Source organism: Trachypithecus francoisi, unplaced genomic scaffold (genome assembly GCF_009764315.1).
Source record: "Trachypithecus francoisi isolate TF-2019V2 unplaced genomic scaffold, Tfra_2.0 Lachesis_group1, whole genome shotgun sequence".
Taxonomy (NCBI): domain Eukaryota; kingdom Metazoa; phylum Chordata; class Mammalia; order Primates; family Cercopithecidae; genus Trachypithecus; species Trachypithecus francoisi.
In genome coordinates, this window is record NW_022681454.1 from 12,849,605 (window position 1) to 12,921,693 (window position 72,089).

Sequence of the window (72,089 nt, forward strand, 5' to 3'; positions counted from 1 at the left end):
CACTGGTTCTAGGGCCAAACGAAGATGAATCCATGAGCAAGATTCTTGCAATCCTTCTGCCTCAGCCTCCCGGGTAGCTGGGACTACAGATGTGTGACATCACACCCAGCTATTATTTTTTTTTTTCAGAGATGGGGTCTTGCTGTGTTGCCCAGGCTGGAATGTAGTTATCTAAATTTACATTTATTACAATTATATAAAATTAAAAATTCAGCTCTTCAGTCTTACCCCAGTCACACTTCAAATACTCATTAGCCACATATGGTAAATACTCATTAGCCACACATGGCTAGTGACTGCTACATTGGACAGTGCAGATCAGAATACTCGCATTGTCTCAAGAAGTGCTTTTGGACAGCATTGACCTGGAAGGTCACGTAAATGTTAGAGCTGTGATTAAATGTTAGGCCTTCAGTGTTCTTTGTACATTATCATGCTCCAGAGAAAGCAGTGTGTGATCTATAGCAGATGCTCTTGAACTCCTTAAATAGTTGATGAATGGAATGAGCGGGAACATCAGGGTGGATATGTGAGTGTTGTGAGATAGTGGGGGGTGAGCACTTGAAATAGACCTTCTGGATGGCCCCAAATGTTAACCAAGTTCACATGGTTAATGAGTATCAGGGTACCTGGGTAAAATTCCATAGCTCTTCTCTTTAGAATGCTACTCTGCTTCTTTCTGTGTGTTTAAAGCACAGTGAAATCCCAGAAGATTTCAAAATCATTTCAGCCAAATCATGACAGATAATGTGCCCATCTACCGATCATGGAGCATCTCTGGAGCATGATAAAGTACAAAGAACATTGAAAGCCTAACATTTAATCCCAGCTTTAACATTTAAGTGACCTTCCAGGTCAATGCTGTCCAAAAGAACTTCCTGAGAGAAGGTGAATATTCTGATCTGCACTGTCCAATGTAGTAGTCACTAGCTATGTGTGACTAATGAGTATTAACCATGTGTGGCTAATGAGTATTAACCATGTGTGGCTAATGAGTATTTGAAGTGTGACTGGGGTAAGACTGAAGAACTGAATTTTTAATTTTATACAACTGTAATAAATGTAAATTTAGATGACTGCTTTCCAGCCTACTGATTTTTTAAAAGTTATTTTCTCAATTTTGTTGAACTGGTCAGTGATTATGCAGACCCCCAGCAGGGATGACTCCTGGGGGCAGTTCTCAGAACCCGTCTCTACCAGGGTCTCCTCTGAAGCAGTAGCATATGATTGTGCTGGAACCTTCCTAGTAACAGTTCTGAAGCCTAGAGCAGTCTCCAAACTACATAAGAAAAGCAGACGGAATATTTAGTGCAGTTGCTGGAGCCATAAAAGAAAAAAATTAACCAAGCTTATTAGGCTCCCTGTTTCTTTTCATCCATAAAGCGAGCAATTGGCAATAAATGCCATTCTGCTTTTTAGCAGATGAACAGCCCAGTTGTGATAAATTCACCAGCGTTTTCTGGAGGAAATATATTTTACTCCAGACAGTTTTAGTAGTGAAACTATATTTTTCAAAGGAGTTGTGAGGACACTTTAGTGAGGGTTAAACTTTTTTTTTTTTTTTTTTTTGAGACGGAGTCTCGCTCTGTCGCCCAGGCTGGAGTGCAGTGGCCGGATCTCAGCTCACTGCAAGCTCCGCCTCCCGGGTTTACGCCATTCTCTCGCCTCAGCCTCCCGAGTAGCTGGGACTACAGGCGCCTGCCATCTCGCCCGGCTAATTTTTTGTATTTTTTTAGTAGAGACGGGGTTTCACCGTGTTAGCCAGGATGGTCTCGATCTCCTGACCTCGTGATCCGCCCGTCTCGGCCTCCCAAAGTGCTGGGATTACAGGCTTGAGCCACCGCGCCCGGCCGAGGGTTAAACTTTTTAAACCAGTGTGAGGGCTGGGCTGTAGGAGATCCAGCACACTTGGGATTTGATTTCAAAATCAGCGGAGAGGCTCGTTTTTTTGCAGCTCTTTCCCTCTCGTCAGCATGCTGGCAGAATCTCCATCTTTCACTGCCTCTATGTTTTTATTTGATCTTACATTTCATCCTGGGATTAGGGAGTATACCTATATTGCTTCTGGGTTTTTAGATAAGAAAAGTAAGGCTCAGAGGTAGTAACTAGTTTGCTTGAGGTCATATACCTGGTGGGTCAGGAATCTAGGATTTGAATCCTAATACTTTACCTTTCTAGTCAGTTCATTCAATTTAGCTCTTGACTGGCAGAGTGTGAAGAAAGTACAATGGCCTAGGAGGTAGAAAACCTAGATTTCAGCTATGGTTTTGAAAACAAGTTCAATCACCCTGGGCAAATCTTCTTCCTTTCACGTTATTTCTTATTCCCTGCACAGTGGCTTCTGACTTGCCTCGGACTGCTGGGTTTTCTATGACATGGGACTTTTAGTTCTAAAACCAGGAAAATCCCAAGCAAACTTGGAAGAGTTGGTCATACCAGTTTTGGTCTTGAACAGCTTTTATTCTCTACAGTCAAGTTCTTAGACTCCTATCCTGTGTTTTCTTCCCAGCATCTCCCCTTTACTGAGGTCCATTTGCTGATGGACACACACAGTTATTTATTTACACCTCTGCATGTCCCAGGCGGCTCTCATCCTCTCGCCCTGCCATTCATTCCCATCCCTGCTTCTCCACCTGCATTCCCTGTTAGAGTCAGTGGCTCTATCATGCATCCCATTACCCAGCTAGCCATTAGAAGTGGTCTTAGAATGCCTCTGCTCTCTCATCCATGTCTTATCAGTCTGCAGATACTGCCAATCTGCCCTTCACAGTTTCTTCAGTCTGTCCATGTCTCTCCACCTCAATAGCATCTGCCTTCGTTCAGACCCTCATCATCTCTTGCTTGGACCATCACACCTGTCCTCAGGCTTTCAGTATTGTTCCCTTTACCATTGGTTCCACCCGCCATTCTGTTTGATCAAGTAACTTCAGACTTTTTCAAGTGTCTACTTTTTTGGTTGCTCCTGGTAGGTTGATGCTTTATGTTTGTTCATTTAAACATCTCTTTGGCCAGTCAACCCTGGCTCTCCAACCCTCCCTAAAATTCGATTCACTGTTAATATCCTTTAATACATTACATTTCTGTGTAAAGTGGCCAGTGTCTGTTTTGGTTCCTGGCATCCGAGAACTCTAGTGAATACAATATGCAGTGATGAGTGGTGAGGTTTGTTCAAAGAAGGTCCAAAGCAGGATAAGGCTCAAGGTGGGAGACTAAGGTAAGAGTTTGTCTTCTGAACAGACATCTCAAGACCAGGGAGAGACACGTGCTTGGCACAGCAGAGCTGAGAGTACTTAGTTGACTTGAGGAGGAAAGTGTCCTTTAGGCATTTCCACATACACACAGCTGGAGTGGTGGTGAGTATTCACACCTGAGTTACGAGTCAGGCAAGGTACTGACCTGAGCTTTGCTCCTGGTAGGTTGATGCTTTATGTTTGTTCATGTAAACAGCTCTTTGGCCAGTCAACTAACCTCGCTAGCCTTCACTTCCCAAATGGCACTGAGAAACTGATAGGTGTGAAGGACCTACCCTTTGTGGTGTGAAGGGGGAATTCCTATGTAGAATCAGGCTGCAGTCATTTCTGCATCCTGAGGGTCAAAGAGGGCAGTGGCAGAAATCATGCTTTTTATTATTCAATGGGCCTTTGATCATAAAAAGTAAGCCCTCTGGGCCTACATTGGAATGAATGAAGAGATTGATCAATTTTAGGGGATGTAAAATTGTCCTTTGTAATAAAGAATACAGTTTTCTAGGTTCTTCCTGGGGATCTTAGAAACTTGGAGAGTAGATGCCAGTGAGCTGGGTGAGGATAATGGTTGGAACCTGGTTATTGGGGTTGGGGGCCAGTGATGTGAGAGAGGATCTGTTGACAGAATGCAGGTCCGAGCAACATAATAGCAGGTGTGTGTCCAGGAGAGAGATGGCTTGGGAGGGCTTGACTCATGAACCTCAGAAGCAGCAATGTCTGAGACTGAATTTCTTTTCTATCTTATGCTGTAATTTTTTTTTTCCGATTCCTAAGCGTTCAGGAAAATCTGTCTCACATAAAAGCATTGTGTTTGAGTGCTTTGAGAAATGAAGGGGAGAGGGCTCTGTCCATGCTTGGGGAAAGACGTACAGCGACAGGGCAGGAATTAGGCAGAAGGGGCATAAATGAGATTTCCAAATAGAAACCAGAGAGGAGGCATTTGGATTAGGAGGTGAGAGGCACCACCAAGAGTCTACACACACGGGAAATTCCGTATCACCCAATACAGTCCAGACATATTCAGGAGGGGCCTTTCTTCCCTGCAGAAACATGCAGGATGGGGACTTGAGTAATCTAAAAATTAGAGGAAACTGAGTTTACAAGGAGGAAATGTAAGCTACATTCATGCCAGGCAGTTTACTGATCTATTTACAAAAGGTGTATTGAGTTCCCACTATGTGTCAGATACTTTTCATATATTACTTCATGGCATCCTAGCCTAGCAGGTAAGGATGAGTGTTATGATGAACACCTGACATATGAGGAAGCTGAGCCTTTGTGAGATGGGGCGTTAATCCTGGTCTTGCCTCCTCACTGGTGAATGGATGGATCATTTTGATAATACGTGAAAAGTTGCTTGGTTGCCTCTAGGCCCTGGGAAAATGCAAGGATTTATTGCCATTTTTAGATTTTCCAAATAAGGAACCAGAGCAGAGGGAAGAATGGCAAGGGAATTGTGGCCTCTACCTGGCCCAGTCAGCTGGAGTGTTAGGACCACAGGACTCAAAGCTCATCCTACTGCTTCATCACTGCAGCTGGCTCCAATTTTATCAAGTGCTTTACAGGCACTTTTATTGGGTGGGCCTTGGCTAGTGTGGTTTTCATTTGCAGCTGAAATGCTTGAGGCTTAAAAGTGGTCCATCCAGACCCTTCTACTTTGTATAGGCTGAATTGCATCCTCAAAAAAGATACACTGAAGTCCTAACCCTTATTATCTGTGAATGTGACCTTACTTGGAAATAGGGTCTTTGCAGACATAATTGGGTTAAGAAAGATCATTAGGGTGGGCCCTAATCTAATATGGCTAGTGTCCTTTTAAAAAGAAGAGACAGAGACACACAGGGAGGATGCTGTGTTATAACAGAGGCAGAGACTGGGATGATGCAACTGCAAGCCAGGGAGCATCAAGGCTTGCTGGCCCCAGCCAGAAGCTGGAAGAGGCAAGGCAGGATTCTATCCAGAGTTTCCAAAGGAGCATGACCTTGCCGACATCTTGATTTTGGACTTCTGCTCTCCAGAACTAGGAGAGAATAACTTCTGTTGTTTTAAGCCATCCAGCTTGTGTATTTTGTCACAGTAGCCCCAGGAAACTAATATACTCTACGAAATCACCTTAGGATGAAGTGCTCAGCTCTTGAATCTCTCATGCGTGCTCTGGAAAGGTCATTCTCATTCATTCATTCATTCATTCATGTGCGTGGCTGTTCTGGGCGTTTTGTAAGAAATACAAACCTAATTCATGTTATCAAGTTAACTTCAATCTGGGGAAACAAGAAATTTGCAGCAAGAGGTAGATTAAATACTGTGGCAAATAGAATGAGTCTCTGAGCCAGTCCTTAGCACTTGGTGGGTGTTCGGTATCACAAGGTATCATTGTCAGTAACAACAGTGAAGTGGTGGACCTGTTACAGACAGTAGAATCATACTGGTTGTGTGAGGGTGTCATCCTCTCCAGTCTACTCACTGCCTCTCTCAGAGAGTCTTCCGCTTCTCTCACTCCGGTGTTCTAACACATTCTCCTATTTATTTTCTTCATGGCTTGTAACAGTCCCTGAAATGATCCTGTGTATTTATTTCCTTATTTACAGTAGGCCTTCTCCACCTTGGCACTGTTGACATTTTGGACCAGACAATTCTTTGTGCTTGGGGCTGTCCTGTGAGTTGTAGAACGTTTCACAGCATCTTTGGCCTCTACCCACTAGATGCCAGCAGCACTCCTCCCAGGCATAACAATAAAATATGTTTCCAGACTTCGACAAATGTTCCCTGAGGGGAAGAATTACACTGGTTGAGAGGCACTGATTTTAGGTGTGAGTCTTGAAGCAGGAATTGTCTGTCTTATTCTTTTTTGTCTCCCCCGCGCCTGGAATAGTGTGCTTACACAGTGTCACTAAGTAAATGTGCGTTGGCAGGTAGACTGAAGAGCTAGTGCAGAGCTAAGTTTGCTGTTTTGTGGGAACTCAAAGGAGAAGTACCCTCTGGTTGGAAAACACCCCAGGAGAGGCAGCTTCAAGGAGCTGGCATGTGGATGAAAATGTTTAGCATGAGCAAGCTTTATCCTGGTCAGGGTCAGGCAGTGGGCATTCCAGGCAGTGGGAGTGGCCCTGGAAAAAGGGAGAAGGTAAGATGGGCTATGGGATGTTGGTGTAATGTTGCGGTGGTGAGGCTGGGGGTAAGAGGACCAGCTCAGAGAGGCTGCAGGAACATTGGGATGGAGTCCTAAGGGCCTGGAAGAAGGCGGTGGCAAAGAGATAGAGTTCTACTTGAAGATGTCTGATGAGTACGAGAAAGTTTCTCTGGAGTCATTAATATGCCTGATTATTCCCTTGATTTATGCTCTTCACTGACAGATTAGTGTTTCATGAAATGCTGTTACCCCTATAGCTCATATTTCTCTGGGTATACTTTCACTCAGTAACTATCACTTCTGATTATTCTTACATTAATTGTACATAACACTATGTTGCTTTAAATATATTATTTTAAAACATTTTGTTTTGCAATTCACTTTACGGTTAGAAATTCTGTAGACAGTGGTCATAAATCTCCCTTGAAAGAAAATGGAAGTTGTCTGTTTTAATTTTCTATCAATTCCTTACTGCTTGGGAAAAAATAATAGGGGACAGAAAAAAACCCCCACAAAAACCCTTTTTTAAGCACTTGCAATTGTCCGTGTCTTACTTCTACTAGTGGGTTGCTGTTTTTAAGCTGAATACATTACTTTCAAAATGCATGTGCTTGAGATTAGGGTTTGAAGATGTTTTGAATAGAAATAACATTTAATTTTGAGATGTGACCAAAAAGGTGGCAGCAATGAGACTGAAGAAATAGCACAGACTCTGGATCAGACAGATTTAGCTAGAATTCTGGCTCCTGTGCTTACTGGTTCTGTGATCCTGAGCAAGTTTCTTTCAGTCTTATTTATTTATTTTGTTTTACCAATACAATGGCAGGGGAGTGTAACTGGCCAGCCCTCAAACTTAGTGCCGTAAAAGATCAACAACAAACAGTTACTTTGTACACAATTATTTTCTTTTGGGCAGGGCTCAATGGACGTCGCTTGTTTCTGCTTCTCATGGCAACAGATACAGTCATGAGACTGGAGCTGGAGGACGCGTTTCCAAGGTGACTCGATCATCCTAGCTGGTGAGTTGATGCTGACTGTTGGCAAGGAGTTCAGTGGAGTCCATGTGGTCACCCCAGCTTGGTGGTCTCAGAGTAGTTGTTACTGGTGGAGGGTGTCCAGGTTCTTGGCATTTTGAACAAAGAATTGGACAAAATGCAGAAACAAAGCAATGAAAAAAAGCGTAGATTTACTGAAATGAAAGAACACTGCAGAGAGTGGGAGCAGGCTTGAGCAAGTGGCTCAAGAGCCCTGGTTACAGACTTTTTTTGGTATTTAGATATCCTCTAGAAGGTTCCCATTGGTACTTGGTCTACACCCTATGTAAATGAAGTAGTGGCCTGTCATCAGTCTGATTGATTATGGAAAGTGATCAATCCAAGACTGAAGTGAAATTACAAAGTTATTCCCGATGCTGATTGGGTGCCAAAAGTGACCAATCAGAGGCTGAAGTAAAGTTACAAAGTTATACTCCTGTGGAAATGAAGACTTGACCTGCAATCAGTCTGATTGGTTGTAGGAGGGGACCAATCAGAGGTACTTTCAAAATTTCATCTGCCAGGCAAAAAAGGTGGGGTGGTGGTGAGATACAAAAGGAGTAGCCTCTGGTTCTTTAGTTACTTGTGCATGAAAAGTTGGGGTTTTCCTTCTGATTTAGTTCTAGGAAGTCAGCATGAATCTGCCTTAGGTTTCCTGCCTCCAGACCCTACTCTCCTGCCTTAATTGGACCACTTGTATAGTCTGGCTTTCCCCAGAATAAGTGTCCCAGGAAAACTTATCAGAAGCTATATGGCTTTCTATGACCTAACCTCAGAAGTCAAACAGCAACAGTTCTAACATATTCTTTAAAAAACAAAACAAAACAAAAAAACCTAAGCAAAATAAAAAACATCTAGTTTCAATTTTTTTTTTTGGAGGTGGGGTCACACTCTGGTCCATGCTAGAGTGCAGTGAAGTGATCCTAGCTCACTACAGTCTCAAACTGGGCTAAATGATCCTCCCTTTACAACCTCCTGAGTAGCTGGGAACACAGACATGCACCACCACGCCCAGCTAATTTTTTTTTTTGGAAGGTAGATACTAGTGACATCAACAGAAAAGTGACTAAATAAACCATAGTACATATCCATACTAAAAAAAACACACACATATCTAATAAAAAGACACATAAGCTTTTAACAGGGATTACTTCTGGGGAGTACAGCTGAGAAATCACCTTAGAACTTTAATTTTAATTTTTAACCATGACCATATATTACTTTCATAATAATGATAAAAAAGTAAGAGATAAACTTATATGGGAAGGAGTCCAAGAGATAGATAGAAAGGAGTCCAAGAGATAGAGGGAAGATAGAAAAGTAAAACATACCATTGAAAAGTAGAGATGAAGGTCTCATTATGTTTCCCAGGCTGGTCTTTAACTTCTGGCCTCAAGTGATCCTCCCACCTTGGCCTCCCAAAATACTGGGATTAGTTCTGTCTTTGAAGTTCAAACAATTTTTTTTTGTACTAAAAGGTTCCTCATTCATCCTGTTATATCCAGATAGTTAGAAGTCATCCCTGATACCTCTCTCTGCCTCACACTGCCATCTTTGAACTGCAATATTTGTTTCTTTGCCCCTCCTTGTCCTTTCTCCCATCACTTCTCCACATTATAGCATCTACTTAAAAGCAAATCTGGTCCTTTAATCACGACATCATAAAACACACCAGGGGCTTCTGGCTCTCATTAGGATTAAGACCAAGATCTTGAGAGGACCTACATGGAGGGATCTGGCTCCCCTCTGTCTCTCAGCCTCATCTTGTATGATAGTTCCTCTGCAGCCCCTCCCTCTGGGCTTCTGCCAGGCTGGAACTCTTTCACTTCCTGAAACTCCTAGACAGAACTCCATTTGCTTTAGCCACAGAGCCTTTCCACATACTATTGCCTCAGCCTAGATGCTGTTTGTCTTGAGTTCTACAACTAGACCAGTTACTCCTATTCATTGCTTTTTTGGCTTTAATACTTAACATAGGATGGTGTGGGCTGAACTATCAAAAACCTGACTTAAACTGGCTTACATAAGAATATGCACTATCTGACATAACAGTAAGCCCAAGGGTAGAAAGACTACCTAGTTGGTTGTTTCAATGGCTCAGCAATGTCACTGAATTGTTTCTGTAACCAAATTCTTTGGGTTTTTCCATGATTTGCTCCTTACATTGCCTTCAGCCTAAAGCAGGTAATCCTCCTGCTCACAATATGGCTGCCAGCAGCAATGGAGCCAATATGCACCCTTGTTTCCATCTCCTTCAACCATGGAATATAAATGTGTTACTTCAGTATAATTGGACCAACATGGTTCATGTACCCAACCTATCCTCAGACCCATAAATTGCCAGGGAAGTGTCATGGTATGATTGACTTAGACTAATCAGAATTCACCAGTAGAGGTGTAAAGGTATTAGTGTCTCCTGAATCATATGATAATGTGGAGAGGAAATGGACTTCTAAATAAAATCTGGGTAATATTAGGAAGGAGAGAGTGGGAAATGAATGCTTAGAAGGAAGAAATAATGCCTACTAAAATAGCTATCTGCATCTTCTTGGTGGCAGGTGCCTTAAGTTGTGATTTTTAGAACATCTTAATTGTGGTAAAATTAAATATTATATGGTAAAACACATATAGCATAAAATTTACCATGTTAGCTATTTTTAAGTGTACAATGCAGTGACATTAAGTACATTCACATGATTGTGCCACCATCACCACCACCATTCATACCTATAGAAGGCTGGGCATCTTGTAAAACCGAAACTCTGTATTTACTAAATAATGTTCTCATTCCTCTCCAGCCCCTGGTCATGACCATTCTACTTTCTGTCTTGATGAGCTTGACTACTCTAAACACTTGATATAAGTGGAATCATACAGTGTTTGTCCTTTTGTGACTGACTTATTTCACTTGGCATAATGTACCCAAAGTTCATCCATGTTGTAGCATATGTCAGAGTGTCCTTCTCTTTTAAGGCAAAATAATATTCCATTGTTATGCACATTCCATGTATGTTATACCACGTTTTGTTTATCCTTTCATCTTGGATGAACACTCGGGTTGCTTCTGCATTTTGGCTATCGGGAATAATGCTGCTATGGACCTAGGTTGTAATTTACAGGTATTCATTGGTGTTTACAGTATATATTCTGTTTCCCTAGGTCTCCCCATGCTATGAGCTCCACCAGGCAGTAGATTTATCTTTTGTTTGTCCTCAGCAGTGCCTCTGTAAACCCAAGACAATGCCCAGCAGAGTATAGACACTCAAATATTTGTTGATGGAGGAACAAACATTTAATTTGGGATGAATTTCAAATAACCTTCTCCATGATCATATTTTCTTCTCCATGATCATATTTTCTTTTTTTAAAAAACCTCATAATTATGTGGAAATATATGTGAATGTATAACTGGGAGCATACTCAGAAAAAAAAGAAGCTTTGCTAAACCAAAATACTCTAACCAGGGGCTATTTACCTGTTTTGATCATTTGCAGCAATCATACTTTGATTTTTATGGTTGAGTAGGATCATATAGTTTAGGAATTTATAATGAATTTAAACTCAGAATTTTGTGAAGATGATACAGGGACTGGAATGGAAATTCTACATTTTGTTTTACTTTAACTTTCAGCACAAGGGCCCTCTAGTTCTGATGTCAACTCTGAGCCCTCTTCATGAGGACACTGGGAAGAAGCTGTAGCCAGTTCCATGAAGAAAACCATTGACTCAGAGTGGTTTCTTCTTCACTTTGAGCCAAGTTCAGTGGTACTTTTGTCTAATGTGATTCATTCTGAGGTTGGTTAGTGTTTGAAAAATTATTATGGAAAATTTCAAGCATATAAAAAAGTAGAGATAATAGTATAGTAAATTCCCTTATACCTATAATCTAATTCCAACAATTACCAATTTAGGGTCAGTATTATATTATCTGCATCTTCATTCACTTCCTCCTTCCCCTTGGATTATTTAGGAGCAACTTCTAGACATTATATCATTTAATCTGTAAGAATTTCACCATGTATTTTATAGGCAAGTACTCTTTATGGAAATATAATGACAATACTCTTTTTATATCTAAATAATTAAAAATAATTACTTATAATAGTGAAATATTGAGTCAATGTTCAAATTTTCCTAATTATTTTATATTTTTAGTAGTTTGTATCAGTGGCCAAATAAGTTTTATGTATTGCAATTGTCGGATATGCCTCCAGTCTTTTAAAATCTCTTCTCCTTTTCCCTCTGTTTTTTTTTTGTTGTTGTTGTTTGTTTGTTTTTTTTAATATTTCCCCTTAGAACTTATTTGTTGGAAAAAAAAAAAAACTACTCATTTGGGCTGCAATCTTTCCCACACTCTGGATTTTGCTGATTGCATCCTTTTGGCACTGTTTAACATATTCCTCTGCAACTCTGTTTCCTGCAAGTTGGTAGTTAAATCTTGAAGCTTGATAGATCCAGATTGAAGTTTATGGCAAGAACACCTCAATCTTTAGATGGTGGTTTATTTTTCCATTGTGTCTAATGGACTCTCTTTTTGTGATGATAGTAGCCATTCATGGCTATTCTTTGATCCATTATTTTACTAAGGTTCACAAAATGTGAATTTCTAATTTTATCTTTTTTTTTTAGACGGAGTTTCTCTCTTATTGCCCAGGCTGGAGTGCAATGGCACGATCTTGGCTCACCACAACCTCCGCCTCCTGGATTCAAGCTATTCTCCTGCCTCAGCCTTCCGAGTAGCTGGAACTATAGACATGCACCATCATGCCTGGCTAATTTTGTATTTTTAGTACAGATGGGGTTTCTCCATGTTGGTCAGGCTGGTCTTGAACTCCTGACTTCAGTTGATCCGCCCACCTTGGCCTCCCAAAGTGCTGGGATTACAGCCTGAGCCATGGTGCCTGCCAATTTTTTAAAGTTGGAATACTTCTGTGAAGACAACCCCCCTCAATAATCCATTGACTACCCTCAGGTATACTTGATATAGAAAAGACAGAATTAATGCTTATCTTTTACTTTTATTTACTAATTTTTAAACCTTTAAAAGTTACAATGAGATTTTTTTCCCTACTCTTTTTGCTTTATCCCTTTATTTTTTCTTTCTTCTTTTTTCTTCTTTCTTTCCTTCCATCTCTGACCTCCTCTCTCCTCTCTTTCTTTCTCATTAGCTCATTCAAACATATTATTAACTATATTTATAACAAAAATATCTTAACGTATTTAACTACATTTAACTAATAATTACATTTAACTACACTTAACTAATAATTTAAATGTATTTGATGGGCTTCAGTAGGATTTGTTACTTTTAAATTTTAGAACACTTTTTTCTATTTGAAGAAAATCTTTATATACCACTCCTTGAGTAACACTTTCTTTAAATGTCAATTCTTTGTCAATTGGTTTTTATCCAGACTGTGCCTGCAATATGCTAATGAAGATACACAGAAACAAATCTTCTGAATGAGGCTTCCAAGTAAGCAAAAGCTTTTCTGATTAAAAAAAAAAAAAGAGAGAGAGAGAGAGACAGATTCAGTTGATTGATGCTTTCTGCCCTTTATCTTTCTTCTTCCTCCCTGGCATGTGAGTGCAATGGCTAGAGGGGTAACAGAGATGATACCACAAAGGGGATGAATGCTTAGATGCTCCCTCAGATGTTGGAATAGAAATTGAATGGAACCTAGTTCCTTTATGATCCCCTTCAAGAATTGTTCCATCTCAAGATTACCCAAATTCTAGTTATGTAAGAAAATCCCCTAGTTTTTTTGAGCCATGATGTATTGCATTTTTGATACTTGCAGCCACATGTCTTCACTAATATGTTTGTCCAAAGTCACGTTCACAATAAGTGAGAGAGGTTGGTTTCAAATGTAGGCTTCTTAATATCTAAAACTTGTGATTTTACTAAATAATATAAAGAACCATGGGCAAGGAATACAACTGGATACTTCTGTATAGAGAACCCTCCGATTAACTCTTTAATGACCCTCAGATATGCTTTGTACAGAGAAGGCAGCATAAATGGTTGATTGGTAAGCCAACTTCCCCATGTCCAAGGCCACATGGTTCCCTAAGAGCCCAGGATTAACCTACGTTATCAGCTTCTCCTCAGGCAGGGAATGAGATGCTTCTGGCCTTGTACAATGAGCTGATGAAATATACAAGCTGTCTCTTGCTTCTTGTCAAATGATTTCCAACCTTTCTATACCAAGGAGTCCTTTTTTCTTAACTCTTTGCAAAGTAAAACATATTTTGAAAGATTTTTGTCTAAAACAACTACACTTAACAATAAATATTGAATCACTTCCCTCTCTAAATTTAATCAAATGCGCATATAATCTCTAATCATAGTTTCCGATCTCCATGTCCAGGGTTAGTTCCTTGAGTTGGTTCTAATTTCAGAAAAGAATAAGAATACTTTGGTTCACATGAGTATCCTCAATGTCTGTCAGTATTTTAAGGATAATAGTAATGTCCCATAGATTCCTGGGTTGTCTTTGAAACCTCCTGTGGATCTGGGGACTCTGCCGGGGACCCAGGCTGGGCATCCCTGCTCTAGAGTTTGATGGTCCATATTCCAGGAAGCTGGGTGGTTGTCCCACAAGAAAAGGTCGTAGAAGAGCCTTCTAGGCAGAAGATAGGGTTGATTCTGCTGTGGGATCCTCTTAGTGCCCCATGTTACTTTTTAGCAAGGCTGACCCCATGATAGCCCTGGTTGTGCCAGGCCTATTTGGCTTCTCATGCTCACGCCTCCCACTTGGACTCAAGCCAGACCTGGACCCTGAAAACCCAACCATGGAGTATTTTCGGAGCCCCATCCACAAAGGTAAGCAGGATCTAGAATTGGTCGTGCTTGGGTATCCAGCCTGCCCACTTTGTGCCCTGTGGTTTGCTCTGTAGCTTTCCCCTCCTGCCCTTTTTATGCTTATCATGTTCATGATGGTTGAGTTCTGTTGGAAAAACATTTACTGAGCTCCTGCCATGATCCAGCATAGCACTAGATGCCAGTCTATAAAGATGAGTAAGGTCCCATGTTTATCATCAAGCTTCTGCCTTGGTTTCTGGTTGGTATTCAGGTTTCCCTCATTTAAAACTTAATGTACAAGGATTTATGAGACATGGCATAGTTCATGCCAGCCTCCCCCTACCTTCCACCTGAGTTAGACCCCTCTTGTTCTACCCCCAGCTGCTGATGGGATCCTGATACAGCCCGGGTAGATTATCTACCATCTCAACTTGTAGATCTTGCCTTTCTGCAGAGTGGGGCCCTGTTGCCACATCCTTCCCACCAGATTGAGTTCCTACATTTCCCTCTCCTATGTGACTATCTCTCCCATTAAAGTATACACTTCTAGAGGGCAGGGACTGTGTTCACCTTGGTATCCCAGCACTGTGCCCAGAGCACAGTGAATAGTAGGTACTGGTAACTATTTGTTGAATGATGAATGGCGAGTGCTGCATGTAGAGGGCAGATGAGAAGCTAGGCCCCTGAGAAGTCTGGAAATGGTGTAGGTTGGCCACTAAAGATGACCGTGATGTCACCTGGGGTGGTGATATGGGATGAAGGGAAGACTGTGGACCAGATACCACCGTCATCATCAGGCTATCATGAGGGTGAGTACTAGTCAGGTGGTGGTTAGGGAAAGCAGCAGCGGGGTGGAGGTCAGTGTAGTTGGAGGACCTGAGACTCAAGAGGGAGAGGAACTTTGACATAGGCAGCTGGGACTGGCCCTGGGTGCCAGCATGCTGAGAGCAACTCTGAGGAACATGGAAGGACAGATTGAGAACAGGCTGACTCCACGTGAGAGGACTGCAAAGGAATCAGATTACCAGGGAAGAACTGGTTCTCAGTTAAGGCCAGGACATGGTGGGGAGACTCAGGAGGAGGTTGGGGGTATATGGTATTGGTGAACCACATGGCAAAGGTTATATGGATGAGCACCTTAGTGAGATGAGACCCCAGGATGGCTGCTCACCCCCTCTCATGCATTCTCCTCCTCCACTGAGTCTCAGCTCACTTCATGTGAGGGTTGATGGCTTTGGCTTTGCTCCAACTTCCTGCATCTTCTCTGACTGTGTCCTGACTTTGACCATGAGCCTTGTCCTTGACAACTGCCTTGTCTCAGGTCCTGGACTCCTACCAGCCCTCCCTCCTCTGAGGAAACCAGACCTGAGCAGGCAGCTCCTGCAGCTTTTCACCTCGACTTATCTCCCCAGCCAGAGCTTTTGCTTAATTTGCTTACTGACATTTCACATTGATATGCGGGGACTCATCAATCGAGTTCCAAGCATATGCATGACTCACATGCATTTGAAGAGTATGTGGAGGAGGGAGGGAAAAAATGAGAGACAGAGGATTTTAGTCATGTAAGTCATGAAAGAGCCTACCAGGCTTGCTTTGGTTTTGTTTGTTTTAGAAAATGACTGGAGGCCATAATGTTTGAACTTTTTTATTGTGAAGTCTGCTGAGAATTCAAGCAGGGCCAAACCCCCGAGAATTCTCTTTCTTCAGTTCCTGAGACAGAAAGGATGAGTCTGAATCTTATTAAGCAGATCCACAGGACTTGGATTGAAAGAAATATGAAAACACAATTTTGTGTTCAAGCCTGGGAAGGAAAAATAACTTCAGAGTGAGCCAGACATATTTTGGAATTCCTTCAGCATCTACACAGCAGGACCTACACAACATAAGACTGAAAGTTTGTGAGTGTGTGTGTGGTGTGTGTGTGTGTATGAGAGAGAGAGAGAGAGAGAGAGAGAGAGAGAGAGAGAGAGACAGAGAGAGAGAGAGAGAGAGACAGAGAGAGAGAGAGAGTATGTGGTCATCTTCTGGCTGGCAAATTGCTTCCAAAATTTACACAAGGAGACAATTTCCTTTTTATCAAACTGGTAAAAATGTATCACATAGCCTTTAAAGATGGAACTTACTTTTTATGAAATTGACACATTTGCTTACCCCTTGTTCCTACCAGGAAAGTGCTTTCTTCCACTAGCGTATGAATCCTATACGTTCTTAGTATGTGGCCAGGATCTGCCCTGTTTCCTCCAGCTCACAGAGCATTCTCTGTCTCTTCAGAGCCCCCACAGCCCTTGTCACTTAGTCAAACACAGGTTGCTATAACAAAGTACTGTAAATTGGGTGGCTTATAAACAACAGAAACTTATTTCTCACAATTCTGGAGACTGGAAGTCTCAAATCAGGGTGACAGCATCGTCAGGTTATGGTGAGGGTCTTCTTCCAGGTTGCAGATGGCTCACTTCTGCAGATGTGTCTTCGCATAGTAGAAAGAGGGTGAGAGGATTCTATCATCACCCAGAGGGTCAATATTTCAACATATAATTTATAATAAACACTCAGTCTATTTTCAGGTTGCTTCTGGCTTCCTCAAGCCTGACTTTCCTCATAGCTGTGATTTTCTTCACATTGCTTTCCCTTAAACACAAGTCAGGTCTGTCCTTTAATTCTCTATAATGCAGTTGATAAAACACTATTGAAGACTTGTGGAATGAGAAAGGAATGACAATGCAGACAAGTATTACCAGATACAGTTGATCCTAGCATCCTCAGCTCTTGCCTGTCTCCCAGTTGTGATGCCCAGCATAGTGCCTGTATCGTTTGGCTGTGTCCCCACCCAAAATCTCATCTTGAATTATAATCCCCATAATTCCCACTTGTAAAGGGCAAGACCAGGTGGAGGTAATTGAGTCATGGGAGCAGTTTCTCCCATGGTGTTTTTATGAGAGAGTCTCATGAGATCTGATGGTTTTATAAGCATCTGGCATTTTCTCCTGCTTGCACTCACTTCATCCTGCCATCCTGTGAAGAAGGTGCCTGCTTCTTCTTTGCCTTCTGCCATGATTGTAAGTTTCCTGAGGCCTCCCCAGCCATGTGCAACTGTGAGTCAATTAAACCTCTTTCCTTTATAAATTACCCAGTCTCAGGTATTTCTTCATAGCAGTGTGAGAACAGACTAATACAGCACCCGTAGAGGGAGGAGGCTAAATACGTGCATTTCTCCTACCCTACATTCAGGCCCTTGGCTTTCTAGAGACCTTAAGAGAGAATAACCAAGGTTCCCTCTAAAACCCGGGCCTGATCTGGCCACCCATTAACAGATCTTACAGACACAACTGAATTTTTATTGGTTTAGGTATCTCTGTTTCAAAAGGGGTTCTTAATTTACATTTGTCTAATTAAAATGCCCTGTAAGTGTTTTTTTCTTAAACAAAGCCTCTCTCTTCCCTCATAGAGGAATCTGAGCCTCCTCCTTGGAAGAAACAGAAGAATCGTTGGCAGCTTTCAAATGTCAGGGGCACGCTTCTAACTGTCAAGATTTCAAAACATGTGTACATGTAGTTGCAGCTAGATAATGCCAGAGAACATTAACTATCTTCTCCTTCTCTCATCCTTATGTAGCTATTAACATTTTGTGTTAGTTTGGTACATTATTCTTAAAACTTCTGAGCCAGTATGGTATAATTATTAACTGAAATCTGTACTTTCCATAAAGGTTCAGTTTTTGTGGAGTGCAGTTCTACGGGCTTTGACCAATGCGTATTTTCAACTATCCACCATTACAGTATATAGAACAATTTCATTGCCCTAAAAATCCCCTGTGCTCCACTTCTTCCTTGCTCTTAAATTCTGAAACCCCTAGCAACCATTTATTTATTTGCTATCTATATAGTTTTGTCTTTTCCAGAATGTAATGGAGTTGCAATCATACAGCCTTTTCTGACTCACTTCTTTTACCTAACAAATACTTCTGAGGTTCCTCCATGTCTTTTCATGGCTTGATAGCTCATTTCCCTTTATCACTGAATAATATTCCATTTTATGGATGTACCATGGTTTATTTATTCATTTGCCTGTTGCAGACAACTTGCATGCTTCTAGTTTTTGGTAATGATAAATAAAGCTGCTATAAACATTCATGTACAAGTTTTTGTGTGGACGTAAGCTTTCAGCTCATTTGGGTAAATACCCAGGAAACATGAGTCCTGGATTATATGGTAAGAATATCTCTTGTTTTGTAAGAAACTGCCAAATTGTCTTCCAAAGTGGCTATATCATTTTGCATTTCCACCAGCAATAAATAGCAATAAATGAGAGTTCATATTGCACCTTATTTGCATTTGGTATTTTAAATTTTAGCTATTCTTATAAACATAAAATAGGAACTTATGTGGTTGCTCCTAGTGTTTTAATTTGTGATTCCCTAATATGCTTACTAAACCTATGCTTATTTGTCATTTGTACATATTCTTTTGTAAGGTGTCTGTTCAGATCTCTTATCCCCCCCCTTTTTTTAATTGGGTAGTTTGTTTTCTCATTCTTTTTTTTTTTTTTTTTTTGAGACGGAGTCTAGCTCTGTCGCCCAGGCTGGAGTGCAGTGGTGAGATCTCGGCTCACTGCAAGCTCCGCCTCCCAGGTTTACGCCATTCTCCTGCCTCAGCCTCCCGAGTAGCTGGGACTACAGGCGCCCGCCATCTCGCCCGGCTAGTTTTTTGTATTTTTTAGTAGAGACGGGGTTTCACCATGTAGACCAGGATGGTCTCGATCTCCTGACCTCATGATCCACCCGTCTCGGCCTCCCAAAGTGCTGGGATTACAGGCTTGAGCCACCGCGCCCTGCCTGTTTTCTCATTCTTAAGATTTAAGATTTCTTTGTATATTTTTGGCTACAAGGCATTTATCAGATATGTGTTTTGTAAATATTTTCTCTCAGTCTGTGGCTCTTATTTCCATTCTCTTAACAGTATATTTTGCAAAGCAGAAGTTTTAAATTTTAATGAAGTCCAGTTTGTTCATTTTTCTCTTTCATGGATTGTGCTGCTCATGTTGTATCTAAAAATTCATCAGCAAACTCAAGGTCACGTCAATACTTTTCTTTATTTTATTTATTATTATTATACTTTAAGTTCTAGGGTACATGTGCACAATGTGCAGGTTTGTTACGTATGTATACATGTGCCACGTTGGTGTGCTGCACCCATTAACTCGTCATTTACATTAGGTATATCTGCTAATGCTATCCCTTCCCCCTCCCCCCTCCCCACAACAGGACCTGATGTGTGATGTTCCCCTTCCTGTGTCCAAGTGATCTCATTGTTCAATTCCCACCTACGAGTAAGAATATGCGGTATTTGGTTTTCTCTTCTTGCGATAGTTTGCTGAGAATGATGGTTTCCAGCTCTATCCATGTCCCTGCAAAGGACACGAACTCATCCTTTTTTATGGCTGCATAGTATTCCATGGTGTATATGTGCCACACTTTCTTAATCCAGTCTGTCACTGATGGACATTTAGGTTGATTCCAAGTCTTTGCCTTGTGAATAGTGATGCAATAAACATACGTGTGCATGTGTCTTTATAGCAGCATGACTTACAATCCTTTGGGTATATCCCCAGTAATGGGATGGCTGGATCAAATGGTATTTCTAGTTCTAGATCATTGAGGAATTGATATTTCTAGTTCTAGATCCTTGAGGAATTGCCACACTGTTTTCCACAATGGTTGAACTAGTTTACCATCCCACCAACAGTGTAAAAGTGTTCCTATTTCTCCACATCCTCTCCAGCACCTGTTGTTTCCTGATGTTTTGATGATTGCCATTCTAACTGGTGTGAGACGGTATCTCATTGTGGTTTTGATTTGCATTTCTCTGATGGCCAGTGATGATGAGCATTTTTTCATATGTCTGTTGGCTGTATGAATGTCTTCTTTGGAGAAGTGTCTGTTCATATCCTTTGCTCACTTTTTGATGGGGTTGTTTTTTTCTTGTAAATTTGTTTGAGTTCTTTGTAGATTCTGGATATTAGCCCTTTGTCAGATGAGTAGACTGCAAACATTTTCTCCCATTCTGTAGGTTACCTGTTCACTCTGATGGTAGTTTCTTTTGCTGTGCAGAAACTCTTTAGTTTAATTAGATCCCATTTGTCCATTTTGGCTTTTGTTGCCGTTGCTTTTGGTGTTTTAGACATGAAGTCCTTGCCCATGCCTATGTCCTGAATGGTATTACCTAGTTTTTTTCCTAAAGTTTTTATGGTTTTAGGTCTAATATTTAAGTCTCTAATCCATCTTGAATTAATTTTCATATAAGGAGTAAGGAAAGGATCCAGTTTCAGCTTTCTACTTATGGCTAGCCAATTTTCCCAGCCCCATTTATTAAATAGGGAATCCTTTCCCCATTTCTTGTTTTTTTCAGGTTTGTCAATACTTTTCTTTGTTATCTTCTTAGTTTTGCACTTTCTTTAGATCTATGTTTCATTTAGAGTTAATTTATTTAAAAGGTGTAAGATCTGTGATTTACATATTTATTTTTGCATGTAGATGTCCAGTTGTTTCAGCACCATTTGTTGGAAAGACTACCTTTTTTTGTTGAATTGCCTTTGCTGTTTTGTCAAACATGGGTTGACTATATTTGTTTGTGCCTGTTTCTGGGCTATCTATTCTGTTTCATTTACCTGTTTGTCAGTTCTTTCACCGAAACAATAATGTCTTGATTGCTGTGGCTTTACAATAAGTCTTAAAGTTGGGTAGTGCCAGTCCTTGACTTTGTTCTTTTTCAGTGTTTTGTAGGCTATTTTGAGTCTTTAGCCTTTCCATATAGTTTAGAATCATTTTTTCAATATCCACAAAATAATTTGCTACAATTTTTATTAGGACTGTGTTGAATTTGTTGAGAAGAATTGATGTCTTATCCATGTCATCGTTGAGGAGAATTGACATCTTATCATCTCCTGTCCATGAACATGGATTATCTCTCTAGTTATTTAGATCTTTGATTTCTTCTGTCAGACTTTTATAGTTTTCTTCATATATGTCTTGTGCATCTTTTATTAGATTTATACTTAAGAATTTTAGTTTTTGGGGTGCTAATGTAAATGCTGTTGCATCTATAATTTCAAATTCCAATTGATCATTGCTGGTATACGGATTTATTTATTCCTGTCAGAAAAAAAGAACCCTCCACACAAGCTTAAATTGCCTTAGTGTAAATAACACCTCACCGGAGACTGAAGGTTAATTCTTATCCAAAGTCTGATTCCTTCAGTCCCATCAGGAGTTTATTTATCCTATGCTTAAATATTGTCTATGATGAACCCTTCACTCTTTCTCAAAATAATGCATTGTCTCTAGGACAACTTTGTTGTTAGATGGTTTTTTCTTATACCTGATTTCTTGAGGATAAGAGATAGCTTCATTATAACACAACAAAGACAGATGTGTTCCAAGTAAAACACTTAATCTGCATCCTTTATCTCCTTTGGATAAGTCAAGGCTTTCCTAGCAGTGGTGAAGCAGGGGAGGCTGGTGTTCTGTGGGGTCCCGTGTGCTGAGTTAGCATACCCTAGGCTACTAACTGCGAGCCAAACACCTGACTTTAGGTCTGAATTTGTAGTCATTAGCTGAGTAACTTTGGGCAAGCTCCAACATTTTCCAATTTCTTGATGTTTAGAAATGGGAAAATTAATACTATCACAGGGCTGTTGTAAGAAAGAAGCAACATAGTGACCATGAAAACAGTTTTAAACCAAACTGTCCAATGGAAGCATAATTTTAACTCATTTTCCTCTACTTCACAGTCACCTGTTGTAAAAAAGAAGCAACATAGTGACCATGAAAACAGTTTTAAACCAAACTGTCCAATGGAAGCATAATTTTAACTCATTTTCCTCTACTTCACAGTCACCTGTTGTAAAAAAGAAGCAACATAGTGACCATGAAAGCAGTTTTAAACCAAACTGTCCAATGGAAGCATACTTTTAACTCATTTTCCTCTACTTCACAGTCACCTCTCAGAACCGTAAATTATCAGATGTACAGAGTAAGAAGGGTAGAGAGGGAAGGGCAGAAAATGAAGTAGAGTTGGCATGCTCACAGTGAACCCAGAAGACAATATTCCTCAACTTTGGGTGTCTTAGCTGAAGAAAACTTAAACGTTACCTAATTTAACCACTTTGTTTCATAGATGAGAAAACTGAGCCCTGACGAGTGAAACAAATTGCCAAATTGCCCAAATTCAAGAGCCAGGCTATTTAATTGCTGTACTAAGAAAGGATCCAATCTGACTCTAAGACCAGTGCTTTTTCTCCTTGCTCACATGACAAAAGAAATGCCTGAATGTTCCATTCCAGGCTGCGCCTCTTACCGTACCTTCATGTCTCATCCTTGATCATGGAACATATGGCTTTCCCACCAAAGCTCTTATCGTAAGAAATTGGGAAATTGATTACATGATAAATATCCCTTCCCCACAAAAACCAACCAGCTGCTCATCTTTGAGAGAGAGGCATTCTTTTAGGCTCAAGCAAGCCAAGAGGAGCAAAGGCCCTCACTTTGTACATTAATTTCTACTGATCAAAAGAAGAAAATTTTACTTAGGTGGATAAAGCAGGATTTCTTAGTTCTGATTGTGGGATAAGAGATACAAATGCTTTATGTCAATTAGAATTCAACTGTTCTCCTGAAAATAAAAGAATAAAAGAATTTTCTGGAAGGGAAGGGCCAGGTTCCATGTGTAGTAAACTTTATCTTTCTCACAGCCTGGTGTTGTAGACTCCTGCATTTCACAAGCATCTACCTCCAAGAGCTGTGCAACCCTGAGCTTGATGCCTGTGATTTTACCATCTCTATGATAGTGGTGATAATGATATGTACCTGTAGATTAAATGAGAAGACACCTACAAAGCCCATAGCACAGTGCCTTGTAGAATATGAGGCATGGTGCCGTAGTGGATCCTGAAATGAGGATTTGTGAGCTCATAGGCCTCAGGCTCTGGAGTCAGACACATATGGAATTATGAGCAAGTGTAGCAGACACTGTTGGTTACCTTCCTAGAGACATCAGTTCTCCCCACTTCCTTCTTCCTCAACCATGTTCTGGTACCTGCTCTCTCCTCACCATGTGCTGCTTTAGGAGGCATTGCGCACTTTTTCCAGGCCCTAGGGTTGGTCCGAATTGGTCTAAACTGATCTTGGTGGTTCCCATTCTCCTGGGCAGTGATTAGCTTAGGTTTGGGCATGTGATGCAATTCTGGCCAGCAAGATCTAAGAAGTTGGCTTGGGGACTTTCAGGAAAGGGTTTCTAGCTCTTAAAATAAGACATTGCTATGGGTGGAATTTTGTCCTTCTCCAAAATATGTTCAATCCTAACCCCTGGTACCTGCGAATATGATCTTATTTGAAAATAGGGCCTTTACAGATGTAGTTGAGTTAAGGTAAGGTTATTCCAGAGTAAGGTGTGGCCTAAATCCGTTATGATTGGTATCCTTATAATCAAAGAAGAGACAGAAGGACATATACGCAGAGATAAAGCAACTGGAAAGAGATTGGAGTGTTGTGTTTACAATGCAAGAAACATCAAGGATTGCTAGTCATCTCCAGAGGGTAAGAAGAGGCAAGGAATCTCCTTCTCTAGAGGCATCAGAGGGAGCCTGGCCGTGCTGACACCTTGATTTTAGTCTCCCAGCTTCCAGAACCATGAGAAAATAAATTTTTGTTGTTTTAGGTCATCCAGTTTGTCCAGTTTATGGTACTTTGTTATGGCAGCCCTAGGAAACTAATACAGGCATAAAGAAAATATGTGCCCTTGGTCTCTCTCTTTGGATTTTTTATGTCTGGATGAAGCTCTTGAAACTTCCATAGCCCGACTGTAGCTCTGCAGACCAAACTTGAAGATTATGGTGACTCTCTGGGGCTGGCAGGATGAAAGGTTGAAAATAACCCAGGTGTGAAGTCACTGAATTCACAAATCCTGAAGCTGCCTCCCTCTGTTCTTCCTGTTGTGTCCAATAATGCATCTCTCTCATTGTTCAAGCCATGCTGAGTTGATTTTTCTGTTACTTGCAGACAAAATAATTCTGATTCAGAAAGTTATTCTCTCTCTGTCCCTCATTTCCTCATCTGTAACATAACAATGCTATAGTACCTAGTCCGTAGGATTTTTGTGACAAATAAATTAGAGAATCATCCAGGTATTTTTCTCTTTATCTAATTTTTGCTACAGTGCATGAAAAATTCAATACCTGCCAGCTACTATTACTATTCTGTTCCTTCAGATTTAAAACGTAGTGAACATTCAGTAAATACTTACTTTGAAGGAATGAATGAATGAGGTCACTGTAATGCAAAAGAGAATATACAGATGCTAATAGGGACAAAACAAATTGCAATGAGAGATGGAAAGATTTGTCCTGGACCCTGGCTCCAAATCAAGCCCTGGGGGCTACATATGGCCTGGGTCAGGTTCATGAGGACTCACTCCTGGCAAGTCTGGAATTTTTATGTAGAGAGCTTTGAATTTAAAAATACCTATTGGGGTTTGCAAATAATCTAGGTTGTGGGATAGGCGGGAAGAAATGAGGCTCAGAAACTGCCTTCCAAAGTCCCCCAGGGTGAGGCCTCAGCCTGGGTGCATAAGGATTAAGGAAAAAGAAGTCAGGAGCTTTGTTACATCTCTGAGTTAAGCAAAAGGGCTTTCATTTTGCCTGAGGGAGAGCAACTGACTGTTTCTCCCAAAGACCTTGTTTGAAATTAAGGTCTTGGAACACTGGATTCAATTAACTACCAGTTTAAGAACCTTGGGGAATCTAACTTGCCATGTGCTTCATTTTCCCTTACAAATCACCTCCTATTTCCTTGCCTTCATATTTCTCCCACCTACAGAGAACTCTGTACTCAGGACTGGGTCAAGACCAGCTTCCTTTTCCTGAGTTAAAAGTGAGGAATACTGGGCAGGCTTTGCCTTCAGCGTCAGTTTTACTGTCAGCTTGGCCTACAGTCAAGTTCTTGATACACACACACACACCACACACACACACACACACACAACACATCCCTCCAATCTGGGACTATGCAGAGTCAGAGATGGATTAGACAAAATCTTTGTCCTAAGGAACTCACAGTCTAGTGGGAGGAGAGAGACAGATAAATTGATAAATACCTCATTATTGGTAGATGCTGTAAAATAATCATAGTACTTATTAAATCAAGTTTAGCCTGAAGCTTCCTTCTCACATATTTTAATTTTGGCCCAAGGTTTTCTCTGTACATGGTGAACTATAGCAAGAGGAGGTGTAAACAGATGGTACCCTACACTTGTGCCAATCACCGAGTTTTGGTCAATCAAATGTAGCCAACGATTGCAACCGTGTTCAAATAAGGCAAATGGTGAGCTGCAACCAATCCAGCTGTTTCTGTACCTTACTTCCATTTTCTGCAGTCACTTTCCTTTTTCTGTCCGTAAATCTTCCACCACATGGCTTCCCTGGAGTCTCTGAGCCTACTCCTGCTCGGAAGTCTGCCTGATTCGTGAATCGTTCATTGCTCAATTAAAATCCTTTACATTTAATTCAGCTGACATTTTTCTTTTGACATATTGAAGTCCACATGAAACCTGGAGAACACTGAAGAGAGGCTTAGTTAGGAACTGGATGGTGTCAGGACAGGCTTCACAGAGAGGTGGTGCCTCATTCTGCTAAATCTTGCAGGGAGAGCAGGAGTTTGCCAGGTACAGGTCTGGATAAAAATACATGTCAGCTGGGAGTTAACTGAGGTTCTACACTGCGAGGGGCACAAAATATCCCTACAGCAAACTGGAATGAGGTTCTGGTTGGCCTAGGATTCTACCTGTGGTTCCTATTGCATTTGGAGGAATGCACCTTGCTTTCCCTCTTATTTGATGAATATAACAAAACCCTTATTCTGAATTTAGTATATTAGAAACAATTAGAAGTTCTGTTTTCTAGTCAAAACACAGTCTTCATCCTTAATAGGCTGCATGGCTTTTGACCCTTGAAACAGTATTAAGAAGTGGGAGGTAAGCACATTTGGGGTAGAAGAACAGACAGAGTTCATTAATCTGCATTGAAGAGGCAGAGACAGATCCAAGAGGGCTGCTGTAGTGGGAACGGGAGCTGGGGAGGAGTTGGGAAAAGGCCCAGCATTGCTGTGGCTCAGAAAAGATGCCTTCAAGGAGAGACTTGTGGAATGGAGCTATTTTCTATGACATGCAATGTTCCATGTGACATAAATGCCCTCCTCCATCGTCTCTGTGACGTTGAGTAGATTCTCCTTGGTCGCCAATACACTTATAGGAGTGGTTTGTTTCTAAGGAGCTTAAAGAAGAAAGTGACATAGTAATTGGTACATTATTTACTAACCTAAGAAAGAATATATGTACTTAACATTTAAGTGAGTAGAAAAGTATTTTCTCTTCACTGATGCCAAATAGATATTGAAATATATTTAAGAATAGCAGCTTACAGGAAGGCCAGCCATTTATTTTTTTGCCAAGTGGAGGGAATAAGATGCATGAAGGCTTAGTGGTGTGTCCCTCCCTTTGGAGACTAGCAGATGGTTTGGCGGAACTGGAAGAGCGAATGTGAGTTTGAGTGGGTCGAAGGTGATGGAGGAGAGATGGGCAGGAACTGGATCATGAAAGTGCATGAATGCCTTGTAGAAAGGTTTCTGTTTATTCCAGTGGACTCTCATAGATTGTAAAGAGCTGCTGAGGAGTCTCTATTTATCCAATAGAGTCTTAGAGATCATGGAGAACTATACCAGAAGCAGTATAATGGGATCATCTGTACTACTCAAATTTTTTCAGAGGGGAATTTGAGGCCTGAGAGTGGACATATTTCTGCCCAAAGTCATTCAGTGAAGTGTGACAGAGTTAACTTATATTGAGCTATATTTGTTCCGCTGTAGTTCCTCCCTGTCTGTTCTCTAAGGTAAATAACAGAAAAGAGCGTAAGGCATACTATAGTGAAGGTGTGGCCTGGGGAGCTTAAAAGATAGGCTGATGTGGGTCTGAGTCCCAACCCATCACTTGTTGTTAGCTGTGAAACCTCAAATGAGTTTCTCAGTCTTTCTGAGAACCCTGAATAATAGAGATTTTTAGATGAAAAATGAGAATGGTAATGCACATAATACTGTGGAGATTTCATGAGATTTAGAGAACATCACAAATGTAATTATTTATCGCAATACCTAGTACATAATTCATATGGATTTCAGTCTACCTATTTGTTTGAATTCTTTTCTTTGGAGTCACAGTGTCTTTCTTTGCATATGAACATATCTGCAACACCTGAACACAACTTTTGCCATCTCCATTCCCACTTCTAACTCTTCTCTTACACAACCTGAGCATCAATTATTGGACCGTATAACTGAGTGTGCACCCTTTTCCCATTGAAAGTCCCTTCTCTGCCTTGAAGTGGGAGCACAGATTGAATAACATAGCACCTATTGGGGACTGACCTATGCTGAGTTAACTCAAAGGCTAGTTCTCTCATGTGTGGTGATACATAAAACACAAATCCACTGAGCCGTGTCTTCCCTCCCCCACACAGAGGCTCCAGGAGGGTCAAATAGGTCTCAGAGTGTTGTCTCATGGGCTCAAAGGAAGAATACAGTGTACTGTATTCACCTATTGTGAATACAGCACTATTATTCTTCTCTGCTCTGGAAATGAACCCAATGAGCGCTTCTTTGTCAGACCCTATAGGCAAATCTTCCCTGAAAGAAGAGCCCTTTCTCAAGTTTCTTGTCCAGACTTACAGAGCTGTTGTTATCTTAACAGTTTCTCAAGATAAATAGAAGGATGTAGACTACAGAAAGACTGTATTGCTTGAATCTGTTAGCCCATATTTAAGATGGTGAATTTTAAATGGGCTTTTTAGAGTAATGCTTTGTCACTCGTTGTGATGAAGCAAATACCCTCAACAAGTGTCAGCACCTGCTTGGAGGATATATTTTTAGCAGAGTAAATGTTACCTGTCAGAAAAAATTAGTATCACATATACACTTGTCTCAACTTCCTGGTCTGGCATTTTCCCCACTATCACTCTTTATATACGTTAATACTCCAATCAAACTAAACTAGTTGCTCTCTTTTACAACTTCTGCTTTCTCTCAGTTACTGGTACAGTTTTCTTAGCTTAGAAAACTCCCTTCTTGCCCAACAATGTTTGTTCAGTTCTATCTGTCTATCATGAATCATCTCAAATCCTACCATTTCCAAGGAGTTTCTCTCTTTCTCAGCAAAGAAGAAATAATTTCTTCTTTCTCCGAATGTCCCTGATACTTTTTCCTGAACCTCTCTTAAGGCACTTACATGCCTCAGCCCTCCTAAAGTGTAAGCTCCTTGAGGCCTGGACTTACATCTTAACATCTGGGTGTTTTGCATCTTTGAGAGACAATATAGCAGGAGGTCAAAGACATGGGGTCTGGGGTCAGGCTCCTGGATACACTCTGGGCTGTACTACTAACCAGCTGTGTGATCTTAGACAATTCCTGGCGTAGCATCATCACTCAACAGTGTAAGCATTAACTGTTTATATTCTTCATAACACACAGGAAAGTGCATGGTATATCCATTCTGTGCTCAGTAAATGTTTATTGATTGAATAAATAAGAAGGCAAATGAAAAGCAGTTCATCCTTGAGTGTTTGTTGAATGAATGGATGAATGAATAATTTAATGGATTTGGAATAACATTTCTCAAGCACACTTCTTTTCACAGAACCAAAAGAAACTGTTCTCTCTTAAACTCACTGTCCCATTAAATACTCCTCCCTTAGAACCGTCTACCAACAAGATGATATGGCTTGTACAGTATTCTATTTTTGTTTGTTTTAAGAGTGATTATGCTAAAGGGCTGCTTCGAACTTTTGCAGGTTGAAGAAAGAGGATTACTTTGCTTGCCTGTGATTACTTTCTGTAGAAGACAAGGGTTAGTTTCTGTAGAAGAGCAGAATGGAAGCACTTTCACCACTCTATACCAATGGCATTTCTGAGTGGACAAGCTGAAATTCAGTAATGTCTCCAAGCATCATGACTCTTCTGTCAGAATGAACTTTGAGGCTGCTAACCCTGCATGACGTAGCCTACAGGACACTCCACTCCCTCCCTGTGCTCATCAAACAAGAGAAGTTGCACAAGCTGGAGGGGCAGCTGGATCACAGTTTATGCTGCCCCCAGGATACGTCTTTCATCCTAATGGTGCTTATTCAGCTGTGGGGATGCATTGGTATCTAGCTGATTTTTGAAAAAGTGCAAAAGTCCATTTAAAAACACAACCAAATTCTCCTTTTGAGATAGGGGCCTTGTGTGGGGGTGAGGAGGAAAAGGATGAGAAAAATTTCCATCTTATTTTCTGATATTCTTTGCTTTGTGGGTGAATACTTACAGAGATGCCTGCAGGCGGTTTTCCAGAGCCCGTTTCTGATCAAAGTCAATAAAGCTCTTTCTCTGTGTAGGAAGGAAGCTCTCTTTTAGACTACCTTCTTACTTTGTGCTTTCTTATGTAGATAAGCCATCTAAAATCACACAGCCACAGGCCCTTATCTGTCAGGGCCTGGTAGCTAGCACTAGTGGCATTTTTTTTTAATCCAGTAAACATGAATTAAGTTATTTCGATGGTGCCAGGCACTGAGACAACTATAAATTAGGGATAGAGGGATTCAGAGGAAAAACAAACAGCTGCCTTTTCTGTTTGTGTATGTGTTCCTACTATGTGCCAGGTATAGTAACTTTTGTGTAATAGTAATGAGAAAAAGCAATTTAAAAATTATTTCCATTTTATAGAAATGTAGAAGTGGAAACTCTGGGAAGTGAAATAATTTGCCTAAGATCATTCAGGAAGGTATTCAATGTTTGAGCTGAGCTTTCTGATATTGGCCACTAGAGAGGAGTGGAATAAAGAAGAAAGGGCACCTTGGAAAGAATTATTGGTATAACAAAAGCAGGGAGTGGTGATGGGGAGATGGGAGGGCCAGATCAGGTTCTGCAAAGAGTTTTGTGCATTGTCATTTGAACCATAATGAGAGAGAAGGTTGGATTGGGAGGAAAGCTTGATAACGTGAAGCAAGGTTTGGAATACCAAGCTCTGCCAGTTGAAATTCATTCTTAAACACCTGGATTTATTCCTGTCAACAACTGTAATATAGATTAATTATAGGTAAGACTAAGTTAATAAAGAAAATCTGTCAAATAGGCTAGGCACAGTGGCTCAAGCCTGTAATCCAGCACTTTGGGAGGCCGAGACGGGCGGATCACAAAGTCAGGAGATCGAGACCATCCTGGCTAACACAGTGAAACTCCGTCTCTTCTTAAAAAAAAAATACAAAAAACTAGCCAGGCGAAGTGGTGGGCGCCTGTAGTCCCAGCTACTTGGGAGACTGAGGCAGGAGAATGGCGTGAACCCGGGAGGCGGAGCTTGCAGTGAGCTGAGATCCAGCCACTACACTACAGCCTGGGCGACAGAGCGAGACTCCGTCTCAACAAAGAAGAAAATCTGTCAAATAATCCATCAGTGATTTTTATTGTGTTTCTCCATTATAAAACCAATGCATACCCATTATAAACAGTTTTGGAGTGTCAAAAAAAAAATAGAAAGAAAAAAATTTCTCAGTGCAGCTACTATGCACCATTTGGTCCATTTCTTTTTAGTCTTTTTTTTCTTCCCTTCTAAATGCTTAGGTTGTTTGGTTTACATAATTATCATTATATTGTAAATAAAACTTAATACCACTTTTCACTTACTATTGTAACATATAATTTTATTTTACATGCTATAAGGTCTCTAAAACTTACATTTCTTGATTGTAATCCACTCATTGAATATACCACACTTAATATAAACAAGACTTTAGAGTTGGATATTTAGTTGTTTTGTACTTTTCACACCTGATCAATAACACTTTGATGAAAATGTGCTTCAAGATTTTCTAAAAATTCAAATAATTTCTATAAGATGATTTTCCGGGAGTGCTGCTACCAAAGGAAACGTCACATGTACTTTTCAGCTCTTCTGTCATGAAACCAACTTAAGGGTTTTGTTTTTGTTTTTGTTTTAGAGTACCAACAATTTGTCTGGTTATGTGCTAGGCTGACTCAAGAATCTCCATTGTAGTGAGATCGCTAAAAACAATATGAAATATCATACAATGTTGGTGATGAGGAATATTATGAACCTGCATCCCATGTCATGATGAATCAGACTTTCTGCATCACGTATCATGATGAGTCATGACTTTCAGAGCTGGAAGGACCCTCAGAAAAGAATCCGGTCTTGGCCCAAAGCTGCAGTGGGCAAAGTATTTTAGAGCAGGCAGCAAAGGCCAGTACAAAGCATGTATTGAGTAAATGGCAGAGCAGTTTTCAGATCTCTAAAATCATCACCTCTGGGTCATTTCTAGCATAAAAGTTCTATGGTACCAAGACCAGCCCTCTGGGTCTATCTGCTTAAAGCTGGAATTCTTAGCATTTGATACAGCCCTATTTACAGAAAGATGGCATACTCCCTCAAATAAGTCAATCAATTAAGAGACAGTGTTCCATCAGAATTTCCAATGGGAAGAGTTTGGTTTGCACCATGTTTGATAGGTTTGCTTTCCCACATATCCCACTCCTAATGTACCCAAAAATTTATCTACCTACTCAACAAATATTTCTCCCTCTTCATACTTTCCAAGCCTTTCCTGGGGAGATCACAGCCTCCCTCTATTCAGTTCTTAGTAATCCAATCATAGTATCCCAATTATGACCAATAAGATATGAGGGGAAACCTGCTGGGAAGCTTTTGGGAAAACTTTTGTTCATAAAAAGTTGTCACATGGAAAAGATATCTTCTTTTGCTGAACATTTTTGTGTTTGCACATGGTGCCTGTAGCTACAGCAGCAACCTTGTGATCTAGAAGACAGGAAAATCTTTTGGGGATTTCGTAGTAGAATCATGGGGAAAAAAACTGAGTTTCAAATGATGTCTTTGAGTTGATAAATTACATCTGAAGCCTCCCTGCACTTCTTGTTACGTGACAGAATTATTCCTCATTGTTTACATGAGTTGATATTAAGCTTTCTATTATTTAAAGCTCAAAGCATCTTTACTGCTATAATATATATGAATGAAATCCTCAATCATAGGGCCAGCTCATCTAGATTGCTGGGGTACTGCATTAACAGTTTCTACTTTGGACAGGTGTGTGTTAAAAAAATGCTCAGCTTTGCTCTCATCGCCTCAAGGAAATCTTTCTCATCCTCTGCCTAACCTTCAACTCCATTTGATTTGGATGTTTCTCCTCTGAGCTTTCATAATAACATCTTTGGTTTTATTGTGTTAATGTTGCTTCTGTCTTCTCACTAACCTTTGAGTTCTTTGAAGACAGCAACTGTTTAGTCATCTCAGTAGCTCCACTCTTAGAATTCAAAATGGAAAGCAAAATAAGTAAGTTATTCACCAGATTGCTGTGACTCTTATTTTTCATTAAGGTATTAAGTGGCGTGTTTGTGTGTGTGTGTCTGTGTGTGTGGGCATGCACATATGTGTTCATATCATTTTTGTTAGAATTTGGTACCTTTACCCACTCATATGCCTGCTGTATTTTCTTTTCCTATCTCATTCACATGAGATAACATCTCTCATAAATGTAAACCAAAGCTAGTTGACATGAAACTCCTATGCCCCCAAGGAAGACTTAAAACTGCTTAAAGTGTCTTGTCTTGCAGCAAGGACAATTTTAAGAGTGTGTGGGTCATTGAAAGCAGGATAGGGATGCCTGTGCATTCTGCTGAAAGACTTCTCATTATGCTACTGGCCACAAGGTGTCCATCTCTCAGTAAGAAGAATGCATAGCGTCTGGAGAGTGTGTCTGCCGCCACCCCCAGCTCAAGGGACTTTGAAAAGTTGTTTAAGGATTGTGTAGGTGGCTTGAGACTCTATCCAAAGGAATAGGAATGTGTGATCTATAATAGTTATTCAATGACTAAGCTACCAGCATCACAAGGCCTGCAGATGACTAATAATTATTCTCATTCTACAGGGTATAGTTTGCAAAACAAAGTAAGCCAGACCTCTGCTCTTTTGTCCTGTGAGTCATTCCTGTAAAATGAGTACCCTGGGCTCCAGTGGTAAGGCTCAGAGAGCACCAGGAATACTAGCTGGTATTTTTCACTTTTCTCCCTGCCTTCTCTATCCACCTATCTCCCCTACAGTCCTAGTCCTTTTGGGGCCACACTTCCCCTTGAAAGCCTTGAGGGGAGGCTGTGCTGTGCTGGGGTTAAGAATCCGACTTTGAATTCTAACATAGAGGCTTGCATCTGGACTCCCTCATTCCCAGATGTGTGGCCTTGGGCAAAGGACTTAGCTTCTCTGAGCTCCAGTGGTTCTCATTCTTAGGTGGAGATAATGAAGTAAGTTATAGAATTGTTAGGGAAACTAATGGACATAAAGTGCTTAGTATACTGCCTTGGTGCAGACTAAGAGCTCAAGAAATGGTAATTATTATTAAGATTAGCTACAAGTTTTCCTCAGGCTGTCTGCAAAGAGTGAAATAGCTGTATGATTTAGGGACTTAAAAAAAAACTTCCCTAATATTTTGTTTACTCATCTTAAAAACCAATTATAATAATCTCTACCTTGCAGTTTTGTAAGCAAAGTAGAGCAGGACATGGCAAAGTGTCTGGCATAATGTAGTTCCTTTACACATATATATTTTTTCTTTTTTCTCTTCATGGTGGATGGAAGATTCCCTTGGTGTGTTCAAATTCCTAAAGTAGCTCTTTCAGGCCTTTATGGTAGAAGATGTTAGTTCTTCAGCACTAACCCCAGAAGACTTGTTTCTAAACACTAGCATATACACTGATGCTGGGTATTTATCTGCCTTGGAAGATAAAAGGGATTTGGAGTTTCTGAAAATAGCAGAGGCCTGGGCACTGTTGACATGTACTACCCTGGATAGGGTGTGGTCAGTTGCAAACCCACAGAGGCTAGAGCCTGGGCAGTACAGTTTAGAAGTAACATAGACAAGGTGATGTCTACAGGACCCGTTCCCAAATGTTCTGGGCCAGAAACTATGATGGTATGCTTATTTAAGAGTAGAGAAGAGGAGCTCCTCACTAATGGCATTCACTGGTCTTCCTGCCATTCTTCCCACTGTGGGCTCACAGATGGACTTTACTCCATTTCGACTAGTAAATGATGTGGCATTTTTTGGGTGCTAATGTGGAATAAGTTCAAATTGAGTGTGTCTATAAGCAACAAGGAAGGTAGGGCCTAATCAGAAAGGCTTAATAAATGATAGTTGATATTATTCTTATTCTCTCTCGAAGAGAGATAGGGTTTCAGGCAAAAAACTTAAGAATGAGGATTTTGGAGTCAGAAGCAAGAATATCATTGTTGGCTCCATCAGTTACTGTCTTCATTCTCTTAGGCAAGTCGTTAAACCCTCCCTTTCTTCATCTATATGGTTCAGATATTAAGATTCTCTTTCACAGAGTGTGGTTGGTCATGAGAGTTAAATGATGGAATCATGTCTAGCTTGTATAATTGATTGATAGTTGTATTGTTAACATTACCATGATTGTGTAGTAGCTGTTGAGGGAAGCTTTGTGCTTTTCACATTACAGTTCCTGACGATCAGTGTAGAAAGATAAGAGTTCAAGACCATCAATTCCAACCCTATTGTGCTTATTAACATTCACTCTAGAGGATTCTGGGATGCTTTACAGTGAATATATAGGCTTAGAAAAACATCTTTTGAGAATAACCATGCATTTTCATGTTGATGGTCCTGACATGAAAAGCTCTACATGGTTGGAAATGACCAAGGACAAAGATAAGATATTTTGAAAAACTTTCAAGGCAAGAGTTTTTTCTTTGGAAGTAGTGATAGAGTGAAAAAAAGAGTAAAAATTTTGGGAACATGGAAATATTGCAATTTCATCTATAATGCCCTTTGGAGATGTAAATTAACTTTATTCTTTTTTTTTTTTTTTTTTTTTTTTGAGACGGAGTCGGCTCTGCCGCCCAGGCTGGAGTGCAGTGGCCGGATCTCAGCTCACTGCAAGCTCCGCCTCCCGGGTTTACGCCGTTCTCCTGCCTCAGCCTCCCGAGTAGCTGGGACTACAGGCGCCCGCCACCACGCCCGGCTAATTTTTTTTGTATTTTTTTAGTAGAGACGGGGTTTCACTGTGTTAGCCAGGATGGTCTCGATCTCCTGACCTCGTGATCCGCCCGTCTCGGCCTCCCAAAGTGCTGGGATTACAGGCTTGAGCCACCGCGCCCGGCCAACTTTATTCTTTTAGCAAAATAAGTCATTTGTCATAAACTTTTTTTTCCTTTAAAGATCTGGTGTGGGATGAAGAGAGAAACCTCTGAACATTTGGAGGATGATTTTCTTTACTGCTGTTCCTAATTTATTGAAAGCAAAAATAAATCTTCTTTAAAAACACCTGACACATTTTGTTTCGGGAGACTCTTCATACTGAAGTTAGTGCAGACTAATATTACACCTCTTTTTTGTTTTCTTTACAGTTCAGTTCAATTCAGTATATTTTATTTCAATTTAATTCGGTGAAACTTAATTAATTTATTGTCATTGACTATGTGTTTTTACCTAGTCTTAACCAAATGGGGAAACAAGAGAAACAAGTGGCACAACCTCATATTTCCCTGGGAATTCTGAGTGCTTATGTAAACCTAGAGAACCTCAGTTACAAGTGTGTAACACTGAGGTTCTCTCGGTTTACATAAACACCCAGAATGCCAGGGAAAACCCTACAAATGCAGGTGAAAAGAGCCCAAGTGCATAATTCTGCCATTCTCCTTACTCCACTTGATATTCTCATTTATTCTCTAATAGTTTTTCAAAGAAAGAGAAAATTGAAGATACAGAAGAAAATTGAGTGTCATGGAAAAATGTTACAATCTATTTTTAAGTGAAAGAAGTCAGATCGTAGATCTATATATAGTATGATCCAAATTTTGTATGTGTGAAGGAGAATAGTAAGCATAACTTGTTCTGTCATCTCAGATTTGACTCCAGTGCCCAAACTAAACACTAAGTGCCCAAGTCTTCTCATTTTCTGAAATGATGCGCTAAGCCATCAGTTAAGCACTTGCAAAGGAGATGTCACAGAGCTGGTTCTCTCAGCATCAGCTCATCAGCCACCTCAAAAGGATACTGAGAATTGATAGGAGACTGGATATCTGGGAAAATGAGCTGGGGAGAATTACTGGAGGCAAATAATTCCTTCTCACTACAGTATAAGCAAAGTGTACCTGTCAGCTATCACCATAATAATACTGTGTAACAAACAATCTCATAATCTTATTGTTATTAAAATAAACATTTATTTTCATGAAGTTGCAGGCAGCCTGCAGTTTGGAAGATCTAAGCTGAGTTCCTCTTGGCAGCTCCAGTTCAGACTGTGGTTTGGTCAGGCTTGTTCCTAGATGTAGATTGGGTTTCAGTCTCTTCACTGTGTCTTGTTTTCCTGGAACCAGTGGTTGCCCAGGACATGGTGGGATAAATACAAGAATCAGATGAAAGATGTAGTGTCTCTTAAGATCTTGGCTCAGAATTGGCACAATGTTGCTTCTTTCCATAACTGATTGGCAAAAACAAGTCAGATGACTTGCCCTACATCAATGAGACTGGAGAAATAAACTGTACCATGTGGAGAAGATGTATTTACTAAACAACAGTTTGCCAAAGAAAACTGACTGGAGAACTTATATGTTTCTCTTGGTATTTGGGGAACATAAGCACAAGTACCTGATCTTGGATTGAAAATATTTATAGGGGACTATGTTGAGAAGTAATCTCATCTTTTCCTGTCACTTCAGTGCTAGCTGTGCTTGAGACTTGGGGGAGGTAGTTGGGCGGGACCTTAGTTGCAGAATTTAGTTGGCCTAAGCTTTATGTGTTCCTGGTATGCCAGAAGTGAACTTTATGGAAAGGAGCTAATTATGGGCTGCACTGCAAAAGTTTTCTGAGAGGATGCTACCTGGAGAGATGAAGTGACGGAATGAGATAATGTGTAAGTGGAAAGGAAGGCAGGGGCTGAAATACTGTTGTGCATGACCAGCTACTGCAAGCACTGAAGCAGCAGGAATTGGTTATTCTTTATCAAGAAGTATATATAAATATAAAGAGTATCTTTATTGAATCCTCTTTATAACTGAGTATCAATTAGGACCCAATTAGAGAAGAAGAACCACTATGAGTAGGGATTAGATCTTACACTGTTATGGGAGCTGATGGGGATGTCATGTGGTCTGTGTCTGATGTTGAACCTGAAGTCACTATAGGTCACCCAAGCCAGCAGCTGAGATAGGAGACAGTCAGGGAATTGGGAGAACAAGGGAAACCCATGAGAGGTACTGAATTCCACAAAAACAAGCTGAAGCATTTGTCTGTCTCACACTACCTCCAAACTTAATGGGAAATGGGTACTCTTCACATGGAGTTGCACATGCACCTGACCCAGGGCTTGAATAAGCTGAAGGAAGAGATCCAGGGAGTGCTAGAGGAGCTGCAAGTTCAAGAGCTGTCCCAAAGTAGCAACACACTCTAGAAGCTGTGAGCTCAGGTCCTGCCCCACACAGCAATGCAATGTAGAAGGTGTAAGCCTGGATGCTGTCCCATACCAGCAACACAAGCTGGCAGATCAGTGAGCTGTCACATGCATGAGCTGCCAGTGTCTGGCAGCCTACACCAAACTTGAAGATGTTAAGCATGGCTGCTTCTTCACTATGGTCTTTTCTATCTTGTGTACATTTTTCTTATAGCCTCTTCAACTTAGAACTTCATGGAGATGAAACTCTGGGAATTGAGTTCCCGCTTAGCTAAGCTGACATGTTACAAAGCCACCGTACCCTTTAATCTCTTTAGAGAGTTCTAAACAACAGTTAGAAAGTGAGGGACAACGTGGATTGAGGAAGCAAGTGAGAGTGAAGAAACCTGCCTTGAAACCACGATGTCCTTCCTCCCTCAGGTTCCCAGTGTAAGGCACGTATGCACTGTGGAGTGGAGAAGGGCTTTAAGTTGGTTGAGAGAGAGTATGAACTTTGTTATATGTGAAAATGAGTAGAGAAATGCTGGAAATTGCATGAGATTTCATGCAAGTGCTGAGAAGTGTCAACCTTAAATAATGAGATTCAGAAAATATGATTAAGTAGAGTTTATTCAAGTGTAAAACTTGAGGATAGAAACCCAGGAGGAAACATGGATTCCAAAAGAATGGCTCAGGGTTCCAAAGTAGGTAAATTAAGGCTTTCACTTACATAGGCAGAGATGGGGAAATTTAACAGTCGCAATATTTTCCTTGTAAGACCAATACATATGTTACAGTGATTTCACTGGTTACAGGTTCCTACATTCCAAGGTAGATTGCTTTAACATTCCATAAGGAGGGGTAATAGATTCCTGGGAGTCCTAGCTTTCATGCTTTTTGGTCTTTCTTTATCATCTATAGTACAAGAATAAGTAAGGGAGTTAATCTATGATTGGAGAAGCCGAAGTTGCAGCTGTGTGCTACACATGACGCAGGCCACATAGCCACATTCTTCTCAAGGCTCAAAATAATATAAAGTTCCACTAGGTTTAAGTTTAAATTCTTTGATTTCACTGAAGGGAGGATCACAAGATCAAGGAAGAAAGGCAGAGTGTGAAAAAATAAAGTAGCTTTTGGCTATATTTTACTTTGGATTTTTAAAATTGTACATGTATACGCAGGTGTGTGTGTGTGTATGTGTGTGTGTGTGTGTGTGTGTGTGTGTATTTTGGGTTTATTGAAGTATATAAACTTGCTGAGTTACAAACATCAAAGGATTTTTTTCCCTAGTCCCTGTTCCCAATAATGCTGTATTAAATCTCTCATTCATAGTGTAGCAGATTTCATAATTTCCCATTCCCCTTGGTTGTACAAGTTCTTCTGGCTTAAGAGAGTAATCTCATCTTTTCCTGTCACTTCAGTGCTATCTGTGCTTGAGACTTGGGGGAGGTAGTTGGGAGGGATCTTATCTGCTCTTTACCCTTCCTCCTGTATCCTTTCTCTGGGAATGGTCCTCCTCATCCACTCATATGGAGATAGGTGCTGCGGTGTGTGGGTGAGTGGAGGAGAAAGAGGCCAAAGACAGGCATTGCTTGTTTAACTCATGGCACACACAGTGCACTCTGTTAGTGGTTTAGTTTTTCTGACTCACACTGAAGGTCCTTACAGCCCTCTCTGGTTGGTTTCCATCTCTGTGGCTCCCTCATGGTCAGTGTTTGGTCACTTTTCTGAGCCCCCTCCCAACTGCAGAAAGAAGATCTAACTCCAGATCCCAACCCTCACTCAGATGCCTCCTTGTGGTTCATTGTCAGCCTCCTGCTGCTTGGGTCCTTCTCCTTGGCAGCCCACATGCTTGTGTGAGTCTCTTCTTCAGTTAGTTCACTTGACCTCCAGAAGGTGGGCGCCTCTCTGCCATGCAGAGGAGCAGGCTGCTCCACTGATGGTCTCCCTCTGCCCTGCTCTCTCAATGCGGCTCTATTTTCCTACTTAAGTGGGAACAGAGCAAATCAACGGGGCTGCATTCTAATCAGGTGCTCAATGGGAATGAGAAATCAGCATTCCCTTCTTGAAAGTGTTCCCAATCTTTATGAATTATCTTTTGGGAAGACCCTCTGTTTAGCTCTCAGATGTGCTCTAGCCCAGCGTTTCCACCCAGCAATCATAGATGGCCCCTTTCTCCAGTCTACTTTTACAGAATGCGAGGTAGTGGTTGGTGGTGTTGCTGAATTATGGTTGCAGGTAGCAGTGAGGTTCAGCCATCTCTTTTTAAACACCACTTTATTGAGGTATGACTGACATGTAAAAAACTGTACATATTTAATTTTTACTACTTGATGAGTTTGAGGATACATATACAGCTGTGAAATCATCACCACCAACCACCAAGGTCAAAGACTGACATATCCATCACCTCTCAGAGTTTCTCTTAGTTCTTTTTACTTTAATAATTATTATTTTTTTTTGGTGGTAGAACACTTAAAGTAAGCCTACACTCTTAGCAAATTAAAAAAATATAATATTGTATTTTTAGCTATAGGTTCTATGCTTTACTTTAGATATCCAGAACTTATTTATCCTAAATAACAAAACTTCATCCCTTTGACCGGCATCTCCCCATTCCTACCTGCCCCTGCACCAGCCCCTGGCAGCATCATCCTACTCTCTGCTTCTATGAGTTTGGCTATTTTAAATTTCATGTTTAAGTGAGATCATGCACTATTTGTCTTCCTGTGCCTGACTGATATCACTTAGCATAATCTTCTACAGTTCCATACATGTTGTCACAGATGGCAGGATTTCCTTCTTTATTAAGACTGAGAAATATTCCAGTGCATGTATATACCACAATTTCTTTATCCATTCATCCCTCAGTGGACATAGAGTTTCCATATCTAAACTATTATGAATAATGCTGCAATGAGTATGGGAGTACAGGTATCTTTTCAAGATACTGATTTCAATTTCTTTAGATATATAAGTAGAAGTAGGATTACTGGGTCATATACCTCATGAAAGACTCAAGGAAGGTGTTTGGCTTTATTTAGAATGTGTAGCACTTAATGCCTCTTTGTTCATAGTTTTATTTGTTAATTCTGGAATAACAGAAAAATTCCCACGTTCTTTTTATATACTTACAACACACACACACACACACACACACACACACCACACCCATACCCTATGGGTGAGAGAGAGGGAAAGTGTAGCAGGGGCTTTGCTGAAATATTAACAGTGGCTGTCGTTGGGCTGTAAGATTAGAAACTGTTTTTCCTTCTTCTCTGTGCTTTACTGCTTGCTTCACCTTTTCTCCGATAAAAGTGCACCCAGCGTATCTCTCTTAAAATAAGAAGATGAAGTACAATAAACATGATTTTAAAACTGCAGCACCATTCCACTGATAGAACAGATGTGAGAGGCAGGGGCTTGGGTTTTCTGACCTCCCAGGGCTCTCTGCAGGCTCATGATTTTATGAAACATCAGCTGTTCTGAATTCCTGCAGCACCTGCCACAACAAAAGGAGGCCTTTTGCTGAGCATACTAATGCAGTTGCACACGCCTTCATAGAACAAAGAAATCAAAATGAGGAGTTCATTGAGCGTCATTTGGACACTGTCCATTCTACCCTGGCCTGAGCCCTCCAGAGGAGGTAGAAATCCACCTGCAAGGGAAGATGTCCTATGTCTAGTGAGTCCCCACCACCTCCCTTTTGTCCTCTCTGGTGATCTCCTCCCTCCTCTTTCTGGTCCTTTGCCTCCCATTTGGCTCACACCTCAACTACTGCCTCATCTGCAGACCCCTCTGGCATTGGCTCCTCTAGCTATGCCTCTGAATTCTCTCATGGACCCAACTTTGCCCCCACACTTTACAGCTGTGCCTGAAAGACAGGTTGGCGTCCCAGGAGGCAAAAGCTACAATGAACAGGCTGCCCCTCAATCCTATTAGCTTCTTCCTGTCTGCTTTCTCATACACTTGGCATTTTTTTTTTTTTCTTTTGTAGTCTTCAGAATTAGCAACCCTTCCCTTGGCTTTGCTGAGAGATGCCATGCTGATGTCCATTTCTTCATAGTATAGAATCTTTTCAAGGTTTAGGTGACTTCTGCGCATCCTCTTCATGGGAGGGATGCTGAAGACAAAGAGTATGTTCCTGTTCCTACCCCCTCACTCACTCTGTCTCAAGGAGGGAGGGATTGACAGTCTCATTGATCCAGGCTTAACACTTTCTGGGACATGTTTATTAGTGAGTGAGTTCACTGCACTTTATTTTTTAATTTTATTTTAATTATTATTATTTTTTTGAGATGGTGTTTCACTCTTGTTGCCCAGGCTGGAGTGCAATGGCATGATCTTAGCTTACTGCAACCTTGCCTCTTGGGGTTCAAGTAATTCTCCTGCCTCAGCCTCCCGCGTAGCTGGGATTACAGGCATGTGCCACCAAGCCTGGCTAATTTTTGTAATTTTAGTAGAGATGGGGTTTCTCTGTGTTGGTCAGGCTGGTCTCGAACTCCCGACCTCAGGTGATCCACCCACCTTGGCACCCCAAAGTCCTGGGATTACAGGCATGAGCCACCATGCCTGGCCTTCACTGCACTTCAAAGGCAGGATTCTAATCTCTACTTTTTCTTGTGCTTGAACATAATCGGTGCTCTTTCATCTTTTTTGCTGACTTAGTAAACATTTCGTACTGAGGATTCCATCCATCCCCAGTGTAAGTCAGTGCCCACTGAACTCCCTCTTGAGTGGGGTGAAGCAGGTCTGTCATTCTCACCTGTACAGTTTTCCGGCTCAGTGCACCAAGTTGTGCTGTTGACTGGTTATATATCTTTCTTCTCCAGCATGCCTGAGCTTGCTCCTCTCAGGGCTTTAAACCTAAGCCATGCTCTTGAATCCAGATTTGATTAGGGATGTACAGTGGAACTGTCACAAGCCTGAAAACCTGTAAACTAAGCAGTAGATTTCCATTTGACCATTGTTCGTTGGGTGTAAATGTCAAGTGGAGGTGAGGAGGGAGGCTGGACATTAGCCTGTTGATACTGGGGATTGAACAGACAATCTGTGGGAAATTTGGTGCCCTTCCACAGCTTGGCTTTGGAATGAGCTTCCATTTATTCCACTGGGTTACATTCTCCCATCGGTCCACATTAAGGTGCTGCTGTAGGAATAAGCTTTTGCAATAGCGTGGATGTAATTCTCATGCTTCTCTTCTGTCCAGAACCAGCCTCCTTCCTGACCTGGGATTATGCAAAGAGAGAGAATATGCAAATGAGATCATAGATTACATTTATTTTTGGGCCAGTTGGATTTAACATAGTGCATGTTATACCAATAAGCACCACTAAGTCTTTGTATAATCCCTCTTCCTCCTGATGGAATCTATAATCTATGATCTCATTAGTACTAACTCTAACAATCCTAGGATATTCTGGTGAAAGCTGATAGAAATTACACAAGGCGAAAACTTAGTGACCTGCCCTTGTTGAGTGAACCTCTTCAACCTCTTGTCTCTAGGGCAAAATAATTCGAAATGTTGTGGGAACTTCAATCCTTTTTTTCCAATGTCTCATAGGAGGGAGCCAGGCAGAATATCATGATCTCTTTGCTTTAGGGAAGTGGCAATTCTTTACCAGTGTGAGCATAATGGTTTAGTGAAGTAGAACTCCCAATTTAAGGAAGGCAGAGCGTAGCATAGTGATTAAGAACATGGACTCTGCATTCAGACAAATTAGGGTTGAAACCTGGCTTGATTAATAACTAGCTGTGAAACCTTGGACAAGTTACTTAATCTTTTTCAGTATTGTGAATATTCTTTTTAGTGGTAAAATGAGGGATAATTATAACTAACTCATAGAGTCATCATAAGAATTAAATGAGATAGTGTAAGCAAAGTTCTTCAGCACAGGCCCTGACACATGGTAAACTCCCAATATATGGTAGCTACAATACTGTCTCATCATTGTACTATAAACACGTTTTGTCTCCTAATGTGATGGGTTAAACTGGAACAGGAAGGACAAGGGCAAGCAAGGACAATGGATCACAGTCAGGTGTCAACCCCACGTAGTGCCTGGGTGAAGACCTAGGATCAAAGAGGGAAGGACGTTCAGGACACAACAAACTGTTCCCAGAGAGATGTCTGCATCCCTAAACTCACCAAAGAGCCTTGTTCAGGGGCTGGGTGGGGATACACTTGGATACTGGAAAAGGCAGTAGATTTCATTTGAGAAATGGGTTTCCATCACTGCCTTTTCTCTAATTTGCTGGGTTCCTGTGGCAGATTGCAAAGGTGGTTTCAATTCTTAATCTCTTTAGCCTTGTCTCTGCTACGTGACTTTGCAGATCTTCATGCTAAAGATGGACGCTTTTACCCATGTCTTGAATCTGGGCTGGCTCTGTGACTTGTTTCATAAAGTGTATCAGAAGTAATGGTTTCCCAGTTCCAAGTCTAGACTTCAAGAGGCCCCTGTGTTTCCATCATACTTACTCTCTGTCTCTGTCATGGCCATAAGGACATGCTGGGCTGTAGCTTGCTGAAGGATGAGAAACACATGGAGCAGAGCTGAGTCATCCCACCGGACCCAGCAGAAGCCTGAACTGATCAGTGGACTGCAAGCCATTTCTGAGCTATTTGGGCGATGAGCACAGATGAGCAGAGTCAACCAGCCTAATGTCCTCGATGCATGAACAATAAAGGCTTATTGTTGCATGAGGTTTTGTGTGGTTCATCTTATGTAGCATTGTCATGAAGACAGATAACTGAACAGTTGCAATAACTTCATCTGGTTTATCATTTTGAATTCACTCATTCACTCAACAGGCATCAAGTATCTACCATGTATCAATGCTGGGCTAAGCATTGTTGGAGAGACATTGTTTGGTGATAGCAAACAATAATAACAAAGGAGACAAACAACTGTCTCATTTATTCACCAATATATCCTTCTGACCTAACAGAGTAAGTTGGCACTTAGTAGATGTTCAATAAACATTTGCTGTCTTACGAAGACATAATGATGCAATAAACGTATGTTGTTATATGTAAGTGTAGTATGTGTGTGTCTGTATTCCAGATAACTAACTAAATATGTCATTAAAATATCAGGCCCATTTTCCTTGCTCTCCTCTGGAACGGCAGAAGTAATTTCCTATTCTTTTCTCCACTGTCTTTTTTTTTTCTTTTTCTTTCCCCTCCTACAATGTCAGCAGCAGAAACTGCAGTGTGCTGTTAAACTTACCTCTGTAATAGAATGTAGATGTATAAATCAAAACAGCTTCTAATGGGTTGTCTGCAGTAATAAATGCTACGGAGGCTGCCCAACTGGCAGTGTAAGAGAGATTATACAAACTGCTGCCTGGAGAAAACACAGCATCATGAATAAACTCAGCCTTGAATTATTTATATATTTTAGGCGGTTTTTTCTCTCCTCAATCCACAAGGCCTGGGAATGATTTTCACTGGGAGCTGAGAGTGTCTGAATTTGGCTGTAAAAGGAAAACAGTTGCAGTATGTCTTAGACCAAGTTTCAGGGTGAAGATGGCATCATGTTACATGAGGAGTCAGCAAGGCTGGCAGTGCAGTGCAGTGAGAAGATACTGCTTAGAGCTCAAGAGAGGACAGTTTGAATCCTAGGAAGTTGTGTCTCTGGGGGCTTGTGGGCTTTGTGGACCACCTGGGACCCACACAGTTGGATGGAGAGCCCCAGTGCCCACCTCCAACACTTCTATCAGAGGAAGCTGCATCATTCTCTTTTATGAAGTAGATTTCAATCTGAGACTTTGTTGTGGAGAAAAATGGTTTTATTATAAAAGGAAAAGTTTGGCAATCAATGGCGTGACTAATCTTTGAGACTCTATACAAGTGAGCCTCACCTCCTCCTGCCCACTGAGACCCTGGGGACCCTTTAAAAATGATTAATGCCAGGGTCCTAATCTTTATCAATTAAATCAGAATTTCTGGAGATGGGAGTAGACATCAGAATTTTAAAATACATCCAGGTGACTCTGATGTGCAGCCAGGGTTGAGAACCACTACTTCACACCCTTCATTCATCTAACAGGACAAGTATTGAGCACTGCCATCAGCCAGGCATTCGGCAGAGGATGGAGGATAAAATGAAGAACGGGACAGGCCCAGTCCTTGCCTTCATGGATTTCTCCATTTCAGTAAACACAGCTGCAATTTGGAGGAATATATCCTGGTATGGGAATATACAATACTATGACAGTAATAGCAGGAATGATAATAGCAATTGTGATCATGTTTATTGCTGGGAGAATGTTGCTTTAGTCTTTTTAAAGACTCAGACATTGTGTTAAATGATTTGTATGAAGTATCTTATTGGATTCTCATTCCAAGACTGTAGATAGGTACAGTTACTATCTTTGTTTTACAAATAAAGTACATGAGGCCCAGAGAGGGTAACTTGCCCAAGTTTATACAGCCCATAAAGGTGGAGTCTGGGGAAAGGGGTACCCTGCCCGGACTTGGCAAATCAGGGTGATGTCTCCATGCTTCTCGACAATTTGAGTACACTTTGGAGCTGCGGAAATTGGGGAACTGAATGGATGTCAGAGTATATGTTGTAGAAGAGAAGCTGATGTTTTTCAAAGCATCGCATCAGCATAAAGCAGGGCCTTGCATGCATCATGTGCACACACACACTCTCACAAAGTGTTACTGGCAGAAAAGATTATGAGATAACACTTTTATTTTACAAGTGAGCAAACAGACGCAGAGAGAGCTGATGGCACAGGCACAGGCTTTGCCATGCCGGGGATGAGATCCAATTCTCCCGATTTCTTCTTTGAGGGCTCTTTAACTCACCCCGCTGTGACTCAGCTTTCACGGGGTGCTCTTCTGGCTTACAATCCCAAGATTCGAGGGAAATTCCACCCAATTTCACCAAATACATTTTCACCCGACGTTGCATAACGAGGTCACCTGAGCTTGCAGTGATTCACTAGGCAAGTACCTTGATTCACCCAGCCCACACCTCAAATTTTTGATGCCCCATTTCTTCCCATAAGCAGGCATCGTGCCTTCAGTAGGTGGTGGAGAACTTGTCATGAGAATGCTTGTAATCCTTTCCACATGTTGGAAATTGGTACTTTTCAAAGTTCCTTAGCAACCATTGTCTCATACAATCATTCCAAGAGTCCTGTCAGTAGGCAGGAAAGTTGCCATTATCAACCCATTTGGGAGGTGAACTGACTTGGATTCAGAAATGACCCGCCTCAGGCTCCTCCTGGGAACTTGAGGTTATTGTTGTGGTAACAGGATGATGGTCACTACTGGAGAACAACAGCCACATCCTCACTCGCCCTCACACAATGTCTTCACAGTCCCATCTGCATTTGCTCCAGCTGTGTTTCCACCAACAGCCTCAGCCCTGGTTCCTCCTTGCTGAGTCATTTAGGCTGACTCATCTTCTGGACTCCAGAGATTCCCTAACTGCATGCTTCAGCTAGGGAAAGGTATGTTTGTGTGTGTGTGTGCATGTGCATGCGTGAGGTGGTCCTTATTAAATTCTTATCAGAACACTTCAGAATACTTGAACTGGCCACGACCTGATCACTTACTGATACCTGAGTGTCTCTCTTCCAAGATAGAATGTAGGTCCTTGCTCCTTTCCAAATCTGATTTGCAAGAGCTGCTGCTCCTATAGATCCAGTCATTTCCCCTTTTTTCTCTTTTCATTTGTTGATTCCTTCTTCTTCTAACCATCACCAACAGTTTAGCCAAGATAACATAAACGTTTCTCTAGAGTCTGGCCCAGTCAATTCTCTTAGAGGCTCGTATTGTCGTTAAAATCTGAATGATGCAATGAAAGAGAACTTTGTTTCTGAGCAGTTCCTTGAAGACTACTGCTTGGAGACTTCATCCAAGTTGAACCCAAACTGCTCTCTTGAGACCCTTTCCCTCTTCAGCAAAAACAGAAGCTCGTGTTGCCAGAGTCAGGATGGGTACATCAGCCATTCTACTCAGCAGATCTCGTGCTTAGTAGGATGAAGGCCAAGAGCTAATCAGAGGGCATTTGGGGACTTGGGCCAAATGGGGGCTTTCAAGTAGCCCTGTTGGGAAGAAAACATACATACCAGGCTCTGTAGAGAGTCAGCAAATAGTTTGTCAGAGACCCAAGGTCAATGCTGGGATCAAAGAGATTGCAAGGAGTGAGGCTGATTGGCAGCAATTGTCCCAGAACTAGGCAGTTTTGAAAAATACTCTGTGTTCATTTTATTTTGTCCCGTTAAACTGAAAGCATTTTTAAGCTTGTGGTTTTGAGCAGCACCTCTGGCTTGATTAAAACCTAATATGAATGGTGTTGTTTGGAGGATTTAACCCTCAATGAATATTATCTGATGGGAAAGTCAGGGAAAGCTTCTCTCTGTGTCTTCAAAGGCTTTGGTAGAAAGAGAAAGGAGCAGACAACCTTTGAGTTTTCAGATCCTGGGAGGACCCTTTCTGTCTCCAACCCTCCCATCCCAGAATTTTTAAGGACAAAAAAGGGCTGTTCCTCTATCATGAGGCTCCTAGTCTAGGGGGACAGGGCCCTCAGACGGCAAGCCCCTGAGGACGGTACCCTTTTTGGTTGGGAGGAGAGGTGTCGAAACTCTCTAACACTTACACATGATGATTTTCCCTTCTCCTGGGAAGCACGTGAGATTAACGGATGATGTTTTAGAATAAATATTTTTACAGAAACATTTAGGGAGAAAGCTGCTGCTTAGTGTTCTACATGAGGGAATTGAGGTGTCCTCATAATTTCTGCCTCTCTTTTCTCTCATCTGTTGCTTGGAACAGAAACCCTGTGGGACTGCTGAGCTTCAGCTTAACTCACCAGCAATCTCTCCATAGTGTGCCCTTAAATTCTGAAACCCAGAACTGTTGGCATGACTGAAAAGTCTCATCTTCAGATGGAGAACTGGGAGTAGGTGAATAATAACTGGGTGCTTTTTCAGCTCTTTTGAAAGAGAATAAGGGGTGTTAAACTCTCTCTGTGCGTGCCCTGAAATTTCATTTTGCTATGCCAAGAAAGGAATAAAGTGCTGTATTCGTTTTCGAGAGTTTCCTTAATGAATTATCATAAACTGAGTGATTAAAAAAACAGAAATGCACTCTGTTATGGTTATTAAGGCCAGAAGCCCCATATCAAAGTATCAGCAGGACCATGCCCCCTGCAGAAACTCTAAAGAAGGCTCCCTCCATGCCTCCCTTCTGCTTTCTGGTTGTTGTCAGCTATCCTTGGCATCTCCTGGCTCGTGCATGTGCTACTTCAGTCTCTGCCTTCATCACCATGTGGAGTTCTCTCCGTGTGCCTCTGTTCATTTGTGTCTAAATGTTCGCCTTCTTGTAAGAACACCTGCTATTGTTCTTATAAGATTAGGGGTAGCCCCTAATCCAGTATGACCTCCTCTTAACTTTATTACGTCTACAAAGACCCTATTTCCAAATAAGATCATATTCACAGGTACCGGGTGTTAACGGTCGAACATAACTCTTTAGAGGACATAATTCTAAGCAAACAAGTACACTCTATGTTAGATAGGGGAAGCAGCCCATGGTTGGGCAGGTCCTAGACAACTATGTCAATTGTGAACTCATTCAACATTGTTCCAAAATGTATTTACCAAGTCCCAAATATTTCCCATGCACAAGCTGAGCACAGGGACAGGGAATGCAGTCAGTTATTCTCAGAGTCACCAGCTAGGATAATACCTGCTTGAAGAACTGTTATAAGATGTATAAGTAAGAAAATTGATATAGAAAAAATGAGCCCAGTACACAGCACAGAGTAAGTATTCAACAACTGGTAGCTGTTATGACAGGTGTGGTTCTGGCTACTTCATGATAGTGATGAATAAACAGTAGGTGACAGGTGATGTCGAACACTTTGTATCATCTCATTCCATCACATTAGCAACTCCATCAGATGTGTTTTCATCATCTCTATTCTCCAAATGATGACACTGAAGCTTAGAGAGGCTAACGAACTTTCCCAGGTCACACAGTTAGTCACTTTCAGGACTAGGACTTGAATGCAGGTTAGTCTCACCGTGCTATGGTAATTCTTTCGTTGTCTCTCAAAGGATGGTCCTGAGTCAGTCAGTGGCAATTTCTAACCCCTCTCTTGAGGCTTAACTTTTACTTTACATGTTATTACAGCATAGGTCTTGCATGGGCAGACCTGGAAAGAGGATGGCTAGACTCAGCTGACCCCAGGGAGGCATGCTCCTGAAGCAGGCACTAGCTGTGAAACAAGCTTCTCTTTCTTGAATTAGGAGGAAGCTGATGTATCTGAGTGCCACCTTTTAATCAAGAAGACCATCTGTCTCCCGTTGTCATTTGATCTTTCTTGAAACAACAGCCACAAATCTCTAGGCAACGCAGACATGACGCAGACAAAATGAAAACGGAGGAAGCAGCGTCTTTCTTTCATTAACGGGAGAGGAGAAAAAGCACAGCTCTGCCTCAAGTGTTTGGGGAATGTGTTATTTTTAGAAAAGGACATTTTGTGATTTTAGGTGTTTGATTTCTGAGAAAGTTTTCTTTTTTAAAGAAATCAAAAGCAAATAGTAGATTGAGCAGTAACAATAAATCAGCAAAAGAATATTGTGCAAGGCATGGCGGTAGAGACAGAGAGGCTGTGAGGTTTTGTTCCTGCTCTTCAGATGCTTAGAACCTAATAAGAAAGATTGTATGGTGCTGTCTCTATAGAGCTTGGAAAATAAGGCAATCTGATCTATTGTAGTTCACAACAGGGAGAATAATCGGAGAGGTAAAAATTACAGAGCCCTGAAGAATGGATGGAGTTATTTATTCATTTGTTGATTCAATGAATATGTACTGAACACCTTCTCTGTGTATAGCAGGCACTGATTTAAAAAAAGCTGAATGAGACCTTGTCTCTAACCTTGAAAAGTTTATAGACCAGTGGCAGACAGAAAATTATACACCAAAAAATGTGATGAAGTAAATGATAGAAATGTGAACAGATAACATGGGGCCATAGGGGAAGAAGAGGTGATCAATTCTAAATAGAAGAGAGAAAGAGAGCTGAAAGGCTTCATGGAAGAGAGAACACTCAAGATGGGTAGTTAAGGATGGAGATGATTTGATGAGAAGGAAGAGCAGGAAAGGTAGTCGAGGCAGCACATGGGCGAGACTCTGCTTACAGCCGGGAGTGGTAAGATCTTGCAGGTGAGAAGGAATTAAACTTGTAAGGTGGCTGGAAACACCCAAAATTGCAGGAAAAGGGGACATTTTTAAAGCATTGGATGCAATGAGGCAACTTATCAAATCTTTGTTTTAGAAATGAAGGTCACACATTAAGGGCCACACCACTAAACAAACCAGGGTAATAAGTACCATAAGGGAAGTGGTTTGGATTCCCAAAGGAATTCAAAGAAAACCACTTTATCCAGACTGGGTCTGTCTGCAGAAGACTTCTTGGAATAAATGACATCAACAAGAATTAGCATGATGAAGGTGGGGGTGAGCAAGGGGAAGACAATTCTTCAAGAAAGACAGAGTAGATTTGGTGCATTGCAGACTGCTCTGTTTGGCTGGAAGATAAGGGGAGATATGTGTGCAGTAAGGATGGGCACGAAGCAGGAGTGGGTGGATTTGTTCAAGTCCTGAAAGGCCTCCTCAACCGAGCATTGAGACTTGAAGGGCTTTCAGCACTGTGAGATCTGATCAGATTTGCCAGGCTGCTGGGTGGGGAATACATAGGAAGGATGCAAACCAAGAGGAAGAGGAAGCTATCAAGAGGATGTTTTGTATTAATCAAGGGGAGCTTAGACCAGAGTAGGGGCAGTAGAATTGGAGAAAAGTAAAAGTGCATTAAACGAGCACTTATTTAGGAGGTGAGGAAAGGACTTGGTGAGTGAATGACCTAGAATTCTGTGGGGAGATAGAAGGGTAGTGATGGAGAATAAACATGGAAAACTGGGAGAGTAGTGAAGACAGTTACAGAGATACAGGACACAGGAGGAGGAACTGCCTGGGATAAAGCAGACTACATTATGGAAGACAGGTAAGGACACAGCTTATGTTGCCTGGGTGTGTGGGGAGTTTAGGGTGTGAGGAAGTGAGTGAAGAAGGAGCAATTGGCATATCAATTTAACAAACATTAATTGAGCTATTACTGTGCCTCAGGCTCTGGGCTATAGGCTGGGACCAAATCCCAGGTGTAGAATATTTTCAAGGAATTCTGAAGTCTAGGGAGAGATGAAAGAGGGTGAATAGATAATTTCAGGATGATGTGTCCATATGGCAATAGACCTATGCACAAGGTTCTAGGAGAAGATTACTTAATTGGACAAATACTGGGGAGCACCTACTCTATGCCAGGACGGTGCTAGGTGCAGTGGACTTGGCAGCAAGCAAGTCTAATAAGAGCCTTTCTTTCAAATAGGTAGCATTTTACTGAGGGACCTAATAAACAAATTAAAATAAACAGAGATCTGGATAAGTTCCAATGTGCTAGTTTGGGTTCTCGGAGATCACAAGTAAGATACAGGTTGGTGAGGAAACATGTGGAAGATGCCGAAGGAGCCTGGAGGAGCCACCAGACTTCAATGCTGGTCTGACTCCATTGTGCAGGGAGGGAAAGTAAGAAGGTTGTCGGGGAGAAGTCTCAGACAGCTGTGCAGTCAATGGAAGTTTCAGCGAAGACGATTGTGGATCCCCAAGTCAAAGTTGCCAGTTAAAGGAGTCCCATATCTTCCAGGAAGTGGCTGCCTTTCTGTCCTGCCTTACTTAGCCATTGGGTGGGAGCATCTCATGGGAAGTATGGCTTTGGAACATGTGAATGGGCGGATTACAGAGAGCAATAGCAAAAGCCTTTGGACAATTACACTTTGGCATTTGGAGGGCTGCAAAGCATTTCCTGTAGCCTCCGTAAGTATGGAGCAAGTAATCTAGTTGCCAAGAGAGGATACCTGGGAGAGTGAGATTTACATGATCAGGGATGGATGATCTCTCTGAGGAGACAATGTTTAACCCAAGACCAGAGGATGAGAAAGATCCAGCTATGTGAAAATCCTTGCAGAAGCTTTGTAAGTAGAGGGAAGAGCAAATGCAAAGACCTTGTGGTGGTATCTGAGGGTACCTCAGAAGTCCAGCATAATTTGAATGTAATCAAAAAAGGAAAAGAATTGCAGAAGGTGTAGGCAGGATCAGACAGCCCAGGGTTTTATAAATCATTTAGAGGAGTTTAGGTTTTATTCTGACTCCACAGAGTGGGGAATTTAAGTGAGCAGTGATAGATCTGACTTCTATTTAAGAAGACCACTGTGACTGCTGTGTGCCTATAAGGTTTTCAGGAGTGGAGAGGAGTTAAATGGTAACAGATGATGATGTGCACAGTCAAGGCAGCCTGTCCCAGTCTGGGGTTACAGGGGGTTGCTCGTGTGGTGAGAAAAGACTTCATGGAAGAGAGGGCATGTGAGCTGGGTCTTAAATGGATAAAGTCTTAGAGCAAATCGCAGAAAGGAGGTGACATTTGAGGTGAACTTCACTGGCTCTGTGAAGGGAGGAGCAATCTCGTAGCACTTCTCAAAATCACTAAAATGCAGAGCCAAAGCAGTCTTTAATTTAGTGCCTTTTATAGGAGAGAATATGGTTCAGGAGTAACCAAGGACATTTACAGGTGAAAAGTACTTAAATCAAAGCGACAGCACAGTTAGGGAAAGGAGACCAACCATTTCTTTTTTTATGGCGGAGAACATTAACTGAATACGTCAGAGAGTCTGATCATGTCAGAGAATGAAGAAGAGAAACAGAGAACACTCCTCTTCCTTCTCAATCTGCCTCTGGATGCCAACTGGCGACGCTGGGAACCAGTTTAGACGTGGAGGGCTCAGAGGAAGTCAATTTTGGAAGGCACTGGAAGCTGGTTTTTCAGAACCTACTCTTTGCTACCCTTTCTATGTTGAAAATAAAAATGTAAAGCCTAATCCATAGTCACAACAATGACACCAAGGACTAAATCACAGACCAGATTCCAAACACCTGGTCATGCTGCTCATCTACCATCTGGTGGGTCTCCTCTCAACTCTGTATTCTGACTGTCAGTCATCTCCTTTTTTTCTGGCTTCACTGGCACTGCTCTAGGTTCATCCTTTTGAAATAGATTCCTAACTGGTCGCCATGCCTCCAGACTTGTACTGTACACAGGCCCAATGACAAAATGATGGTTTGCTTTGCAGTCCACAGATGCATTTTATTTTTTTTATTGTCCAAAACACTCTTTGGAATAAGATTTAAAAATTGAAAAATCAGATGATTTTACATAAAAATCCATATTTCCTGCTTATCTTAAAAAATTGAATGATCTGACCTCACTGGTCCACAGCGAGCAACAACTGGGTAAATCTTGATGTTTTGGGTTTATTATTTTAGCTCGGGCATCTAATTCTTGTTCAGTTCGTCATAATCTCTCCTCTTTACTATTGTTTTAAACTCTTCTTTTTTGTTACCTGCCTGAGCCTGGGAGGTATTTGAATTTAAGGTGTTACTTCAATGCTTTATACAGGCTCATTTCTCTGAAACACAATTTTGATCATGTCACACACTTGTTTAAAAACCTTCGCCAGCCTGCTTGCCTGATGGATTAAGTTCAAACTCCTGACCCTAGCATAGAAGGGACTTCATAACCTGATCTCATATCTCTGTGGCTCTTCTTGGCTCACACTCTGCCCGGAAGCCATGCTGAAAGGCAGTGCCATATTGTACCCCTCTGTCCTCCGCCTTCTCTAATGTCCTATTTTTAGCTGAATATCTTTTTTTTTTTAACTTTTCATCTGGTAAATGTCTTCTCCTTAGTATCAGTTCATACATTAAAAAGTCCTTCTCTAACTTCTGCTCTTTCATTACCCACTTGTTCTTCACTTTCTTAGAACCTTGGGCTCTCCTCTATTCCAACAGTATTGCCAAGTCAATTGTTTCTCCTCCTTCAACCCTTAGGGCTCTGAGCCATCTTTGCCTTTGGGAATTCATTGCAGCATATGTGAATGGTGTTCAAGAATAAATGTTTCAGATTGAAAAATTTGATCTTTCATTTCCTTACCTATAGAATGGAACCGTAATACCTTCTGTTCCCATACAGGAGAATCATTGTAGGGATCAAATGACACAATGTCTTTTGTAAAAATGTTAACAAAGCACTTGGAAACTGCAAAGTAATATATGAGTAGATGGAATTAATATAGAAAATGTTATGTTTTCAACTTGCTTAAAATAACTTAACTGTGTTATATCTAGCAAGAACAGTGATTTTGAAGGGTTATAGTTCCTGTTTATAGTTCCAATTTTATTTCCAATTAGTTGGATGACTTAGGGAAAGTAATTTTGCCTATCTAGACCTCAGTTTCCACAGCTGAGCGCTGGAGATTTTAAGATATTTGTTCTTTCTTTCATTTTTTTTCTCCAGTCCTCCTAGAAGTAAAACATTTTTCTTGTTTTCAAAGACTTTCATTCTTCCACATTTGGTATGGTGTATTAACCATAATACAATAATAAATATGTAGCCATTAGTTTTTTCATTAAATATACAAATCGTTTACAATAGCTATTGTGTAGTGCTGATTACTAACATTTTCTTAACCTGGAGTTATTTCATTATTTAATCAACATTAACAAATAAAAGGCCGGGCGCGGTGGCTCAAGCCTGTAATCCCAGCACTTTGGGAGGCCGAGACGGGCGGATCACGAGGTCAGGAGATCGAGACCATCCTGGCTAACACGGTGAAACCCCGTCTCTACTAAAAAAAATACAAAAAATTAGCCGGGCGAGATGGCGGGCGCCTGTAGTCCCAGCTACTCGGGAGGCTGAGGCGAGAGAATGGCGTAAACCCGGGAGGCGGAGCTTGCAGTGAGCTGAGATCCGGCCACTGCACTTCAGCCTGGGCGACAGAGCGAGACTCCGTCTCAACAAAAAAACAAAAAACAAAAAACAAATAAAAGCTTCAGAGCTCCAAAATAAAAGATCTTAGCAGCTGCATTACAATGCTGCACTCAATCTTATCTAGTCTCTTGCTCTATACTCACATGGCAACCTCACCCTTCTTCCCATATCACTCTAAAGTCACCAATGTGATTGATAGTTTTGGGTAGAGGAGTTGAGAGTTGGGAGAATGTGGAGGAAATGAGGACTTTACTTGGAGGGAATAAAAGCTCTATCCTTTCCTTGTTTTCTAATTGCAGCTTATAAAGTTGATTCACTGACTGCTGGTTTGAAATGGTGTCTGCTAACAGTCCCTGGTACAACTTCTCTGTAATGTGATGTAAAATACCTATAAAGGCTTAGAAGAAGATGTAAACTCAAAACACAGCCATAAACTTGGACTGACAATCCCCTGAAGACTGGATCTGGGAGGACTTTTTGCCCACAGTAATGCCAATGAAACTGAAAAGAAGAGAACCTTCTATGGGTGTGGATGTGTTACTGAGGAAATCCTCTGTTAGCAAGAGGTAGGAAGGACTATTATTTTTGTTGTGCATCTCCTGGATGGGGATCCCCTGGATGATGTGTCCTCTCAATTGTGTATACCTGAATGGATTCTCTGATGAAAATTGATGACCACCAAGAACTTTAGCATGTGCCTTTTTTTTTTTTTCCAAATAGTTTATCTGTAGATACAATGGATTAAGGTTCAAAATGAGACCATACTGGGTAGGCTGGATCCTGAATCTAACGAAAGCATCTTTATAAGGGACAGAAAGACACATGCAGTGACTCACAGAGAGAATATGTTTCAGGCCACATGAAGACAGGGGCAGAAATTGGAATGGTGGGACCACAAGCCAAAGAACACCAGGAGCCAACAGAAGCTCAAAGAGGCAAGGAAGGACTCTGTCGTTGAGACCTCAGAGAGAGCATGCCTCTGCTGACACTTTATTTTGGACCGACCTCCAGTCCAAAATGTGAGAGGATATATTTTTGTTTTATTACGGGCAACCCTAGGAAACTAATACAATGGAAAACTCAAGTTTATGTCAGGTGTTGAAAATGGAAATGCCTAAGGTAATGAAAATGAATGGGTTGACCAGGGAGGCACAGAGCCAAAGTTGAGAGGGCATGTGGTCTATGAAGACATCGAATTGTTGTCTTCCAAGAATGCAGACATGGACTTGCCAAATATTTTTATAGTTCAGAAGAAGCTAGAAATTTGGATTTTATTTGTGTGTTCTTATTTGTTTTTTAGCATTGCCCTAATTTTATTTCAAATATGGTACTAACCATGTCAAACATGTTTGGGAGAGTCATGGGTAGCCAGTATGGTGCCTCTCGTCTGGGTCTGTATTAGTTTGTTCTCATGCTGCTGATAATGGCATACTTGTGACTGGGTAATTTATAAAGGAAAGAGGTTTAATGGACTCACAGTTTCACATGGTTGGGGAAGCCTCACAATCATGCTGGAAGATGAAGGAAGAGCAAAGGGACATCTTACATGGCACCAGGCAAAAGAGTGTGTACAGGGGAACTCCCTTTATAAAACCATCAGATCTCAGGAGACTTATTCACTGTCACAAGAACATCATAGGAAAGACCTGCTCCCATGATTCAATTACTTCCCACTGGGTCCCTCCCACGATGTGAGAATTATAGGAGCTACAATTCATGATGAGATTTGGGTGGGGACACAGTCAAACCATATCAGAGTCCCTTTTAGCCATCCTTGTCCTGTGCATTTTCCCCATTTTATAAGAGGCAGAATTGTGTTCCTCTCCTCTTCCGTTATTTATTTTCCTACCTCAGAGAAGATCCTGCTCCAAAGACCAGAGGGCGGGGGTTGGAAGGCAGGAGCAGGAGGGTCTTTGTGGCACTGATGCATAGCATAACTGGGTGATGGTTATTTCCACTCATTAACTGTCTATCTTATCAGAAATCCAGGAAGAAGTTGGACAGAATTCTATTTTAGTCTACCAGACCACGGTTAGTAAAGCCTGCTGGAATGTGGAGCTGATCTAGGAGCTGTGGGCATTCAGCTGGTGGGCAGTTTTGAAATGGGAAAAGTTCCCTGTTCTTCCTAGCAGGGCGTTGGAAGTGACTCGTTTCTTTGGTGCCCTGCAGCTCAAACCTCTAGGGGGCAGTATGCAGACGGGCAGATCGTGGGGATCTTGGACTCCAGCCCCACAGCAGCGTCTAGAGTTCAGTGTTTACAGCTCCAGAAGCTCCAGTGTGTTACAGTGTGCTCTTTCAGTTTAGATATCTGCAGGCGGCTTGTGTTAATCAGTTCAATCAGACTCTCTGCCTTATCACAAGGACATAGGGCTTTCTGTAACTCCGGGGTTTTTGCAATAGTGTACCGGAAAAATCAGATCACACGTTGGCGTGGTTGAATGAGCACAAGGTTTTATTGAGTGGTAGAAGTAGCTCTCAGCAGATGGATGGGGAGCCAGGAGGGGGATGGAGTGGGAAGGTGGTCTTCCCTTGGGTCAGGCTGCTCTGTGGCTGGGCTATCCTCCAACTGTCCTCGGCCAAATTCCATGTCATCCCACCATCAATGGCCTGCCAGCGTCTGTTGGTGTGTTCTTCTGCCGGTCTGTTCCTCCTGACATCCACACACTTGTGTATGCGCCTGCTAGGGTCTTGGGAGTTATATAGGCACAGAATGGGGGGCATGGCGGGCCAGAGAGGTCTTGGAAAATGCAACATTTGGACCTGAAAACAGGAGTGCCTGTCCTCACCTAGGTTCGTGGGCACAGGCCTGAGGGTGGAGCACTCGCCAGGGACCCCACCCTTCTCTACCCAGCACTTTCCTGTCCCCATCCCGTATCAGTTACACCTTGAAACAGAAGATTTGACCAGAAGGAAGTAGGGTCAAGGAACATACATCCTTGAGGTCTTCTGGCAAACAGTAGACTTTGATACATTGTATTTTATTTGGGGATGAAAAAACTACAAAACATGAAGAATATGAGCCTCGACAAGGACAGCAATCACAGTGGAGAAACACTGAGCAATGGTTATCCAAAATTATTGTGAAAGCTCACAGCAAGAGCAAATCCTTGACACCCATCTGCTGAAGGAAATAGATTTTTGTTTTAAGGAAATTATTTGGAGTCTTGAGATTCAAGGACAAGCCTTGCATCTCATCTCTCTTCGATTTCTGTTGGAAATAGGACAAATGTTTCAAAGAAAGAACAAAATGTCATGTAAAAAGAAGTGGATGAGATAAGGAAGAATTTATAGGGAGCCAAAAGTGCAACAGCAGAATTACATTAGCATTAACAAGCAGTGGAAAACTTAATTGAGATTATGGAAAATCATATTGTATTATAAGGGACAAATTTTAGAACTCTCCTAGAAAGTATAGGATAGAGATGAAAATAATGAGAGAGCATGTGTTTGCTTAAAAAGTCTGAGATAGTAGCTTTAACTTGAGAATCATACGTGTTTCTACTTGAGAGAGAAAAGACAAAAAATACTTTCAAAAAATTCCTACCTATAAAAACCAATGTATAAATGTTAAAATTGGTTCTTTAAGTTACAAGTAATGTTAGTAAAACAAGCAGCAAAAAAAACCCCAAAAAGATTACTGAGCTATGCAATTGCATGTATTTTTTCTTTGTTTTTAATTATAAAAATTATAAAATATTCAAACACCTCAGATGGGTATAATGTAAATAATAAAAGCTTCTCTTTACTTCTCCTTTTCTGTTTTCCAGAGGTAAGGGTGTTAGTAGTTTGCTGAAAAGCCTTTCAGATCTTCACTCTGCAAATACCAGCTCCTACAAATATTCATTAGTTTTTTGAACAACAAGATTATTACAGTAAACTTTCTATACCTAGCCTTTTTTTTTCATTTAGCAATATATTGTAGATGTTTCTTGTTATTAGGACATGAGACTCTAGTTAATATTTGAAATTGTTGAAGAGAGTTTTTGTATAGATGCACTGTAATTTGTCCAACTCAGTAAATATTTCCTTTTTATTTCTCAACTATAAAACTGGTACTGTGAATACTCTTATCTTTGCACACTATTTGTAAATAGTTTTTGCTAGGCTGTTTAGAGAATACGTTTTTTGATGTAAAATTACTCTGGCGAAAAGTTTAACCAAAATATAAAGACAAAGGAATCCTACAAGGATACATGCAGGCACAAAATGAAACAAACAAAACTAAACTCTCAAACTGGTTGCTTACAAAGGAACAGAAAACAGGAAAGCTTTGGGATTTCCTTCTGCAGCATTGAATGCCAAAGTGTCTTTGAATAGAATTGTGTCTGCAGAATTTTTAGGTGGAAAAGCAGTGTAATTCACCAAGAATTTTGTTCTCCTCCAACTAGTCTTTTGTATGAGAAAGCCATTCCCTGATAAACTGAGGCTCAGAAAATGTATTTCCTGATTACTGATTGGGGTGAGTGGGAGAAGGGGAAGTATCTGAGGACATATTCTACATTACCAAAATTGATTACAAATGAAGAGGCCAAGAATGGGAAAGGCAGGGCCTGAAGAGCCTGGTGGATCTCCCTTTACTCAAATTGGACTCCACTCTCAGGATTTCAGTCATGGTGCAGTTGTGTATCCAAGGGCAAAACTTGGCCTTGATGTGATACCCTCATTGGTTTTGCTCTTCCTCCAACTTTCAGGGGAATGTGTTTCCAGAATCCTTTATTCCACTTTTGATGTGAAAATTGTGTCCATGATTACCAATGACTGATGCATGTGGGGCTTAACGCCTAGATGACGGGTTGATAGGTGCAGCAAACCACCATGGCATAGGTTTGCCTGTGGACAAAACTGCACGCTCTTCACATGTATCCTGGAACTTAAAGTAAAATTAAAAGAAAAAAAAAGAAATTGTGTCCATGATTGATGCCCATTTTAAGCAATAATTCCTACTATTTTGTTCAAGTACTTGGTAATGATTGCTAAAATACTGAAATGTTTAAAACACCACTGAGAAAATTAAGAGCAAAACAATCCATTTCTTCTCTATAAAGTGGAGCTGCAGAGAGTGACATATGACCATTTTCAATGCCACAGAACTTGAATAATAATTTTCTGCATCTTTAAAATTTATATTAAAATCAGAAAAAGCCCCAGTTTTTGGAAAGAAATAAACCACCCACTGGCAGATATTATCTGTCATTAAGCCACTCCATTTTATCTTTCATCTAGGAACTATGAACATGTCTGAGTTCTTTACACTTAAAAGCAGTATGCATGTCATTATTTCAAGCACATTAAAATGCATAGAAAAAGTGGAGGACATAAACAAAAGTAGCTATTTCTGGTTATCATTAGTTATATACTTCATTATTTTATTATACTTATGTATGATTGATTACATTGAGCATTGTTTTTAAAAAGTTAAATTGTGTCTTATATATTATTTGTGTTTATTTTTTAAATTTTCTACAGAAAGAAATTTGCTCTGCTTAATGAAAAGTAAGTGGACAGTATTAAAAATAGCTATATTTAATTTTAACATACCATAATATTGCAATGAAAAATATACACATCATTCAGATAGAAGAAGCTATTCTAAAATATTAACAGTAGTTATCTGGATAGTAAAAGTTGGGTTTTTTTTGGTCTTTTTTTCGTATATTGTAAAGAGCTTTCCTTTTTTATTGTTTCCTTTTGAGACTGGGTCTTACTGTGTCACCCAGGCTGGAGTGCAGTGGTGTGATCATGGCTCACTGCAGCCCTCAACCTCCCAGACTCAAGCAATCCTCCCACTTTAGCCTTTAGAGTAGCTGGGACTATAGGCATGTGCCACTCATTCAACTAATTTTTGTGTTTTTTTGTGGAGACAGCGTCTCATAATGTTCGAACCCAGAGTAGTCTTGAACTCCTGGGCTCAAGCAATCTTCCCACCTAGGTTTCCTAAATTGCTGGGATTATAGGCATAAGGTACTATGCCTAGCCAGCCTTATTATTTTCAATTATGGAAAACAATTTAAAATTCTAGGTATAAAGAGTGCATTTAACAAAAATTCTTATAACCTATTGTGTGAAAGGAACTCTGTGGTTAGACAGATAAATGAGACATGCCACCTTATTGCAGGAGTTTCCATTCTCATGAGTTACTGTTTCCTTAATTGTCCATATAAAAGTAAAGTAAAAGAGAAATCACTTTTTATTGACAGAGAAGGTTCATATGGTGGGCTTTTTGGTTAATTTTGGTTAACTTGGTAAATTGGCTTGGAATAATTTTTGGTTTGTTAAACATATCTTTGTGAGAAGCACGATGAAGTTCAAAAAGCATGATCTATTCAATCAGAGCCATTTGGATTTAAACTCTCCTTCATAGTAAGTTTGTTTCAAGAACCCAGGTATTAAAATATCTGGGCTGCAGTTTCTCTGTTTTGTGAACGCTCATATTGAACTGGCTAAGTCACTGGGAATGAAGTATGGAAAACTGCACATCACAGTGACAATGTAGGGGTCCTTGATGTACGGGAAATTCTTCTCTCTTTGCCTTTTTCTGCAGGATTTAAAATTTACATTAAAAAGTTAGTGCCTCATATTTGAAGCAGTACTTTAAAGGTTGTGACCCAATTTAACACAGCCTATCCTTATTTCTCACAAAAGCCTACAGGTATCAGGAACCATGTCTAGGGATCTGATGGGATCAAATAGCAGCCTAGCAGGCTGCAGGGTGTGTTCCCAAGTGGTGTGACCCGCAGACTCGTTCTCAGGGTTCACAGTGGCATGTTGAACTTTGGATAGAGCCAGGTTGGGTTTGATGGCCAAGGATCAGCCAGGGGGCAGAGTAGAGTAGCTTGAATTTTCCAAAAGTTAGAAGTGACCTCAGATTTGCTGAATGACTTATCTATGTTGCTGTCGTGTTGAGAGATTTTCTTGTATTGTCTCTGTAAATTCTCATAATTGTCCCGCGATCTGAACAATACTTCCATTCACAACTGAGAAAGCAGAGACCCAGAGGGAGTGAACTTGTTCAGGACAACTCTGATGGGAAATGAAGGGGTCGAGATTTGAACTGAAGCACATCTGACTCTATACCATCCTTTTCCAGGTACAGAGTGGCATCTTGGTCCCTTTTGGAATGGAAGTCATCAAGTAACTGGATTTGTAGGGGCAGGGTTTAATCTCTATAGAGAGGAACTTGACACAGTTAAGTGGGTTTTCAGGACTTGAGTTGCAATGAACCTCGGGTCTATTCATTGTGACAGATGCCAAATCCTACAACTGAGTATGTGCAAAGGGGCCACTGAGAAAGACTTTGGCTTAGTAGCTCCCAGCAACTCAGATCAGCCAGTTAGTCACTCTGCTAGTGACTGCCAAACTAAATGTAGACTCTACCTGCAGGGAAGACCCCTCTCTAAAATTCAGAGGAGCTGTGGAATCTTGATTGCAGAATTGCTAATATATACAGCTCTGAAGGGCTGGGACAAGAAGAGCTATAATTAGAGTAACTAGAAAAGGAAGTGTTCCCATTTCACTGAGGAGGAAAATTGCAACTCACAGAGGCTCTGGAGACTCAACTCAAGAAGAATAAAATCAAGCAGTCCTGATTTTTCTTTGGACTTTGATATCTGCTATTATTTTTTACTTCTCCCTGCTTTCACTGTTGATGATTTTTTGACCAGTGAGTGCAGATGCTTACTTGCTCAACAAATGTTATGTGAATTTATTGCCAGGTATTCTCTTATACTCTGGGGATTCAGCAGTATGTATAGCTGACAAAAGTTGCACCCTCATGGAGCTTACATTCTAAAGGAGAAAGACAAAATAAAACATACAATGGAATATGGTATGATAGGAGGTAATAATTGCTATAAGGAAAAGTAAAAAGGGAGGGATGAGGGGATGGCCTCAATGACAAGATGGCATTTGAAGAAAAACCCTGTAGAGGTAAGGGAGCCAGCCATGTGGATTTCATGGGGAGAAATGTTCCAGGCACAGGGAACAGCCAGTTTAAGAGACCTGAGATGGGAGCATACAGGAGAGTTTCTGCAATAGCAAGAGGCCATTGTGGCAGGAAGAATGCAAGAAGAGGATATTGCAGAGGTAGCAGGGTGTCAGGTCCTGTATGTCTTTATGGTTCATTTTGAGGTCTCTGCTTTTCATTCTGGGTAAGATGGAGACCACAGGAGGCTCTTGAGAAAGACATTGATAAGATCAGACTCACATGTTAACAGGGTCATTCTAGCAGGGGCTCATGTAGGCTTGTGTGGTGCTATCTTTATTAGACATTGCTTTGGGAAAACTCTCAGACTAAATTTTTCCTCTGCTCTCACACTACCACCACAAAAATCAACACAGAAGAAGACTTTTGTGACCGAATGTGCGGGAATTTCTCCCCATACGCCAAGCAGCAGACAGCAGCTGGGTGGCATTCTACCTGGAGGCGTTCCACCTGGAGATAGTATCAGATTCCACAGGTTGAGGCTTCAGTTTCCAAGACTGACCTCCGATGTCCCCAGATACCAGTAGCAAGTCCAGGCCTACAGAACTCCTGACTGATTGGCCTCAAGGTGTGATTTCCAGGACCCCCTCTTCGAGTTTGATTAATTTGCTGGAGTAGCTCACAGTACTCAGGGAAAACAGATGCCTGCTTTATGGGTTTATTGTAAAGGATATTGCAAAGGACACAGAGGAAGAGATAAATAGGGCGAGGTATTGGGGAAGCGGTGTTGAGTTTCCATACCCTCCCTGGGTGCACCACCCTCTAGGAACCTCCATGTGGTCAGCTATCTGGTAGCTCCCCAAACCAAGTCCTCTTGGATTTTACTGAAGCTTCATGACATCAGCACTCTTTCTTCAATGGTAAAGGGCAGGAACCTTTCTGGGAAGGGCCTTCAGACCCACAGTCAGAAAGGTAGGAGAGATTTGGACCAGGTGAAAGAAAGGCAAGAGAAGGTCAGAGAGACTGTGTTTCCTGAGGCCTGCCCCTGAATCCTAACACACCCAACATTGTAACAAAGGTCTACAACAAAGGTTATGGAGGTTATGAGTCAGGAACTGTGGACAAAAACCTATCTATATATATATGATATAATAACATCACAGACATGTGGATATAAGAAGTTCACTCGTCCCTCAGCTTCAGGCTGGTCGAGTCAGAGGACACTGGACTTGGGACTCCGGATAGATTCCAGACTTCATGTGCCAGAAGTGTCCAGGAAAGAAAAGGCCTCAGAAACTCAAAAAGAAGTGTTAGTCTGTAGAGGAAGCCTCTCTTGGGAAAATCGAGCTGTGTTTCCAGATGGCAGCTTCCATGCCATCTTGGCTGCATTCCATGAAGCACACCTGGATGTTGTTGACACGAATATATCCAGTAAAAGCTGTGTCTGGTGGCCTTGAATGGATTCACTTACAGAGGATCCCTCAAAGTAGTGGTAGCTTTGCCAGGCTGCTTGGCATGAATCTCTAAAAGCACCTGCTTCCTCATGGGATAGGACAAAGAAGGCTTTAGCAATGCTTCATTTTGACTTAGAAGGATCTTTCTAGGCAAAGTATCTCAATTATCCTCTGTTCTTTAAAAAAATAGCCTGAGATGTTTCTGGATCTATTTTAAAAATTAACTGATTTTATTAGTTATTTTAGTAAAATTTTCATTTAACCAGGCATTTAACCAAACATTTATTGAATGCCTCTGATGTCCCAGGCACCGTGGGAAAAAGTAAACAATAAAAAGAAAAATTACTCTCTGATATGGATAAATTTGGTCTAGTAGGAGATTAAGGTGAGTAAATAATAATAGCAGAACTGTAACACATTCTTTTAGGGGGATATATTATGATGCTATGGAAGCTCAGATGAAGAAACATTTAACTCCATCAAGAGGTGCAAGGAAAGGATTTCCAGAGAAATTTAGAAATAGAAGGATTTTTACTTTAGGGAGGATATGAGCCTCATATTTAAAAGCATTTTTCTTTTACTTTACCCCATTCTTTCTGCCTCCCTTTCTTCCCGCCCTTTCTTCCTTCAACGACTACTTCTTGTCTATATCAACAATGTGCAAAGCATTTGGGATTGATTACATGGTCCTGCTCTTGCAAAAATAATTAAGCAAGGTAGAAAAGTACATTTTAGAAACTACAAGAACAGTTCAATTTGGTTGGATAATGATACCCATGTAAGTAGGCTTGCCAGATAAAATACAGAACATGTAGCTAAATTTAAATTTCAGATAAACAAGATATAATTTTTTAGTATAAATATATCCAAGCATTGCATGGGACATAGGAAATATTATTAACTGGTTTTCTTTCTTTCTTCTTTACTAAGTCTAGTAACCCTATATGTAAGGGAATATTAGGAAATGAGGGTGGAGATAGCTCCTCATGAGACAGTGATAAGGAAATTTTAAAAATCATCCCAAAGAGTTTGAATGTCTTGCTGTCTGTAATAGAGAGCCATTGAAATATGTTGTGCAAGATCAGATTTGCAGTTTATAAAGATAATTCTAGCCACAGTGAGAAGAATGCATGTGAGAAGAATGCGATTAGGGGCAGCAGGACCAGAAAGTGCTGTTTTGTTAAGGTCAGTTCATCTCCAGTCTCTTAGTGCTGCCTAGAGGAATAATAATTATTTCTAAGAATACGGTAGACTCCTGACACTGCCCCCCGCCCCTGCATATTTCTGAGCACCAGTGTTAGTCTCCAAATATTCAATGTTCAGTCAACTAATCTTGTATTCTACCTGAGAGATTCTCTTTTGCACATCAGATCTTCAGCCCAGTGAGTTCACATTTATGCTTGTGTATGATATCAACCTTGAAGGTGAAATCCTTAGACATTGAGCTTTTATGATTTGCTGAAAATGAAGTAGAAAAGTCAAAACTTGTTAAAACAAGTCGTATTTGATCTTCTCTAATGAATAGATAAGCAGCAATTGAAATTTTAAATGTCAAAAGAATGCAGATGAATGTTACTAAAGCATGCTTTTAACTAGGCCTGAAAAGTTTGCATTTTCTTAAATATTCTAACTGTATTAATGCATTTCTCTCAAATCTTGTTTTCTAATAATTTATTTATTTACCAAATTATAACTTATTTACTAAAAAAAGTGTCAGGAAATTAGGAAAAAGGATATGTGTGTGTGTGTATAACTATCAAGTATACTTATGCACAAATACATACACATAACACTAAGCTTTTAAATGCATGACTACAACTGGATAAAAGAAAGAAACAATTGTAAGTAGCTAGATGACTCAAAAAGGTGAAATATAATGAGTGAGGGCAATTAAGATGTTCTTGTAAGAGACTGCTATTATTAGGACAATATTTGAAAAGAATTGACTCATGACTTTGCAGCAAGGCAGGAGAAGAGTAGGAGGGGCAGGACACTATGTAACAATTCAAGGTAAAATGGTACATTAGCAAAGGGATTAAGATACAGTAGCAGTGATATCAATAGTATAATTCCACATCTGAAAAGGAGCAATAAAACTCTCATTTATTAGCAGGGGAAATGGATGATCTGGCTGAGAGCAGCGGAAATGTCTTATTTTATGTGTAGTTGGGGAAAGGAGATGGGAAAGTAAAGAAATGAACATTTATGGAGCTCATACTGTGCATCATCGACTGTGCTACGAACAAGTATTAGCTCATGCATCCAGCTCACTGAAATCTCTCAACCAACCAAATATTTTAAGGACAGATTTTGTCATCTTTACTTTACAGGTTAATGAAGAAACTGAGGATTAGAAGGATTAAAGAACTTCATTCTTCATCATAAAATAAGTGACAAAACTGAGATTTGAATTTTGATTTTTGTTTATGAATGTCTATGCTTTTTCTATGCCATCAAACTGTCCCCTGGGGTACATAATTAAGATCATTGTGTTTTCTCCTGACATGGCATTTCAACCCTTGCTCTCTGAGGGCCCAAGAGAAACATTTTTAATTATATTACTCCTATTTTCTTCTATTTGGGACAATGGGTTGGTAACTTAAATAAGGTCATCTGAAAGCCAAGCATTTACCTGATCTGTTTCTCCTTGCGTTAGAAAACAGTCCTACACCCTGAAGCTTATGGTATATTAAGTTTCAAATCTCTGCAGAAACAGCCCTGCAACATCACATTAGTCTTCACTGAAATCAGTACAAAATGTTTTGAGATAAAGTTTATTTAAATAGGGAAGGCTAGGCTGTGTGTTACGACTCATGCCCATAACCCCAGCACTTTGGGAGGCCGAGGTGGAAGGATCATTTGAGCCTAGGAGTTCAAGCAGCCTGGACAACATGGGGAAACTGATTCAGAAGAGCTGGGAAGGGAATGGCATGGTCCCTTTAAATAATATGGAAAGGGGCAGGGAAGTGCTGGGTAGAGGAGGGCATGGTTCTGGCTAGGGCTCCACCTCTGGGCCTGTGCTCATGAACCTAGGTGAGGACAGGTATTTTTGTTCTCCTACTCATATGTTGCATTTCCACCCTGGTCTGCCACACCCCCATCCTGTGCCTATAAAATCCACAAGACCCAATCAGGCAGACACAGACGTCAAGAGGAGCACATCATTAGAGGAACACACAGATGGCTGGATGTCGAGAGGAATGCACCAACAGGCACTAACATGACGGCAGGTCACTTACTGGCAGAACAACACAGAGTTTGGCTGAGGCAGTTGGAGGAGAGCCCGGGCCACTGAGTGAACTGACTCCAGGGGAAAACCATCTCCCTTCTGGCTCCCCATCTGCTGAGAGCTACTTTCACTCAGTAAAACTTTGCACTCATTCTCCAAGACCACGTGTGATCCAATTCTTTTGGTACACCAAGGCAAGAATCCCAGGATAGAGAAAGCCCTCTGTCCTTGCAATAAGGCAGGGGTCTAGTTGAGCTGATTAACACAAGCTGCCTATGGGCGGCTGAACTGAAAGAGCACCGTGTAACACATGCCCACTGGGGCTTCAGCTGTAAACATTCACCCCTAGACATTGCTGTGGGGTCGGAGCCCCAGAGCCTGCCTATCTGTATGCTCCCCTAGAGCCTTAAGCAGTGGGGCACTGAAGAAGCCAGCCACTCCCCCGTCACACACCCTGTGAAGGGCACAAGGGAACTTTTTCCATTTTAACTGGGGGCTTGTCCAGGATCTCTGAAGGTTACTGTGAGTAATTGTGAAACTGTCAGGTCTGCCTTTCTTCCAAAACCCTGCCACATCTCCCTCTTTCCTGCAGGTAAGAGGCTCTGTTTTCCTTTCATCTCTTTTTTCTCTGTCACATGGTTTGAAATGGCTGTTATAATTTCCATTATAATGTTAAGAGTTTAGGTACAAGCTGTGGCAATTTTACTAAGTAAACTGAACTTTTGGCACAGCAGCTGAAGGTGCAAGTCAGATCAATTTTTCCTAGAGGTGCCATGTATGCCTCCACCTCAACAGCTATAGGCACACATGGCTCTGGGCACCCCTCCTTATCCTTTCCCTTCCCAGTTTGGGTGCCTGAGTGTGCCCACAGCAGGCAAAGGCAGAGCCTAGCACCCATGAGATGTGGTGGGAGAAAGCCACAGTGGTAGCTGCATCCCCACAGGACCAATAGATGGGTGCTTCTCACCTGCTATGCCAAGGAACCTTTCCTCCCCTGGCCAAGGAGTTCAACCCAGTCTGAACCAAGGGAATGATGTAAGAATTAGAGGAACCCAGTTACACTGTGCAAGGAGTTCTTCCCCCAGAATCTCCCCCTTTTTTCTCTTTAAACTGTTTTTCTCTTTCTTCCATGTCTAAGTGAGAAGCTTCCCCTTCCCAACTCTGTTTCTGATAGGGAAGTTAACAGAGGAACGGCCCCTGCTGGCTGATACTGCGAATTCAGCAGGGCTTATTTGAGGCACTAAATGGATACAAACAACCACTGAAATGCATTTTCAGTCCCAAACTTGATTCCAAACTTCAGGCTGAGGAACTAGAAAGAAAAACCAGATCTGAGGGATTCAAAGTCAGGCAATAGGCACAATGTAAATGGGCAGGACCAATTCTTCCTGACTGAACTCCACCCCACGAAGGAGGTCATGATTCATGGCATAAACAGGCCCAGAGAATTCAAAGTTTGCCAACAGCAGGGAGAAAGGGAGGCATAGATGAGGGCGCTTAATTTCTGTTCTCCAGGTTTTCCCTGCTTTATGGGTACATACTGCATTAGTACCCACGGCCAGTATCTGCCAAGGTCATCGGGGTTCAGGTGCAAGAGGTGGAGAGTGAAGGGAGGATGCTCGCCTTTTCCCTCCATCACATCCTGAGTATTTGCTGAAAGAAGGAAGGGAATGAGAGATGCCTGTGTTCCCTGACTTTCAGAATGGGCAACCAGTTATCTTCACCACCCCCAGCTTATACTTGTCTGGAGTGTATCCTGAACCATTGGGACTACTTTGGCCCTCAGAATATTGAGGCAAAATGGTCCCTAATGTGGGGTGAGAGGTCCTGGGTTCAAATTCCATATGAGCCCCCAGTTAAAATGGGAAAAGTTCCCTTGTCCCTCTCACAGGGCATGTGACAGGGGGAGTGACTCACTTCTTCAGTGTCCTGCTGCTCAGACCTTTAGGGGAACATAACAGATGGGCAGGCTGTGGGGCTCCAACCCCACGGCAGTGTCTAGGGGTGAATGTTTACAGCTGAAGCCCCAGTGGACATGTGTTACAGGGTGCTCTTTCAGTTTAGCCATCTGTAGACAATTTGTGTTCGTCAGCTCAATTAGACCCCTGCCTTATTGCAAGGACAGAGGGCTTTCTCTATCCTGGGGTTCTTGCCTTAGTGTACTGAAAGAATCAGATCACACACGGTCTTGGAGAATGAGTGCAAAGTTTTATTGAGTGGAAGTAGCTCCTAGCAGATGGGGGAGTCAGAAGGGAGATGGTTTTCCCCTGGAGTCAGGCAGCCCAGTAGCCTGGGCTCTCTTCTGACTGCCCCAGCCAAACTTCACATTGTTCTGATGGTCAGTGTCCTGCTGGCATGCCAGTGCCTGTTGGTGAATTCCTCTCGATGTCCAGCCACCCATGTGTTTTTCTGTTGATGTGCTCCTCTTGACTCCAGCTGCTTGTGTGTCTGCCTGCTAGGGTCTTGGAGGTTTTGTTGTTATTGTTGAGACAGAGTCTCATTCTGTTGCCTAGGCTGGAGTGCAGTGGCGCAATCTCAGCTCACTGCAACCTTCGCCTCCTGGGTTCAAGCGATTCTCCTGCCTCAATCTCTTGAGTAGCTGAGATTACAGGCACATACCACCATGCCCGGCTAATTTTTGTATTTTTAGTAGAGAAGGGATTTCACCATGTTGGTCAGGCTGGTCTTGAACTCCTGACCTCACATTCTGCCCGCCTAAGCCTCCCAAAGTGCTGAGATTACAGGCATGTGCCACCGTGCCCTGCCGGGTCTTGGAGATTTTATAGCACAGGATGGGGGTGTGGCAGGCCAGGGTGGAAATGCAACATTTAAGCAAGAAAACAAAAATACCTGTCCTCACCTAGGTCTGTGGGCACAGGCCTGGAGGTGGAACCCTAGCCAGGACCATGCCCTCCTCTTCCCAGAACTTTGCTTCCTCTTTCCATAACAGTTAAAGGGACCACGCCCTTCCCTTCCCAGCACTTCCGTATCAAAACTCTGTCTTTACAAAAAGCAAAACCAAAAACCATCTGGGCATGGTGGCACATGTCTGTGTTCCCAGCTACTTGGGTGGCTGAGGTGGGAGGATCACTTGAACCTGGGAGGTTGAGTCTGCCATGAACTTTGATTTCACCACTGCACTCCAGCCTGAGTGACACTGAGACCCTGTCTCAAAAATAAATAAATAAATAAAAAGAGGAGTCCGGACATAGTGACTCATGCATGTAACCACAGAACTTTGAGGCCGAGGTGGGTGAATCACTGGAGGTCAGGAGTTCAAGACCAGCCTGGCACACATGGTGAAACCCCATCACCACTAAAAATGCAAAAATTAGCCAGGGGTGGTGGCAGGTGCCTGTAATCCCAGCTACTCAGGAGGCTGAGGCAGAAGAATTGCTTGAATCCAGGAGGCGGAGTTTGCAGTGAGATTGGGCCATTACACTTCAGCCTGAGCAACAAGAGTAAAACTACATCTCAAAAAACAAACAAACAAAACAAACAAAGAAAGAAGACAAGGCTAAATATTGCATCTTACATGGCTAAATATCATGTCTTACATCTGAACAATGTTGTCTTACTTGTCTTCAACATTCAGAGATGACTTACTGTGTTTCAGATTGTGCTTTATGGTTTACAGCTATCTTCCTAAGCTTAAATGAATTTCATCTGATGTCTTTATTTTAAAAACTAAAACCAACTATACAATTTCCAGGATGTAACATTTGAATCGTCTATAGAGGGGACTGTACAGTCTGTATGGCCTTCCAAACCCAACCTGCCACGTATTTTTGTAAATACAATTTTATTGGAACACAGCTACTTAACC

The 72,089-nt window shown here is 41.3% G+C and overlaps 1 long non-coding RNA gene across 1 annotated transcript; it reads left to right on the plus strand.

Annotated features, from left to right (window-relative positions):
- The first annotated feature begins 17,208 nt into the window (after window positions 1–17,208).
- Window positions 17,209–44,459, plus strand: LOC117085157. Its single transcript, XR_004437824.1, has 2 exons — window positions 17,209–17,267; window positions 44,260–44,459. It is a non-coding gene; the product is annotated as an uncharacterized LOC117085157 (long non-coding RNA).
- The last annotated feature ends 27,630 nt before the right edge of the window (window positions 44,460–72,089 follow it).